Source organism: Giraffa tippelskirchi, chromosome X, assembly GCF_054371585.1.
Source record: "Giraffa tippelskirchi isolate mGirTip1 chromosome X, T2T-mGirTip1v1.2.pri, whole genome shotgun sequence".
NCBI lineage: Eukaryota > Metazoa > Chordata > Mammalia > Artiodactyla > Giraffidae > Giraffa > Giraffa tippelskirchi.
Window position 1 is genome coordinate 98,909,994 of NC_137289.1, and position 61,871 is coordinate 98,971,864.

General features: G+C 43.4%; 4 protein-coding genes across 10 annotated transcripts in view; all 4 read right to left on the minus strand.

Moving 5' to 3' along the window:
- LOC145537183 (uncharacterized) overlaps positions 1 to 3,881 on the minus strand; it is a 15,408-nt gene extending 11,527 nt beyond the window's left edge. The window contains exon 1 of the mRNA XM_081568000.1: positions 1 to 3,881. This exon is cut by the window's left edge and continues 878 nt beyond it. The gene's annotated coding sequence lies outside the window, so the exon portion shown is untranslated.
- A 3,450-nt stretch (positions 3,882 to 7,331) lies between these two features.
- On the minus strand, positions 7,332 to 22,739 carry LOC145537182 (uncharacterized). Its single transcript, XM_081567999.1, has 8 exons — positions 17,981 to 22,739; positions 16,454 to 16,533; positions 15,117 to 15,225; positions 13,063 to 13,281; positions 12,063 to 12,142; positions 11,449 to 11,587; positions 10,917 to 11,075; positions 7,332 to 7,444 (listed from the first exon to the last, which is right to left on the minus strand). The coding sequence occupies exons 3-7, from the start codon at positions 15,172 to 15,174 to the stop codon at positions 10,963 to 10,965; spliced, it is 609 nt and encodes a 202-aa protein (XP_081424125.1). The 5' UTR covers positions 15,175 to 15,225; positions 16,454 to 16,533; positions 17,981 to 22,739; the 3' UTR covers positions 7,332 to 7,444; positions 10,917 to 10,962.
- A 3,452-nt stretch (positions 22,740 to 26,191) lies between these two features.
- Positions 26,192 to 41,778, minus strand: LOC145537180 (uncharacterized). Of its 6 annotated transcripts, none has more exons than XM_081567998.1 (11): positions 41,534 to 41,778; positions 37,510 to 37,758; positions 37,019 to 37,237; positions 35,790 to 35,961; positions 35,492 to 35,571; positions 33,666 to 34,263; positions 32,101 to 32,842; positions 30,923 to 31,002; positions 30,309 to 30,447; positions 29,777 to 29,935; positions 26,192 to 26,304 (listed from the first exon to the last, which is right to left on the minus strand). In XM_081567998.1, the coding sequence occupies exons 7-10, from the start codon at positions 32,240 to 32,242 to the stop codon at positions 29,823 to 29,825; spliced, it is 474 nt and encodes a 157-aa protein (XP_081424124.1). In that variant the 5' UTR covers positions 32,243 to 32,842; positions 33,666 to 34,263; positions 35,492 to 35,571; positions 35,790 to 35,961; positions 37,019 to 37,237; positions 37,510 to 37,758; positions 41,534 to 41,778; the 3' UTR covers positions 26,192 to 26,304; positions 29,777 to 29,822. The 6 variants fall into 6 exon arrangements, with proteins under 6 accessions (XP_081424124.1, XP_081424122.1, XP_081424119.1 ...); XM_081567996.1 differs by having other exon boundaries at positions 33,527 to 34,263; XM_081567993.1 differs by having other exon boundaries at positions 32,101 to 32,319; positions 32,594 to 34,263.
- A 3,450-nt stretch (positions 41,779 to 45,228) lies between these two features.
- Positions 45,229 to 60,635, minus strand: LOC145537188 (uncharacterized). Of its 2 annotated transcripts, XM_081568014.1 has the most exons (11): positions 60,413 to 60,635; positions 56,366 to 56,614; positions 55,875 to 56,093; positions 54,646 to 54,817; positions 54,348 to 54,427; positions 52,378 to 53,114; positions 50,953 to 51,695; positions 49,960 to 50,039; positions 49,346 to 49,484; positions 48,814 to 48,972; positions 45,229 to 45,341 (listed from the first exon to the last, which is right to left on the minus strand). In XM_081568014.1, the coding sequence occupies exons 7-10, from the start codon at positions 51,236 to 51,238 to the stop codon at positions 48,860 to 48,862; spliced, it is 618 nt and encodes a 205-aa protein (XP_081424140.1). In that variant the 5' UTR covers positions 51,239 to 51,695; positions 52,378 to 53,114; positions 54,348 to 54,427; positions 54,646 to 54,817; positions 55,875 to 56,093; positions 56,366 to 56,614; positions 60,413 to 60,635; the 3' UTR covers positions 45,229 to 45,341; positions 48,814 to 48,859. The 2 variants fall into 2 exon arrangements, with proteins under 2 accessions (XP_081424140.1, XP_081424141.1); XM_081568015.1 differs by lacking the exons at positions 50,953 to 51,695; positions 52,378 to 53,114; positions 54,348 to 54,427; ... (1 more) ...; positions 56,366 to 56,614; positions 60,413 to 60,635 and having other exon boundaries at positions 55,875 to 56,135.
- Positions 60,636 to 61,871: the final 1,236 nt, after the last annotated feature.

The window sequence follows — 61,871 nt, forward strand, 5'->3', positions numbered from 1 at the left end:
AGAAACAAAAGTGTATACTCGTGCAGGAGAATACTACACAGTCATTTCAAAAGGAACTCCTAATGCATGTAACAGCAAGGATGCATCTCAGCTGTGCCACTGAGAGATGTCAGACACAGAAGGCTATGTGTTATATGATTCCATGTCAATGGATTCCTGGAAAAGGCACAACTATAGGCACAGAAATATATCTGCGGTGGCCAGGGTATAGGAATGGAGGAAGGAGTCTCAATGCAAATAGCCCAAAGGAGCGTTTTCAAACGAATGGGGCGTTTTCTACATTTTTGCTGTGGTAGCATTTACGCAATGGTATGCATATGTGAAAACTCGATAAACGGTAATGCTTTAAAGCATTGACTTCTATTGTATATAAATTATATCTCAATACCTCTCACTTTTTTTTAAAAGGAAAAGGAACTTTAAGTATGTAAATACTGGTTATTGTATCCATCTAGACCATGAGCTCATAAACATAAAAATCTTATTTGGAATTCTTTCCAGACCTGGCCAACTTCCAGGATTTCCCATGACACCTTTGTACCCTTATGACAGGACACAGAAACTTGGTCTTAACCATGTTTACAATTCCCTCTCCTTCACTTCAAGTCCATATTCTTGCTGAGTTCTGTCACTTTTACTTCGAAAATCTCTAATGCATCTACTTTTTCCAAAGTCCACCGCATCTGCTCTAGTCCAAAGCCTCCCTCCATTTAATTGTCAACGCCCTTGAGTTTGTGTCATACCCCTTGGGTTTGTGCATCAGAGAAAACAGACAACCCTGTCACATGCTCTCAGTGAAGACAGCCTGGCAGTAGGGAAAATAAGACCATGCCTCTGCTCCAGTAGTGCCTAGACACGTTGTCCATGTCAATCAGAACTGAGGAATTCTTGTAAAAAGTGCAGATGCCATGATCTACATTCAGTGGATCTCACTCAGTGCGGCTACAACAGTGCCCTAGAATCTGTGAGATTACACTATACTTGGGAAACTTTCAGGGACTTTATTAAACCCCTTTGGTAGCGAGACTCAGCAAAATAAGGGAAATAGAGATCGGAACAGATATTAGAAAAAATATACAGATAATCGACAAAACCCAAAGCTGGCTCTTTCAAAAGGTCACTACGAATTCATAAATTTCCACCCAGAAGAATAAAACAAAAGCAAGATAACTATAGACAAAACTTACCAATATCAGGAAAGAAATAGGTTACAGATTCCACAGAAATTAAAAGGATTCTATGAATAAGTTTATAGTCATAGAATAACTACATCTGGCAATTTAGGTGAAGCGGGACAAACTATCAAATTTCAGTGAAAAAGGAACAGATAACCTATTTTAAAAGCAAGCTTGTAGTTGAAAAATTCACAGAAAAGAAATCTCCAGCCCCAGGTGGTATCCCAGGCACAAAAGAGAAGGGGAGGGAAAGAAAGGGTAGGGACAGGGACAAAGTAAAAAATATATATCTATATATCTATATATCTATATATCACTCCAATCATTTAATCAAGGTGATTTGGGCCAAATCCAAGCAATGTGATGAGACCATTCATTTTTTTTTCTCATTGTCCTCCAGCTTCCCCTTCCTGCCTCTCTCCTTTGCCCCAGTTCCCTTTCTCCTTCTTAAGTCCTGCCCTCCATCAAGGGCAGGCAACGATATGAGGCATGATTCCCACATTAAAACTGAGGTACGCTGCTCGGCTGACATTCAACGTGGATGCTATCATCCCTGCAGCTGGTACACTCAAGTTCTCTGTCTCTCCTGACGGACCAGAAGGTTTCACTCCTAATTTCAGGTATAGGTAGGAGAGAAGGTGCAGGGCACATGTTGGAGCCTTGAGTCCTTCATCTGTGAAATGCAGATGACCACAAACTGGGGGACAAACAGAAATAGCAGCACCAGGCCCCTTTCAATGAGAGCTACGTGCCAAACCCAGTGCATCACAGGACTCCTTGACATTCAGGAGCACGCCAAGTAGATTTCCATGCGAGGACTGTTGCATTTGTTGTTCCTTCTGCCTGGAATGCTCTTCCCTTAGGTAACCCCACGACCTGCTCCCTCACTTCCTCCAGATCTCTGCTTACTTGGCATCGTTCAGGGAGACTTTCCCTCATTATCTTGAAGAAAATCATAATATCATACCCACATACACCTTTTCCCCTGATCTAGCAATATCTTTCTTCATAGTGCCTGCCACCCTTGATTTACTTACTGACCACCAAGTCTATGCAATGAGAGACTTGGTTAGTTTTGCCCTGTCCCAAACTCCTCCAATAGTGCTCAGGTCTATGGCAGGTGCTCAGAAAACATTTGCTGAAGGACAGTCTGGAGGCAGGCCCTTTAAACACATTGCTAACATGCACAGGTACCCTCCAAGATGGGCACTGGCCCCACTGTATTAATTATGATACATACTGAGATTTCACGAGACAAGTGATACACTCAACAACACACAGTCAGCATGTCAGGTTCCCGGCTTCAGAATCATATCTGCCAGCTACCAAATCCTCACTTCCTGGACAGAGACCTCACAGCCAAGAACGTAAGAGGTTTTATTTCTAACACGAAGACTTCCAACAGCTCATAGACAGCCAGAGACACCAAAAAGAGCTCACTGAATCTCTGCACAGAGAGCACACAACTCGAGTCTCAGACGCTCAAACACAACAGAGACCATAACCATACACGCTGTGACAGAGACCCTGCAAACAGTCCAAAGTCTTCCAGACAGAAACAAATGAGAACTGCACAGATGCTTCACATCATGGAGACTGACTCCCAAACCACGCGGACACTTACCGACCTAATACAAACCCTCCTAAACGGAAAGGCAGAAGTTTTAATAACTCAAGAATATCATATAATCTTAAGACAAAGTTCCCAGACAAAGGAAAAATTTGCAACCTCTGCATAGAGCCCCAGGCAGCTGATCCTTTACACCTTTAGACTAACCCATCCTTAAAGCAGCACAGAGGCATCACAACTTGGAACCCAGAATCAAAAAGCTCAGTGATCTCACATTCTGGGGTGCAGACCCCTAACACAGAGATCTCACACACAGGGACTGAGAGGCAAGAAACCTCCAAAGATGCACATCCCGGTATACAGGCACACATCCTAGAGGCTTTGTATTATGGCTCACAAAATCCACTCACATCAAATGTCCCATCACTCACAATTCCGCCCAAAGGCTCAAGGAGATCAAATGTAGCCAAACACCACCTGTGTTGTCACACGTAGCAACACACAATCCCAAGGTGCCAGATACAGTATACTCTCCAGGGAGAGACACCAAACTCAGAGACCTCTCCCTGGACATGAATTGCGTGCATTTGTGTGAAGACCGTGCGCTGCCACAGGATCCAGACTGAGCGAGAGCTAAACAAGACTGAAACGCAGTCACCATGCACGGCCAGTGACCGCGCCAAACCTCGCCACTAACCAGAGCAGCTATTCGACCCCTTTGGGAAAAGCAATAAAACTCGGAGGAAAATTGCATGCTCTGCATCGTTGCGCACGCTAACGCAGGCGCACGCGTATACACGCGCCTCTCGCCCTCAGTTCCAGTTCTGTGCCCACAGTGCCCGCAATCACGCGGTGACCAGTCACTACCCAGAAAGCTTCTCTGACGCCATACCCAAACCGACAGCAGGTCTCTCGCTCCGTAGTCGTCCCACCAACGAAGGGGTGGAGTTGGAAAAGAGACGAAGAAAGTTTCCGCTGAATACCAGTGTCCACTCGGATTCGAAAGCAGCGGGAAGACGAAGAGGAGCGAATCGGGATAGACCCAGAGGCGCCCTGAGCGCCGCGCCTGGGAACTGTGGTCCATGCCTGACGCGGTGTAAGGGGGCCCTCCCTGCTGTGGAACGCCCTCTCCCAATGGTACCTTCCAGAGTGGGGGGGGTCTTACCGCTTCCCCTCAGTGGTATATCCCAGGACAGAACTGTTTCATCTCGCGCGCCCCTTGCTGGTGGGATTGGGGAACAGCAGATATAGATGCCTGGGGACCATTCCAGGATGATCCGCAAAGGGCGGAAGGGCAAGGTTAGGGTGAAAACCCCACAGATTGCTGCCATCTTGGACTCAAAAAGAAGTCTTCATAAACTGAAGATTACTTGTCTATAGTGACCACTGTCGTAACAAAGAGCATTGAAAGCATTTTATCTATGCTGCGCATCGTAGTTGTTTGAGCTTTCCAGTTTAAGGCAGAAATATCCAGCCACAGTCCCCCAGTGGGCAGGGTAAGTAAAGCTTCCGACTGGAATCTGAGGTCCTGGCGTGGGGAAGGCCTCTGACGTTGACCGCGAGTAATATGTGAAAAAGACAACAGGACCTTCCATTCTGTTAGGAAAGGGGTCAATTTCGAGGAGACCCAAGGACACCACCTCGTAGGTGCGATAAAGATCACAGCTTTGTCATCATCTTATCATCCCTGAATATGTTCTCTAGCAGAATCCTCAGCCTGTCTAGCTATGCTTCTCTCAACAGGTTTAACTTTGTTTATTCATTCCGTTGTTCATGCATTCTCTCCAAAGTATGTGTCAAGCACAAATTTGTGTGTTTGGAAAGAGAAAATCGACCTTTTCCTCATGGAGCTTACCTTCTCTTGGGATCATGTGGTCCCCAAATACAAGTAATTTATCAGGTGTTTGTAACTGCCATGATTAACATTAAATTGGGATAGTGAAATAGAGAGAGGGGATGATATCTAGAAAGAGTGGTCAGGGAAGTTCTAAGATTGTGACATTTGAGCAACAGCCTAGAGGAGATACCTATCTGGGAGAAAAGTATCCTAGATCCTAGTGGAAAAACTGGGGAGTGAAATCCTGATGTCTCCATTTTACTCCTGGGGAGTAAAATCCTCTCTTTCTCTAGAGAATGACTCAGTTGCCCATGGCCTGGGCCTTAATCACGCTCCCTTCACACACATCAGGGGCCTCTGCCCATCAGGAAAAGGACATTCTCCATTCCTGGGGAGGCTCATGCTGCACACAGGGTCCCTCACAACCTATCCTGCCCAGACTGCCCTCTTGCTGATCTCCCTGCCAATGACTGCTCTAATGGGGGAAAGAGAGGCAGGGATCTCTGCATTTGTGGTGGAGCCTCATGCAAACTGGTGAATGTGAGATTTCCCCCCAGCTGCTTGGAGGCTCAACTCTGTACCTTCCATGATCACGTCCCCAGGGAATGTGACGAGTCCATTCCATCCATCAGATAAGAAGCTGGGTGTGTGATGGGGAGACACAGAGACATACCCTGACAGTGAGTCAGCCATAGGGTCCCTGTGGCCCTGTGCCAACGCCCCCCTCCCCCACTCCCTGGCCAGGGTTGTGCTGAGTCTTTCCCGCCTCCTCCAACGAGCCCAAGCTTCCATCCAGTTCCTCCCCTCCTCATGAGCTGAGACCTTCCCTCTGCACTGGGCCTTGGGCGCCCATCTGCTAACGGTGCCCTCCTTGTTGTGGGTTGGGCAGATGGACTGAGAGAGTGTGTGTACACAGTTTTTGTCACAGGGCCCCTATCAAGGGTGGCAGTCATATCAGCAAGTATTTTTCTTATCAGGATTATTACCTGGGCTTCTGTGAACTGTGCATTATTACCCTCTCTGAGGATGGGGCCCCAAGCTTTTCTCTCTGTAGGGAGGCATGGTAGAAATCGTAGCAAATGTGACATCACAGGCCTGCTTCTAAGGCCCGTGAGAGTGGGGTCCATCCAGCCTCTCTCTTCAGACTGTTCTCGTGTGCAGATATATGAACAGCTGAGAGGCCCAACCCTCTGGACACAGACCCCCCCCCAAACAGTTCTGAGATTTCATGCCCTGGGACAGAGATCTGCAAACAGTTTAGAGTGCTCATCCTGGATGCCAACCCAAAACAGCTCTAATAGGTCACACCTGAGGACACAGATGCACTCCAGCTCAGAAATTCCATCTCTGGCTTCAGATGAATTAGGATCCCTAACAGAAACAGCGTTGCTCACAGCCAGTTCTACAGGGGTAAGTTGTAACCTCTGCGATCCCTGAATGACACTGCGTCATGAAGGAATTCTGGGTGAAAAACAGGAAGAGGCACACAGTGCTTTGGACAAACTGGCCCTTATTTAGTCACACGCCATATCCTCAGATATGCAGGTGACACCACCCTTATGGCAGAAAGTGAAGAACTAAAGAGCCTCCTGATGAAAGAGAAAGAGGAGAGTGAAAAAGGTGGCTTAAAACTCAACATTCAGAAAACTAAGATCATGGCATCCGGTCCCATCACTTCATGGCGAATAGATGGGGAAACACTGGAAACAGTGTCAGACTTTATTTTTTTTGGGCTCCAAAATCACTGCTGATGGTGATTGCAGCCATGAACTTAAAAGACGCTTACTCCTTGGAAGGAAGGTTATGGCCAACCTAGATAGCATATTTAAAAGCAGAGACATTACTTTGCCAACAAAAGTCCGTCTAGTCAAGGCTATGGTTTTTCCAGTGGTCATGTATGGATGTGAGAGTTGGACGGTGAAGAAAGCTGAGCACCGAAGAATTGATGCTTTTGGACTGTGGTGTTGGAGAAGACTCTTGAGAGTCCCTTGGACTGCAAGGAGATCCAACCAATCCATCCTAAAAGAGATCAATCCTGGGTGTTCACTGGAAGGTCTGATGTTGAAGCTGAAACTCCAATACTTGGGCCACCTCATGCGAAGGGCTGACTCATTGGAAAAGACCCTAATGCTGGGTAGGATTGGGGGCGGAAGGAGAAGGGGACGACAGAGGCTGAGATGGTTGGATGGCATAACCGACTCGATGGACATGGGTTTGGGTGGACTCCAGGAGTTGGTGATGGACAGAGAGGCCTGGCGTGCTGCAATTCATGGGGTCGCAGAGTCGGACACGACTGAGCGACTGAACGGAACTGAACTGAATCTATATTCAAGACAGCAAGCTAGGAATAGAATGGAACTTACTCTGATAAAGTATATCTACAAAAAAGCAACGTAAACAGGTCGAAATGCAGAAGATTACTCATTTCCTATCGGGAAAAATGCCGATTATCACCTGCTTTAGTCAAGAGTATTCTGGCTGGTTTGTTCAATCCTGCAAAATGAGGAAAGGTTTAAGGTTTAAGCCAGTAGAAACTGTTGATATTCAAATATTATAGTATATTTTGAAAAGCAAAAATAATCTAGATCTAAATTTGTGGAATTAATATGCATATTGAGAGGAACTGTGGAACAGAAAATCTATATACAAACATTCTATCTCTACATACATCCTCAACTAGGCCATAAAAATCACAAACCATGAATTTTCAATACCATTAAATCCTCGGGGATAAATGTAACAAAAAATGTGCAAGGAGAAAATGAAACTTTATTGACAGAACTTTAACAGTCAAATATACAACATAAGAACAGCACAGACGGCTTCAGTCTATCTTCTTTCAAGCAAATCGTCGCCCTTCACCTATAATATATACATTAAAAAAGTTACTTAGCAGAAATTTCGTTGATAGGAGAGGTGTACAAAGTTCATCGCAGTTGTAGTTTTATAAAGTGGACTAAAACAAGAACACTACGGGCGACCCTCTGGCTTACCTTCAGTTAATCCTCTCTAGAGATTTTATCGACTTTTCAAGCCTATTACCAGTATTTTTAAAAACACACTACCCTTCCTAGTTATACAAGAAAATAAGGACACTGAGTTCAGAACAAATGAAATCAATTGAACCTATCAGAAGGTCGTTTTCAGTAGAGGGCAAAACTGTGTACACATTCAGTAAAATATCTAACAACAAAAAACACCCTAAGACAAACAAAATACACAAAAACTAAAACCAAAAAATCCCCCAAAAGTATCATTGAACTGTGTTGGTTTGAAATAATATTCCGAATATAGGACAGCTCAACAGTTGTTATCTCTGTTACTGCTTAAGTGAAGTAAAGAAAAAGGCCAGTAGTACATTTGTTTCTTCTCTACTGTGGAAGAGTGTAGAAATTTTCATTTGTTCTAATTCATCCCTGATGTGGTTGTTTTAAGTCAGTTAAACATTTATCCCCCTTTTTACTTGTGGCCCTCTTGTAATTCTAAATGTTTCTTGTCACCTTGGAAAGCATTCCAGTTGGTATAATAAATTATATGGGGACACTAATTTTCAGTCATTACTATCACTGGCGACATCAACATGTGAAGCAGAAATAGGACTTTCTCACAGCCACACCAAAAGAAGAAAGAGAAAAAGGAGAGAAGAAAAGAAACGGGAGAGCTAGAGGGAGTATGAGTGAGAGAGAAAAGCAAGTAGGAAGAGAGAAGAAAATCTGGAAAAGGAGATTTTTTGGTTTGTTTCTGAATGACAATGGCTTTTGAGAGACAACTCTGACCAATTTCAAAAGTTCATCCACGGTATCTTGTGATGTTTACTTATTTAGTTACTCTGGGCTATGTTAAATAATATTTCTTTTTCTACCCTATTAGACACATCCCATCAATATTCTAAAAATATGTGAGTTCCAGATTATACTCTGTTTTAATTCTGTAATCTACTGTTAGTGTCTTGTTCATATTTCTTATTAGGTATACTTGGGCTTTGTCCATTTTCTTCACAATCATGTAAACTGAGAGGAATGGACTGGCAATTTGGGGTTGGCAGATACAAACTATCACATTCAGAATGGATAAACAACAAGGTCCTACTATACAGCACAGGGAACTATGTCCAACCTCCTGTGATAAATCACAACAGAAAAGAATATTAAAAAATGTGTGTGTATATATATGTGTGTTACAAAATTATGTAAATTACCACATTGTGTTTATCTATTAGTTGAGTTTATTTTCCTCTTCCTGACGATTCATACCTGTCTTTTATTAAGTATCTTTTGCTTTTTCCGTTAGGTTTATTCTGTCGCTCTTTTTCTTACCTGTTTGTTGGGGGTAGGATTTTATATTTATGTACTTTATAATTAATGTATTTTTCTTTTTAAATACCACACATATTTAGGGCTAAGATGTTTCTAAGAGAACATTTTAATCATGTTCTGTAGTTACTTGAAAGTAGTCTGAAAGTTGTCTTTTCATCTACATGTTCTAATGGAATGGAACAAAAAGGTAAAGTGAAAATATTTAGAAGGCTAATACACAGTAAAATCTTCCCTAACCATGAAGTTCTTCCTGTAAAATTAGAACCATGCAATTAATTGTCAGCAATCTGGAGAACACCTATGTGAAAGATACTACGCTGATTACGTGGGAAGAACTAGAGTTACAGACTTTAACCTTCAAAACTTTTTAAACTCACGTATCAAAGAGGAAAAATAACATATTTGATATAGTGAGAGATGATTATATCGTGAGGCTCAGATTTTTACTAGTTCCTTAAGAGTGAGAGTTGGGTGTATGGCAAAAACCATCAGAGTAGTGTAAAGTAATGATCCTCCACTTAAAATAAGCAAAAAAACGCCCCCCAAAACAGACCAAACATGGGGGCAGGTAGTGTGCTTAGCATATGTATCTCACTCACACCTGCCTGGGATATCACTGACTAAATGCACTCTCTCAACTTGATCAGCCACAGAAACAGGAAACTAGACTACCTTTTGCCATTTTATTATTCAGTCACATCATGCTTCAATGGGGAAAGGATTTAAAATGCAACTAATTTTCCTAAGAGCTAGAGAATTCAGAATTTGAGAGAATTTAACAAACATCAAGCGGAATGTTGGCTCATTTTCTTTTTTAAAAAAATTAATTTTTTAATTTTAATTGGAGGCTAATTACTTTACAATAGTGTGGTGTTTTTTGCAATACATTGATATGAATCAGCCACGGGTGTACATGGGTCCCCCATCAGAAAATGAAATCTCAATTCCCCTGTTATAATTTGACTCTAGATGATATTTTATGATAAATCAATCAAGAAAAACAGAGTATTCTTGTATGCATTCCATCGAAGGGAATCAGAGAGTGCAAAAATCAGCATGGAAAAATTGGCATTTTAGTGTATCTGTTCTGAATTCACAACTTAAATGAATAAAGTTCAGTTTAGAAGTTAAGGGATTTACCTGAATCACACACATTATGTTAAAGCTGGTACTAGAACCTACTGAGCATATTTCATGTAAACTGATATTTATTACAAATGCATTCCGTATTTGTTACAAGCAGAAATTAGAAAAGAACCTGAAAATTATTAGCTGTTGCTTAAAGTACTTATACTCAAGGAAAGAAAACGGTTTCCTTTTGAATCAGTTCTATTGAGAAGGATGAAACTGGAGCCCATTATACAGAGTGAAGTAAGCCAGACGGAAAAACACCAATACAGTATACTAATGCATATATATGGAATTTGAAAGACGGTAACCATAACCCTATATGCGAGACAGAATAAGAGACACAGATGCATAGAACAGTCTTATGGACTCTGAGGGAGAAGGTGAGGGTGGGACGTTCTGAGAGAATAGCATTGAAACATGTATATTATCATAAGTGAAACAGAACATCATTCCAGGTTCGATGCATGAGACAAATGCTCAGGGCTGGGGCAGTGGGATGACCCGGAGGGATGGGAGGGGGAGGGAGGTGTGGGGGGGTTCAGGATGGGGAACACATGTAAACCCATGGCTGATTCATGTCAATGTATGGCAAAAACCACTACAATATTGTAAAGTAATTAGCCTCCAACTAAAATAAATAAATTTATTTAAAAATAAAAAAAAAAAGGAAAACGGTTTCCTATTTTCAGTTCGATATGGCTTTGATCCTGTCTCTTTATTGGAAAGTCTGTAAGTCAGGCACTCAGGCATCTGGGATGTGAACTATCTTTCAAAGAATATGTGAATTCTATTATTAAAATAATAGTAATGTTCCCTCTATATTATTAAAGATATAATATTCTGAAAAACAGAAACCACATAAATTACTTTCTGAATGGATGACATACCTGCTTCTGGCATTTCAACAGGCTCTATATTTGACGCAATCTCCTCCTAGACATCAGGACCATCTCCACCTTGACCCCCAGTCTTTGCCACAGCCAATTCCGGGAGATCAATTTCCAGGTAAGGATCATTAAAAAAACGCATCAATTTAGCTGTAAAACCTACAATATAAACAAGGGAATGATGATATTCATTCCCTCAGTGTTATGAATTAAAAGCCTTAGGTTAGTATGGTAAAAATGTGATGAGTAAGAAACTCAGGAGCATTATTCCAGGAATGTGTTGCTGGAGAAAAAGGAAAGCAGAATTTCCCGAAAGTCATTACCATTTTCCTTTTCCAGGGTTGTCCTCAGACAACTTAGATGCTCCCCCGACTTCTCTGTCTTGAAAACAAGGGAAAATTTCACCAACCACACGAACCTGCAAACTATACTCTCCTCAGTTTTTCAGGAACTGTCTGAAGTCCTTTTCTAATGTTTCCTTTCCTCCACTCACTGGGTATGTCTTAAGGCAGGATGCACTGATACACTTTACCTTGACAGGCACGCGGCAGCTTCTCTTCACCACGATCCACTGGATGCTCTTCATGTACTTCCTCCTTTGCAGGTGTGATATCATGAATTTCAGCTGGTGGTTCCCCTTGTTGAGGTTGCTCAACACTGGGCTGCTGGTCCTAGTAGAGTGGGCATGCAAATAAAAACTTTTTGTTGTTAATACATCTAATAGCATAACTATACACAAGACACAGATGTATCTGATCATAAGTAAACCTAACAACATTTTCCCAACACAATTCTATGTACTTACTTTTAATAAAGTTTCTCTTCCCACAGAGAAAAGTTAACTCCCATAAGAGTTACTCAGAAAGACTTTGGAAGCTATTTAACTCTATGTTGGGATGGAAGTATGCAATCTGTTGTTAATAAGCAGGAGGAGGGAGTCACTGGGCACATTTCCAGGGAATTTAACAGTATACTCATCCAGGCAACGCCAGACTGTAATATATCTGGATCAATGTTCCTTCCTAAGACACACTGTCACCCTTTATCAGCATGAAAGACCTTTATCACTGCATCTGTACTACTTAACATCATTTTCTCAAAAATAAACTTCTGCTAATAGAAAACACCAAATGGTAAGGTACTCACAACCACAGGTGCATCCAGCTGGGAGGACTCTTGATCTATAGGTCCCAGTGTTGATGCCACTTGCCCACTCATATTTCTCCCTGAAAGTAGAATGTTGTGATTTAGAAAATGTATTTATGACTAGAGCTATATTTGATCACTTTTATGGCCATATGTTGACTTATTACTTTTTTAAAAAATGTGAAAATACTTTCAAAAGAAAACGATGGTTAAGTATGAGTGTACATGCATTCCAATCACACTAAATACAGTTACTAGAAAAGCCATTTTTGTCTTTGCTAAGCTGGCAGAGAAATTACCTTAAGGTACACAGGAAGGCTCAATTTTTGTGAGGAAGTTTGATTTCACAACAGAATTCTCCATTATGAAGATATTTAGTGAAATACTGCTAAGAGTTAAAAATTCAGGACTATTCCTTTTGTCACACCCCTATTCACCAGACGTATCTCCCCAGCTCCCTTGGAATTCAGTTGGAACAAGAAGGCTCAGTCTTTACAGCCTGACTATGGCGATTTTCTCAGTGTCTGGGGCTGAAGTGAGTCTGCATGCAGAGCAACCGGTCCACGTCTCCCTTGACACCTTATCACAAAACCCGGGAGACAGTCACAACCCACCCACCCCCACCCCCGCGGTCCGGTTTCTAGGCCTTTCCTTAATCGCCCACCCCGCCCCCTGCCCAGGTCCCACTGCCGGCCCCAGATTCTGTGCTCTGTCGTCAGTTCCAGGGCCCCAGTGAACCAGATATTTCAAATAGCACTCCCAAGTCTCCCCCCCGCCCACCATCACCCGACCCCTCCCTCTTCTGCCCACCGAGCTTCCTCTCCAGCCACCAGGGCAAGAACTATGGCGTCACGACACCTCTGAAGAGCAAGATGACGACCTCGAGGGCCTTCCTCCTCAAAGGCCCGAAAACGCGCTGCCCGACCCGCCCGAAACTCGCTGGCTCCCCCTCACACGCTCGCACACATCAACTCCAGACAGGACAGATCTGTGGACCTACCTGGTGACTCGCAAGCAGTGAGAAGGAACCGGGACTGAGTAAACACAACCGCCTCAGGCCCAATGCTCCTCACAGAATGCGCGCTACTTATGCGCACCAAGGCGCATGCGCAGTAGCGGGTGTACCTGCACACACTGCGCATGCTCCCTGAGTTCGGCGTGTGCCGAGCACGTTGAGCTTTTCTCGCTACTGAGGTAGAGTCCTGGAACCGCAGGGTCTCTGGAGGATGAGAAAGGGGGTTGAAGACTATCTTTTTTTCCTTCCAGTGCAGTCTTTCTTACGCATCCACAAACTGTGGTGATAGGTAGTCCCAGGTTACCCTTAGTGGAGAATGTGTCTCAGGAAGACATTTATGACAGGAATAGACATTACTGGTTTGAATACCTATTTTTATACATGCTTTGATGAACCATTTCCTTCTCTGCTTCTGGGTTTTCCATCATGCTTGCAATGGCTTTACTCACTTCCATAGAATAGACACAGAAATATGTACCTCCGTTTCCATCTGTTGCTTGGAGCATTGCACATTTATATCTCTGAACTGGTAACTGATTTCTCAGAATATACCTCTGGTTCCTGTACAATATTGTTCTTTTAGCATCGGACTTGACTTTCACCACCAGACACATCCACAGCTGGGGGCTGTTTCCACTTTAGCTTAGCCTTTTCATTCCTTTTGTAGCTATTTCTTCACTCTTCTCCGGTAGCATATTCTTCTTATTCTCAAGAATTTCGGTACTTCCTAGGAGTTTTAATTTTAGCCAATTTTACCCAAGAGAAAGGAAAACATATTCACACAAGGACCATTACTAAAACATCCTACTCATGTACTCCTAATAGCCAAAACTAGAAACAACCAAACTATTCAACAACTGGTATGTAGATGAAAGAAAAAAGAGTATACTCATGCATAAGAATACTACACAGTCATTTCAAAAGGAACTACTAATGCATGTAACAGCAAGGAGGCATCTCAGCTGTGCCACTGAGAGATGTCAGACACAGAAAGCTATGTGTTATATGATTTCATGTCAATGGGTTTCTGGAAAACGCACAACTATAGGCACAGAAATATATCTGTGGTTGCCAGGGTATAGGAATGGAGGAAGGAATCTGAATGCAAATAGCCGGAGGGAGCATTTGCTTTTTTTTTTTTTTAATAAATTTATTTATTTTAGTTGGGGGCTAATTACTTTACAATATTGTAGTGGCTTTTGCCATACATTGACATGAATCAGCTATGGGTTTACATGTGTTCCCCATCCTGAACCCCCCTCCCACCCACTCCCCATCCCATCCCTCTGGGTCATCCCATTGCCCCAGCCCTGAGCATTTGTCTCATGCATCGAACCTGGAATGGTGTTCTGTTTCACATATGATAATATACATGTTTCAGTGCTATTCTCTCAGAACGTCCCACCCTCACCTTCTCCCTCAGAGTCCATAAGACTGTTCTATGCATCTGTGTCTCTTATTCTGTCTCGCAATAGGGTTATGGTTACCGTCTTTCAAATTCCATATATATGCATTAGTATACTCTATTGGTGTTTTTCTTTCTGGCTTACTTCACTCTGAATAATGGGCTCCGGTTTCATCCATCTCAATAGAAATGATTCAAATGTATTCTTTCTAATGGCTGAGTAATATTCCATTGGGTATATGTACCAATGCTTCCTTATTCATTCGTCTGCTGATGGACATCTAGGTTGCTTCCATGTCCTGCCTATTGTAAACAGTGCTGTGATGAACACTGGGCTACACGTGTCTCTTTCAATTCTGGTTTCCTTGGTGTGTATGCCCAGCAGAGGGATTGCTGTGTCGTATGGCAGTTCTATTCCCAGTTTTTTAAGGAATCTCCACACTGTTCTCCATAGTGGCTGTACTAGTTTGCATTCTCACCCGAGGGAGCATTTTCAAACCAACGGGACGTTTTCTACCTTTTTGTTGTGGTAGCATTTACGCAATGGTATGCATATGTCAAAACTCGACAAACAGGAATGCTTTAAAGCATTGACTTCTCTTGTATATAAATTATGTCTCAAGCTTCTCTTCACCACGATCCACTGGATCCTCTTCATTTATTTCCTCCTTTGCCGGTGTGATATCCTGCATTTCAGCTGGTGGTTCCCCTTGTTGAGGTTGCTCAACACTGGGCTACTGGTCCTAGTAGAGTGGGCATGCAAATAAAAACCTTTTGTTGTTAATACATCTAATAGCATAAATATACATAAGACACAGATATATCTGATCATAAGTTAACCTAACAACATTTTCCCAACACAATTCTATGTACTTACTTTTAATAAAGTTACTCTTCCCACAGAGAAAAGTTAGCTCCCCTAAGAGTTACCCAGGAAGACTTTGGAAGCTATTTAAATCTATGTTGGGATGGAAGTATGCAATCTGTTGTTAATAAGCAGGAGGAGGGAGTCACTGGGCACATTTCCAGGGAATTTAACGGTATACTCATCCAGGCAACACCAGACTGTAATATATCTGGATCAATGTTCCTTCCTAAGACAAACTGTCACCCTTTATCAGCATGAAAGACCTTTATCGCTGCATCTGTACTACTGAGAGGGCAACCGGCAGGAAGGCCAGGAGTCTCCAAACGGAGGAAATAGGCTGCAAGTGTCAGACATTTTCTCTCTCTCTTAAGCGGCAGGATGAAACAAACTAGGGATATTTTTTCCCTTCTCTATACAAATTTAAAAGAGGTTTCTCTTAAAATACTGTGTGGCCATGACACCTGGTTTCACCTGAAGTTAACTATTCTCAAACTTTGAGTTAACCAATGCATTTTTCTTATGGAAATGTTTGTCTTAAGCTATGTTACTGTACTCTGCATTTACCCCAAGCGCTGTCTTCCGCCTAATGGCTCAGAACCTACTTGACAAACCAGTATGTTATACTCAGACACTGTTCCCCTAATCTATGTAGATGAAACTATTTGCATGATCTGCCTTTCTGCAAAATTCAAGTCAATCGTTTTATGACCCGGGATGTCTGGTGCCCAGATTATTCCAAAATACATCTTATGGATGAGGGGCCTGGTGCCCTTCTGAGTTTAAGACATTCCTTTCTTTCATTAACAAACTGCTAGTGACTATATATCATCCAGCTGAAGACTAGCAGGGGGGTACTCTTTCTACCCCCTTCCGATGCCTATGTCAGAAGCTTTCTCTATCTCGTTTACACTTTAATAAAACTTTATCACACCAAAGCTCTGGGCGATCCAGCCTCGTCTCTGGCCCCGGATTGAATTCTTCTCCTCCAGAGGCCAAGAATCCCGGCCGTCTTTCTGCGGCTCAGCAACGACCTCACTACTTAACAATATTTTCTCCAAAATAAACTTGTGCTAATAGAAAACATCAAATGGTAAGGTACTCACAACCACAGGTTCACCCGGCTGGGAGGACTCTTGATCTATAGGTCCCAATGTTGATGCCACTTGCAAACTCATATTTCTCCCTGAAAGTAGAATATTGTGATTTAGAAAATGTATTTAAGAGTACAGCTATATTTGATCACTTTTATGACCATACGTTGACTTATTATTTTTTTAAAAATGTGAAAATACTTTCAAAAGAAAACTCTGGTTAAGTACGAGTGTACATGCATTCCAAGTACACCAAATACAGTTGCTAGAAAAGCCATATTTGTCTTTGCTAAGCTGGCAGAGAAATCACCTTAAGGTACACAGGAAGGCTGAATTTTTGTGAGGAAGTTTGATTTCACAACAGAATTCTCCATCATGAAGATATTTAGTGAAACGCTGCTAGGAATTAAAAATCCAGGACTATTCCTTTTGTCACACTCCTTTTCACCAGGCATATCTCCCCCAACTCCCTTGGAATTCAGCTGGAACAAGAAGAAAGGCTCCGTCTTTACAGCCTGATTTTCTCAGGGTCTGGGGCTGAGGTGAGTGCATGCAGAGCAACTGGTCCACGTCTCCCTTGACACCTTATCACAAAACCCGGGATAATGAAGAAGGAATTCCTGGGGCCTGGACTCCATCTTAGGCCTGTTGGTGCTGATCATGCTCGGCCACCTCTCTAATGGACTCTGAACTCTGTGCCTAGTGCCTGTGAAAACGACAATAGAAGGATAAGACCCCCTCCGGACAGGGGAACCTTGAAGATCCTATCCAGGTTACTCATCGCCTAAGAGAAAACATACACTAATCACCCCTGTCTCTGGACAGGCCGTAAATGTTTCTGTACCTATCGGAGTGTAACCTCCGGCTTATTGATTATTGGCCAACTGTTTAACTGTTTGAACACATAACACCTAAATGATGAGACTACTGTGATTGTATTTACCCTTCCTTTGTTTATGTAAGTCTCCAGGAATTTGGGGTGGTGAGTTCGGACACGTACACATGGGGTATAAAAGATTTTCACAAATGCTGGTCGGGGTCCTTGGCTAAGAGGAGACTCTGCCTTGGGCCCGCCGGTGTAATAAACTGCCCTCCATTACCTGCATTGTCCTTCTGAGTGAGTTTGTTCCCCAAAACGCGTGGCTATAACAATACAGTCACAACCCCCCCGCGGTCCGGTTTCTAGGCCTTTCCTTAATCGCCCACCCCGCCCCCTGCCCAGGTCCCACTGCCGGCCCCAGATTCTGTGCTCTGTCGTCAGTTCCAGGGCCCCAGTGAACCAGATATTTCAAATAGCACTCCCAAGTCTCCCCCCCACCATCACCCGACCCCTGCCCTCTTCTGCCCACCGCCCTTCCTCTCCAGCCACCAGGGCAAGAACTATGGCGTCGCGACACCTCTGAGGAGAAAGATGACCACCTCGAGGGCTTTCCTCCTCAAAGGCCCCAGATCGCACTGCCCGACCCGCCCGAAACTCGCTGGCTCCCCCTCACACACTCGCGCACTTCAACTCCAGACAGGACAGATCTGTGGACCTACCTGGTGACTCGCAAGCAGTGAGAAGGAACCGGGACTGAGTAAACCCAACCGCCTCAGGCCCAACGCTCCTCACAGAACGCTCAGGATGTATGTGCACCAAGGCGCATGCGCAGCAACGGGTGCACGTGCACACACTGCGCATGCTCCCGGAGTTCGGCGTGTGCCGTGCACGTTGAGGTTTTCTCGCCACTGAGGTGGAGTCCTGGAACGGCAGGGTCTCTGGAGGATGAGAAAGGGGCTTGAAGACTATATATTTTTCCTTCCAGGGCAGTCTTTCTTATGCATCCACAAACTGGTGATAGGTAGTCCCAGGTTACCCTTAGTGGAGAATGTGTCTCAGAAAGACATTCGTGACAGAAACAGACATTACGGTTTTTAATACCTATTTTTATACATGCTTTGATGAACCATTTCCTTCTCTGCTTCTGGGTTTTCCATCACGCTTGCGATGGCTTTACTCACTTCCATGGAATAGACACAGAAATACATACCTCTGTTTCCATCTGTTGCTTGCAGCACTGCACCTTTATATCTCTGAACTGGTAACTGATTTCTCAGAATATACCTCTGGTTCCTGTACAATATTGTTCTTTTAGCATCGGACTTGACTTTCACCACCAGACACAACCACAGCCGGGGGTTGTTTCCACTTTGGCTTAGCCTTTTCATTCCTTCTGTAGCTATTTCTTCACTCTTCTCCAGTAGCACATTCTTCTTATTCTCAGGAATTTTCGTACTTACTAGGAGTTTTAATTTTACCAAAGACAAAGGAAAACATATTCACACAAGGACCATTACTAAAATATCCTACTCATGTACTCCTAATAGCCAAAACCAGAAACAGCCCAACTATTCAACAACTGGCATAGAGATGAAAGAGAAACAAAAGTGTATACTCGTGCAGGAGAATACTACACAGTCATTTCAAAAGGAACTCCTAATGCATGTAACAGCAAGGATGCATCTCAGCTGTGCCACTGAGAGATGTCAGACACAGAAGGCTATGTGTTATATGATTCCATGTCAATGGATTCCTGGAAAAGGCACAACTATAGGCACAGAAATATATCTGCGGTGGCCAGGGTATAGGAATGGAGGAAGGAGTCTCAATGCAAATAGCCCAAAGGAGCGTTTTCAAACGAATGGGGCGTTTTCTACATTTTTGCTGTGGTAGCATTTACGCAATGGTATGCATATGTGAAAACTCGATAAACGGTAATGCTTTAAAGCATTGACTTCTATTGTATATAAATTATATCTCAATACCTCTCACTTTTTTTTAAAAGGAAAAGGAACTTTAAGTATGTAAATACTGGTTATTGTATCCATCTAGACCATGAGCTCATAAACATAAAAATCTTATTTGGAATTCTTTCCAGACCTGGCCAACTTCCAGGATTTCCCATGACACCTTTGTACCCTTATGACAGGACACAGAAACTTGGTCTTAACCATGTTTACAATTCCCTCTCCTTCACTTCAAGTCCATATTCTTGCTGAGTTCTGTCACTTTTACTTCGAAAATCTCTAATGCATCTACTTTTTCCAAAGTCCACCGCATCTGCTCTAGTCCAAAGCCTCCCTCCATTTAATTGTCAACGCCCTTGAGTTTGTGTCATACCCCTTGGGTTTGTGCATCAGAGAAAACAGACAACCCTGTCACATGCTCTCAGTGAAGACAGCCTGGCAGTAGGGAAAATAAGACCATGCCTCTGCTCCAGTAGTGCCTAGACACGTTGTCCATGTCAATCAGAACTGAGGAATTCTTGTAAAAAGTGCAGATGCCATGATCTACATTCAGTGGATCTCACTCAGTGCGGCTACAACAGTGCCCTAGAATCTGTGAGATTACACTATACTTGGGAAACTTTCAGGGACTTTATTAAACCCCTTTGGTAGCGAGACTCAGCAAAATAAGGGAAATAGAGATCGGAACAGATATTAGAAAAAATATACAGATAATCGACAAAACCCAAAGCTGGCTCTTTCAAAAGGTCACTACGAATTCATAAATTTCCACCCAGAAGAATAAAACAAAAGCAAGATAACTATAGACAAAACTTACCAATATCAGGAAAGAAATAGGTTACAGATTCCACAGAAATTAAAAGGATTCTATGAATAAGTTTATAGTCATAGAATAACTACATCTGGCAATTTAGGTGAAGCGGGACAAACTATCAAATTTCAGTGAAAAAGGAACAGATAACCTATTTTAAAAGCAAGCTTGTAGTTGAAAAATTCACAGAAAAGAAATCTCCAGCCCCAGGTGGTATCCCAGGCACAAAAGAGAAGGGGAGGGAAAGAAAGGGTAGGGACAGGGACAAAGTAAAAAATATATATCTATATATCTATATATCTATATATCACTCCAATCATTTAATCAAGGTGATTTGGGCCAAATCCAAGCAATGTGATGAGACCATTCATTTTTTTTTCTCATTGTCCTCCAGCTTCCCCTTCCTGCCTCTCTCCTTTGCCCCAGTTCCCTTTCTCCTTCTTAAGTCCTGCCCTCCATCAAGGGCAGGCAACGATATGAGGCATGATTCCCACATTAAAACTGAGGTACGCTGCTCGGCTGACATTCAACGTGGATGCTATCATCCCTGCAGCTGGTACACTCAAGTTCTCTGTCTCTCCTGACGGACCAGAAGGTTTCACTCCTAATTTCAGGTATAGGTAGGAGAGAAGGTGCAGGGCACATGTTGGAGCCTTGAGTCCTTCATCTGTGAAATGCAGATGACCACAAACTGGGGGACAAACAGAAATAGCAGCACCAGGCCCCTTTCAATGAGAGCTACGTGCCAAACCCAGTGCATCACAGGACTCCTTGACATTCAGGAGCACGCCAAGTAGATTTCCATGCGAGGACTGTTGCATTTGTTGTTCCTTCTGCCTGGAATGCTCTTCCCTTAGGTAACCCCACGACCTGCTCCCTCACTTCCTCCAGATCTCTGCTTACTTGGCATCGTTCAGGGAGACTTTCCCTCATTATCTTGAAGAAAATCATAATATCATACCCACATACACCTTTTCCCCTGATCTAGCAATATCTTTCTTCATAGTGCCTGCCACCCTTGATTTACTTACTGACCACCAAGTCTATGCAATGAGAGACTTGGTTAGTTTTGCCCTGTCCCAAACTCCTCCAATAGTGCTCAGGTCTATGGCAGGTGCTCAGAAAACATTTGCTGAAGGACAGTCTGGAGGCAGGCCCTTTAAACACATTGCTAACATGCACAGGTACCCTCCAAGATGGGCACTGGCCCCACTGTATTAATTATGATACATACTGAGATTTCACGAGACAAGTGATACACTCAACAACACACAGTCAGCATGTCAGGTTCCCGGCTTCAGAATCATATCTGCCAGCTACCAAATCCTCACTTCCTGGACAGAGACCTCACAGCCAAGAACGTAAGAGGTTTTATTTCTAACACGAAGACTTCCAACAGCTCATAGACAGCCAGAGACACCAAAAAGAGCTCACTGAATCTCTGCACAGAGAGCACACAACTCGAGTCTCAGACGCTCAAACACAACAGAGACCATAACCATACACGCTGTGACAGAGACCCTGCAAACAGTCCAAAGTCTTCCAGACAGAAACAAATGAGAACTGCACAGATGCTTCACATCATGGAGACTGACTCCCAAACCACGCGGACACTTACCGACCTAATACAAACCCTCCTAAACGGAAAGGCAGAAGTTTTAATAACTCAAGAATATCATATAATCTTAAGACAAAGTTCCCAGACAAAGGAAAAATTTGCAACCTCTGCATAGAGCCCCAGGCAGCTGATCCTTTACACCTTTAGACTAACCCATCCTTAAAGCAGCACAGAGGCATCACAACTTGGAACCCAGAATCAAAAAGCTCAGTGATCTCACATTCTGGGGTGCAGACCCCTAACACAGAGATCTCACACACAGGGACTGAGAGGCAAGAAACCTCCAAAGATGCACATCCCGGTATACAGGCACACATCCTAGAGGCTTTGTATTATGGCTCACAAAATCCACTCACATCAAATGTCCCATCACTCACAATTCCGCCCAAAGGCTCAAGGAGATCAAATGTAGCCAAACACCACCTGTGTTGTCACACGTAGCAACACACAATCCCAAGGTGCCAGATACAGTATACTCTCCAGGGAGAGACACCAAACTCAGAGACCTCTCCCTGGACATGAATTGCGTGCATTTGTGTGAAGACCGTGCGCTGCCACAGGATCCAGACTGAGCGAGAGCTAAACAAGACTGAAACGCAGTCACCATGCACGGCCAGTGACCGCGCCAAACCTCGCCACTAACCAGAGCAGCTATTCGACCCCTTTGGGAAAAGCAATAAAACTCGGAGGAAAATTGCATGCTCTGCATCGTTGCGCACGCTAACGCAGGCGCACGCGTATACACGCGCCTCTCGCCCTCAGTTCCAGTTCTGTGCCCACAGTGCCCGCAATCACGCGGTGACCAGTCACTACCCAGAAAGCTTCTCTGACGCCATACCCAAACCGACAGCAGGTCTCTCGCTCCGTAGTCGTCCCACCAACGAAGGGGTGGAGTTGGAAAAGAGACGAAGAAAGTTTCCGCTGAATACCAGTGTCCACTCGGATTCGAAAGCAGCGGGAAGACGAAGAGGAGCGAATCGGGATAGACCCAGAGGCGCCCTGAGCGCCGCGCCTGGGAACTGTGGTCCATGCCTGACGCGGTGTAAGGGGGCCCTCCCTGCTGTGGAACGCCCTCTCCCAATGGTACCTTCCAGAGTGGGGGGGGTCTTACCGCTTCCCCTCAGTGGTATATCCCAGGACAGAACTGTTTCATCTCGCGCGCCCCTTGCTGGTGGGATTGGGGAACAGCAGATATAGATGCCTGGGGACCATTCCAGGATGATCCGCAAAGGGCGGAAGGGCAAGGTTAGGGTGAAAACCCCACAGATTGCTGCCATCTTGGACTCAAAAAGAAGTCTTCATAAACTGAAGATTACTTGTCTATAGTGACCACTGTCGTAACAAAGAGCATTGAAAGCATTTTATCTATGCTGCGCATCGTAGTTGTTTGAGCTTTCCAGTTTAAGGCAGAAATATCCAGCCACAGTCCCCCAGTGGGCAGGGTAAGTAAAGCTTCCGACTGGAATCTGAGGTCCTGGCGTGGGGAAGGCCTCTGACGTTGACCGCGAGTAATATGTGAAAAAGACAACAGGACCTTCCATTCTGTTAGGAAAGGGGTCAATTTCGAGGAGACCCAAGGACACCACCTCGTAGGTGCGATAAAGATCACAGCTTTGTCATCATCTTATCATCCCTGAATATGTTCTCTAGCAGAATCCTCAGCCTGTCTAGCTATGCTTCTCTCAACAGGTTTAACTTTGTTTATTCATTCCGTTGTTCATGCATTCTCTCCAAAGTATGTGTCAAGCACAAATTTGTGTGTTTGGAAAGAGAAAATCGACCTTTTCCTCATGGAGCTTACCTTCTCTTGGGATCATGTGGTCCCCAAATACAAGTAATTTATCAGGTGTTTGTAACTGCCATGATTAACATTAAATTGGGATAGTGAAATAGAGAGAGGGGATGATATCTAGAAAGAGTGGTCAGGGAAGTTCTAAGATTGTGACATTTGAGCAACAGCCTAGAGGAGATACCTATCTGGGAGAAAAGTATCCTAGATCCTAGTGGAAAAACTGGGGAGTGAAATCCTGATGTCTCCATTTTACTCCTGGGGAGTAAAATCCTCTCTTTCTCTAGAGAATGACTCAGTTGCCCATGGCCTGGGCCTTAATCACGCTCCCTTCACACACATCAGGGGCCTCTGCCCATCAGGAAAAGGACATTCTCCATTCCTGGGGAGGCTCATGCTGCACACAGGGTCCCTCACAACCTATCCTGCCCAGACTGCCCTCTTGCTGATCTCCCTGCCAATGACTGCTCTAATGGGGGAAAGAGAGGCAGGGATCTCTGCATTTGTGGTGGAGCCTCATGCAAACTGGTGAATGTGAGATTTCCCCCCAGCTGCTTGGAGGCTCAACTCTGTACCTTCCATGATCACGTCCCCAGGGAATGTGACGAGTCCATTCCATCCATCAGATAAGAAGCTGGGTGTGTGATGGGGAGACACAGAGACATACCCTGACAGTGAGTCAGCCATAGGGTCCCTGTGGCCCTGTGCCAACGCCCCCCTCCCCCACTCCCTGGCCAGGGTTGTGCTGAGTCTTTCCCGCCTCCTCCAACGAGCCCAAGCTTCCATCCAGTTCCTCCCCTCCTCATGAGCTGAGACCTTCCCTCTGCACTGGGCCTTGGGCGCCCATCTGCTAACGGTGCCCTCCTTGTTGTGGGTTGGGCAGATGGACTGAGAGAGTGTGTGTACACAGTTTTTGTCACAGGGCCCCTATCAAGGGTGGCAGTCATATCAGCAAGTATTTTTCTTATCAGGATTATTACCTGGGCTTCTGTGAACTGTGCATTATTACCCTCTCTGAGGATGGGGCCCCAAGCTTTTCTCTCTGTAGGGAGGCATGGTAGAAATCGTAGCAAATGTGACATCACAGGCCTGCTTCTAAGGCCCGTGAGAGTGGGGTCCATCCAGCCTCTCTCTTCAGACTGTTCTCGTGTGCAGATATATGAACAGCTGAGAGGCCCAACCCTCTGGACACAGACCCCCCCCCAAACAGTTCTGAGATTTCATGCCCTGGGACAGAGATCTGCAAACAGTTTAGAGTGCTCATCCTGGATGCCAACCCAAAACAGCTCTAATAGGTCACACCTGAGGACACAGATGCACTCCAGCTCAGAAATTCCATCTCTGGCTTCAGATGAATTAGGATCCCTAACAGAAACAGCGTTGCTCACAGCCAGTTCTACAGGGGTAAGTTGTAACCTCTGCGATCCCTGAATGACACTGCGTCATGAAGGAATTCTGGGTGAAAAACAGGAAGAGGCACACAGTGCTTTGGACAAACTGGCCCTTATTTAGTCACACGCCATATCCTCAGATATGCAGGTGACACCACCCTTATGGCAGAAAGTGAAGAACTAAAGAGCCTCCTGATGAAAGAGAAAGAGGAGAGTGAAAAAGGTGGCTTAAAACTCAACATTCAGAAAACTAAGATCATGGCATCCGGTCCCATCACTTCATGGCGAATAGATGGGGAAACACTGGAAACAGTGTCAGACTTTATTTTTTTTGGGCTCCAAAATCACTGCTGATGGTGATTGCAGCCATGAACTTAAAAGACGCTTACTCCTTGGAAGGAAGGTTATGGCCAACCTAGATAGCATATTTAAAAGCAGAGACATTACTTTGCCAACAAAAGTCCGTCTAGTCAAGGCTATGGTTTTTCCAGTGGTCATGTATGGATGTGAGAGTTGGACGGTGAAGAAAGCTGAGCACCGAAGAATTGATGCTTTTGGACTGTGGTGTTGGAGAAGACTCTTGAGAGTCCCTTGGACTGCAAGGAGATCCAACCAATCCATCCTAAAAGAGATCAATCCTGGGTGTTCACTGGAAGGTCTGATGTTGAAGCTGAAACTCCAATACTTGGGCCACCTCATGCGAAGGGCTGACTCATTGGAAAAGACCCTAATGCTGGGTAGGATTGGGGGCGGAAGGAGAAGGGGACGACAGAGGCTGAGATGGTTGGATGGCATAACCGACTCGATGGACATGGGTTTGGGTGGACTCCAGGAGTTGGTGATGGACAGAGAGGCCTGGCGTGCTGCAATTCATGGGGTCGCAGAGAGTCGGACACGACTGAGCGACTGAACGGAACTGAACTGAATCTATATTCAAGACAGCAAGCTAGGAATAGAATGGAACTTACTCTGATAAAGTATATCTACAAAAAAGCAACGTAAACAGGTCGAAATGCAGAAGATTACTCATTTCCTATCGGGAAAAATGCCGATTATCACCTGCTTTAGTCAAGAGTATTCTGGCTGGTTTGTTCAATCCTGCAAAATGAGGAAAGGTTTAAGGTTTAAGCCAGTAGAAACTGTTGATATTCAAATATTATAGTATATTTTGAAAAGCAAAAATAATCTAGATCTAAATTTGTGGAATTAATATGCATATTGAGAGGAACTGTGGAACAGAAAATCTATATACAAACATTCTATCTCTACATACATCCTCAACTAGGCCATAAAAATCACAAACCATGAATTTTCAATACCATTAAATCCTCGGGGATAAATGTAACAAAAAATGTGCAAGGAGAAAATGAAACTTTATTGACAGAACTTTAACAGTCAAATATACAACATAAGAACAGCACAGATGGCTTCAGTCTATCTTCTTTCAAGCAAATCGTCGCCCTTCACCTATAATATATACATTAAAAAAGTTACTTAGCAGAAATTTCGTTGATAGGAGAGGTGTACAAAGTTCATCGCAGTTGTAGTTTTATAAAGTGGACTAAAACAAGAACACTACGGGCGACCCTCTGGCTTACCTTCAGTTAATCCTCTCTAGAGATTTTATCGACTTTTCAAGCCTATTACCAGTATTTTTAAAAACACACTACCCTTCCTAGTTATACAAGAAAATAAGGACACTGAGTTCAGAACAAATGAAATCAATTGAACCTATCAGAAGGTCGTTTTCAGTAGAGGGCAAAACTGTGTACACATTCAGTAAAATATCTAACAACAAAAAACACCCTAAGACAAACAAAATACACAAAAACTAAAACCAAAAAATCCCCCAAAAGTATCATTGAACTGTGTTGGTTTGAAATAATATTCCGAATATAGGACAGCTCAACAGTTGTTATCTCTGTTACTGCTTAAGTGAAGTAAAGAAAAAGGCCAGTAGTACATTTGTTTCTTCTCTACTGTGGAAGAGTGTAGAAATTTTCATTTGTTCTAATTCATCCCTGATGTGGTTGTTTTAAGTCAGTTAAACATTTATCCCCCTTTTTACTTGTGGCCCTCTTGTAATTCTAAATGTTTCTTGTCACCTTGGAAAGCATTCCAGTTGGTATAATAAATTATATGGGGACACTAATTTTCAGTCATTACTATCACTGGCGACATCAACATGTGAAGCAGAAATAGGACTTTCTCACAGCCACACCAAAAGAAGAAAGAGAAAAAGGAGAGAAGAAAAGAAACGGGAGAGCTAGAGGGAGTATGAGTGAGAGAGAAAAGCAAGTAGGAAGAGAGAAGAAAATCTGGAAAAGGAGATTTTTTGGTTTGTTTCTGAATGACAATGGCTTTTGAGAGACAACTCTGACCAATTTCAAAAGTTCATCCACGGTATCTTGTGATGTTTACTTATTTAGTTACTCTGGGCTATGTTAAATAATATTTCTTTTTCTACCCTATTAGACACATCCCATCAATATTCTAAAAATATGTGAGTTCCAGATTATACTCTGTTTTAATTCTGTAATCTACTGTTAGTGTCTTGTTCATATTTCTTATTAGGTATACTTGGGCTTTGTCCATTTTCTTCACAATCATGTAAACTGAGAGGAATGGACTGGCAATTTGGGGTTGGCAGATACAAACTATCACATTCAGAATGGATAAACAACAAGGTCCTACTATACAGCACAGGGAACTATGTCCAACCTCCTGTGATAAATCACAACAGAAAAGAATATTAAAAAATGTGTGTGTATATATATGTGTGTTACAAAATTATGTAAATTACCACATTGTGTTTATCTATTAGTTGAGTTTATTTTCCTCTTCCTGACGATTCATACCTGTCTTTTATTAAGTATCTTTTGCTTTTTCCGTTAGGTTTATTCTGTCGCTCTTTTTCTTACCTGTTTGTTGGGGGTAGGATTTTATATTTATGTACTTTATAATTAATGTATTTTTCTTTTTAAATACCACACATATTTAGGGCTAAGATGTTTCTAAGAGAACATTTTAATCATGTTCTGTAGTTACTTGAAAGTAGTCTGAAAGTTGTCTTTTCATCTACATGTTCTAATGGAATGGAACAAAAAGGTAAAGTGAAAATATTTAGAAGGCTAATACACAGTAAAATCTTCCCTAACCATGAAGTTCTTCCTGTAAAATTAGAACCATGCAATTAATTGTCAGCAATCTGGAGAACACCTATGTGAAAGATACTACGCTGATTACGTGGGAAGAACTAGAGTTACAGACTTTAACCTTCAAAACTTTTTAAACTCACGTATCAAAGAGGAAAAATAACATATTTGATATAGTGAGAGACGATTATATCGTGAGGCTCAGATTTTTACTAGTTCCTTAAGAGTGAGAGTTGGGTGTATGGCAAAAACCATCAGAGTAGTGTAAAGTAATGATCCTCCACTTAAAATAAGCAAAAAAACGCCCCCCAAAACAGACCAAACATGGGGGCAGGTAGTGTGCTTAGCATATGTATCTCACTCACACCTGCCTGGGATATCACTGACTAAATGCACTCTCTCAACTTGATCAGCCACAGAAACAGGAAACTAGACTACCTTTTGCCATTTTATTATTCAGTCACATCATGCTTCAATGGGGAAAGGATTTAAAATGCAACTAATTTTCCTAAGAGCTAGAGAATTCAGAATTTGAGAGAATTTAACAAACATCAAGCGGAATGTTGGCTCATTTTCTTTTTTAAAAAAATTAATTTTTTAATTTTAATTGGAGGCTAATTACTTTACAATAGTGTGGTGTTTTTTGCAATACATTGATATGAATCAGCCACGGGTGTACATGGGTCCCCCATCAGAAAATGAAATCTCAATTCCCCTGTTATAATTTGACTCTAGATGATATTTTATGATAAATCAATCAAGAAAAACAGAGTATTCTTGTATGCATTCCATCGAAGGGAATCAGAGAGTGCAAAAATCAGCATGGAAAAATTGGCATTTTAGTGTATCTGTTCTGAATTCACAACTTAAATGAATAAAGTTCAGTTTAGAAGTTAAGGGATTTACCTGAATCACACACATTATGTTAAAGCTGGTACTAGAACCTACTGAGCATATTTCATGTAAACTGATATTTATTACAAATGCATTCCGTATTTGTTACAAGCAGAAATTAGAAAAGAACCTGAAAATTATTAGCTGTTGCTTAAAGTACTTATACTCAAGGAAAGAAAACGGTTTCCTTTTGAATCAGTTCTATTGAGAAGGATGAAACTGGAGCCCATTATACAGAGTGAAGTAAGCCAGACGGAAAAACACCAATACAGTATACTAATGCATATATATGGAATTTGAAAGACGGTAACCATAACCCTATATGCGAGACAGAATAAGAGACACAGATGCATAGAACAGTCTTATGGACTCTGAGGGAGAAGGTGAGGGTGGGACGTTCTGAGAGAATAGCATTGAAACATGTATATTATCATAAGTGAAACAGAACATCATTCCAGGTTCGATGCATGAGACAAATGCTCAGGGCTGGGGCAGTGGGATGACCCGGAGGGATGGGAGGGGGAGGGAGGTGTGGGGGGGTTCAGGATGGGGAACACATGTAAACCCATGGCTGATTCATGTCAATGTATGGCAAAAACCACTACAATATTGTAAAGTAATTAGCCTCCAACTAAAATAAATAAATTTATTTAAAAATAAAAAAAAAAAGGAAAACGGTTTCCTATTTTCAGTTCGATATGGCTTTGATCCTGTCTCTTTATTGGAAAGTCTGTAAGTCAGGCACTCAGGCATCTGGGATGTGAACTATCTTTCAAAGAATATGTGAATTCTATTATTAAAATAATAGTAATGTTCCCTCTATATTATTAAAGATATAATATTCTGAAAAACAGAAACCACATAAATTACTTTCTGAATGGATGACATACCTGCTTCTGGCATTTCAACAGGCTCTATATTTGACGCAATCTCCTCCTAGACATCAGGACCATCTCCACCTTGACCCCCAGTCTTTGCCACAGCCAATTCCGGGAGATCAATTTCCAGGTAAGGATCATTAAAAAAACGCATCAATTTAGCTGTAAAACCTACAATATAAACAAGGGAATGATGATATTCATTCCCTCAGTGTTATGAATTAAAAGCCTTAGGTTAGTATGGTAAAAATGTGATGAGTAAGAAACTCAGGAGCATTATTCCAGGAATGTGTTGCTGGAGAAAAAGGAAAGCAGAATTTCCCGAAAGTCATTACCATTTTCCTTTTCCAGGGTTGTCCTCAGACAACTTAGATGCTCCCCCGACTTCTTTGTCTTGAAAACAAGGGAAAATTTCACCAACCACACGAACCTGCAAACTATACTCTCCTCAGTTTTTCAGGAACTGTCTGAAGTCCTTTTCTAATGTTTCCTTTCCTCCACTCACTGGGTATGTCTTAAGGCAGGATGCACTGATACACTTTACCTTGACAGGCACGCGGCAGCTTCTCTTCACCACGATCCACTGGATGCTCTTCATGTACTTCCTCCTTTGCAGGTGTGATATCATGAATTTCAGCTGGTGGTTCCCCTTGTTGAGGTTGCTCAACACTGGGCTGCTGGTCCTAGTAGAGTGGGCATGCAAATAAAAACTTTTTGTTGTTAATACATCTAATAGCATAACTATACACAAGACACAGATGTATCTGATCATAAGTAAACCTAACAACATTTTCCCAACACAATTCTATGTACTTACTTTTAATAAAGTTTCTCTTCCCACAGAGAAAAGTTAACTCCCATAAGAGTTACTCAGAAAGACTTTGGAAGCTATTTAACTCTATGTTGGGATGGAAGTATGCAATCTGTTGTTAATAAGCAGGAGGAGGGAGTCACTGGGCACATTTCCAGGGAATTTAACAGTATACTCATCCAGGCAACGCCAGACTGTAATATATCTGGATCAATGTTCCTTCCTAAGACACACTGTCACCCTTTATCAGCATGAAAGACCTTTATCACTGCATCTGTACTACTTAACATCATTTTCTCAAAAATAAACTTCTGCTAATAGAAAACACCAAATGGTAAGGTACTCACAACCACAGGTGCATCCAGCTGGGAGGACTCTTGATCTATAGGTCCCAGTGTTGATGCCACTTGCCCACTCATATTTCTCCCTGAAAGTAGAATGTTGTGATTTAGAAAATGTCCGGGGCAGTGGGATGATCCAGAGGGATGGGAGGGGGAGGGAGGTGGGTGGGGGTTCGGGAAGGGGAATACATGTAAACCCATGGCTGATTCTTGTCAATGTATGGCAAAAACTATTACAATATTGTAAAGTAATTAGCCCCCAAGTAAAATAAATAAATTTATTAAAAAAAAAAAATGTATTTATGACTAGAGCTATATTTGATCACTTTTATGGCCATATGTTGACTTATTACTTTTTTAAAAAATGTGAAAATACTTTCAAAAGAAAACGATGGTTAAGTATGAGTGTACATGCATTCCAATCACACTAAATACAGTTACTAGAAAAGCCATTTTTGTCTTTGCTAAGCTGGCAGAGAAATTACCTTAAGGTACACAGGAAGGCTCAATTTTTGTGAGGAAGTTTGATTTCACAACAGAATTCTCCATTATGAAGATATTTAGTGAAATACTGCTAAGAGTTAAAAATTCAGGACTATTCCTTTTGTCACACCCCTATTCACCAGACGTATCTCCCCAACTCCCTTGGAATTCAGTTGGAACAAGAAGGCTCAGTCTTTACAGCCTGACTATGGCGATTTTCTCAGTGTCTGGGGCTGAAGTGAGTCTGCATGCAGAGCAACCGGTCCACGTCTCCCTTGACACCTTATCACAAAACCCGGGAGACAGTCACAACCCACCCCCCCACCCCCGCGGTCCGGTTTCTAGGCCTTTCCTTAATCGCCCACCCCGCCCCCTGCCCAGGTCCCACTGTCGGCCCCAGATTCTGTGCTCTGTCGTCAGTTCCAGGGCCCCAGTGAACCAGATATTTCAAATAGCACTCCCAAGTCTCCCCCCCGCCCACCATCACCCGACCCCTCCCTCTTCTGCCCACCGAGCTTCCTCTCCAGCCACCAGGGCAAGAACTATGGCGTCACGACACCTCTGAAGAGCAAGATGACGACCTCGAGGGCCTTCCTCCTCAAAGGCCCGAAAACGCGCTGCCCGACCCGCCCGAAACTCGCTGGCTCCCCCTCACACGCTCGCACACATCAACTCCAGACAGGACAGATCTGTGGACCTACCTGGTGACTCGCAAGCAGTGAGAAGGAACCGGGACTGAGTAAACACAACCGCCTCAGGCCCAACGCTCCTCACAGAATGCGCGCTACTTATGCGCACCAAGGCGCATGCGCAGTAGCGGGTGTACCTGCACACACTGCGCATGCTCCCTGAGTTCGGCGTGTGCCGAGCACGTTGAGCTTTTCTCGCTACTGAGGTAGAGTCCTGGAACCGCAGGGTCTCTGGAGGATGAGAAAGGGGGTTGAAGACTATCTTTTTTTCCTTCCAGTGCAGTCTTTCTTACGCATCCACAAACTGTGGTGATAGGTAGTCCCAGGTTACCCTTAGTGGAGAATGTGTCTCAGGAAGACATTTATGACAGGAATAGACATTACTGGTTTGAATACCTATTTTTATACATGCTTTGATGAACCATTTCCTTCTCTGCTTCTGGGTTTTCCATCATGCTTGCAATGGCTTTACTCACTTCCATAGAATAGACACAGAAATATGTACCTCCGTTTCCATCTGTTGCTTGGAGCATTGCACATTTATATCTCTGAACTGGTAACTGATTTCTCAGAATATACCTCTGGTTCCTGTACAATATTGTTCTTTTAGCATCGGACTTGACTTTCACCACCAGACACATCCACAGCTGGGGGCTGTTTCCACTTTAGCTTAGCCTTTTCATTCCTTTTGTAGCTATTTCTTCACTCTTCTCCGGTAGCATATTCTTCTTATTCTCAAGAATTTCGGTACTTCCTAGGAGTTTTAATTTTAGCCAATTTTACCCAAGAGAAAGGAAAACATATTCACACAAGGACCATTACTAAAACATCCTACTCATGTACTCCTAATAGCCAAAACTAGAAACAACCAAACTATTCAACAACTGGTATGTAGATGAAAGAAAAAAGAGTATACTCATGCATAAGAATACTACACAGTCATTTCAAAAGGAACTACTAATGCATGTAACAGCAAGGAGGCATCTCAGCTGTGCCACTGAGAGATGTCAGACACAGAAAGCTATGTGTTATATGATTTCATGTCAATGGGTTTCTGGAAAACGCACAACTATAGGCACAGAAATATATCTGTGGTTGCCAGGGTATAGGAATGGAGGAAGGAATCTGAATGCAAATAGCCGGAGGGAGCATTTGCTTTTTTTTTTTTTTAATAAATTTATTTATTTTAGTTGGGGGCTAATTACTTTACAATATTGTAGTGGCTTTTGCCATACATTGACATGAATCAGCTATGGGTTTACATGTGTTCCCCATCCTGAACCCCCCTCCCACCCACTCCCCATCCCATCCCTCTGGGTCATCCCATTGCCCCAGCCCTGAGCATTTGTCTCATGCATCGAACCTGGAATGGTGTTCTGTTTCACATATGATAATATACATGTTTCAGTGCTATTCTCTCAGAACGTCCCACCCTCACCTTCTCCCTCAGAGTCCATAAGACTGTTCTATGCATCTGTGTCTCTTATTCTGTCTCGCAATAGGGTTATGGTTACCGTCTTTCAAATTCCATATATATGCATTAGTATACTCTATTGGTGTTTTTCTTTCTGGCTTACTTCACTCTGAATAATGGGCTCCGGTTTCATCCATCTCAATAGAAATGATTCAAATGTATTCTTTCTAATGGCTGAGTAATATTCCATTGGGTATATGTACCAATGCTTCCTTATTCATTCGTCTGCTGATGGACATCTAGGTTGCTTCCATGTCCTGCCTATTGTAAACAGTGCTGTGATGAACACTGGGCTACACGTGTCTCTTTCAATTCTGGTTTCCTTGGTGTGTATGCCCAGCAGAGGGATTGCTGTGTCGTATGGCAGTTCTATTCCCAGTTTTTTAAGGAATCTCCACACTGTTCTCCATAGTGGCTGTACTAGTTTGCATTCTCACCCGAGGGAGCATTTTCAAACCAACGGGACGTTTTCTACCTTTTTGTTGTGGTAGCATTTACGCAATGGTATGCATATGTCAAAACTCGACAAACAGGAATGCTTTAAAGCATTGACTTCTCTTGTATATAAATTATGTCTCAAGCTTCTCTTCACCACGATCCACTGGATCCTCTTCATTTATTTCCTCCTTTGCCGGTGTGATATCCTGCATTTCAGCTGGTGGTTCCCCTTGTTGAGGTTGCTCAACACTGGGCTACTGGTCCTAGTAGAGTGGGCATGCAAATAAAAACCTTTTGTTGTTAATACATCTAATAGCATAAATATACATAAGACACAGATATATCTGATCATAAGTTAACCTAACAACATTTTCCCAACACAATTCTATGTACTTACTTTTAATAAAGTTACTCTTCCCACAGAGAAAAGTTAGCTCCCCTAAGAGTTACCCAGGAAGACTTTGGAAGCTATTTAAATCTATGTTGGGATGGAAGTATGCAATCTGTTGTTAATAAGCAGGAGGAGGGAGTCACTGGGCACATTTCCAGGGAATTTAACGGTATACTCATCCAGGCAACACCAGACTGTAATATATCTGGATCAATGTTCCTTCCTAAGACAAACTGTCACCCTTTATCAGCATGAAAGACCTTTATCGCTGCATCTGTACTACTGAGAGGGCAACCGGCAGGAAGGCCAGGAGTCTCCAAACGGAGGAAATAGGCTGCAAGTGTCAGACATTTTCTCTCTCTCTTAAGCGGCAGGATGAAACAAACTAGGGATATTTTTTCCCTTCTCTATACAAATTTAAAAGAGGTTTCTCTTAAAATACTGTGTGGCCATGACACCTGGTTTCACCTGAAGTTAACTATTCTCAAACTTTGAGTTAACCAATGCATTTTTCTTATGGAAATGTTTGTCTTAAGCTATGTTACTGTACTCTGCATTTACCCCAAGCGCTGTCTTCCGCCTAATGGCTCAGAACCTACTTGACAAACCAGTATGTTATACTCAGACACTGTTCCCCTAATCTATGTAGATGAAACTATTTGCATGATCTGCCTTTCTGCAAAATTCAAGTCAATCGTTTTATGACCCGGGATGTCTGGTGCCCAGATTATTCCAAAATACATCTTATGGATGAGGGGCCTGGTGCCCTTCTGAGTTTAAGACATTCCTTTCTTTCATTAACAAACTGCTAGTGACTATATATCATCCAGCTGAAGACTAGCAGGGGGGTACTCTTTCTACCCCCTTCCGATGCCTATGTCAGAAGCTTTCTCTATCTCGTTTACACTTTAATAAAACTTTATCACACCAAAGCTCTGGGCGATCCAGCCTCGTCTCTGGCCCCGGATTGAATTCTTCTCCTCCAGAGGCCAAGAATCCCGGCCGTCTTTCTGCGGCTCAGCAACGACCTCACTACTTAACAATATTTTCTCCAAAATAAACTTGTGCTAATAGAAAACATCAAATGGTAAGGTACTCACAACCACAGGTTCACCCGGCTGGGAGGACTCTTGATCTATAGGTCCCAATGTTGATGCCACTTGCAAACTCATATTTCTCCCTGAAAGTAGAATATTGTGATTTAGAAAATGTATTTAAGAGTACAGCTATATTTGATCACTTTTATGACCATACGTTGACTTATTATTTTTTTAAAAATGTGAAAATACTTTCAAAAGAAAACTCTGGTTAAGTACGAGTGTACATGCATTCCAAGTACACCAAATACAGTTGCTAGAAAAGCCATATTTGTCTTTGCTAAGCTGGCAGAGAAATCACCTTAAGGTACACAGGAAGGCTGAATTTTTGTGAGGAAGTTTGATTTCACAACAGAATTCTCCATCATGAAGATATTTAGTGAAACGCTGCTAGGAATTAAAAATCCAGGACTATTCCTTTTGTCACACTCCTTTTCACCAGGCATATCTCCCCCAACTCCCTTGGAATTCAGCTGGAACAAGAAGAAAGGCTCCGTCTTTACAGCCTGATTTTCTCAGGGTCTGGGGCTGAGGTGAGTGCATGCAGAGCAACTGGTCCACGTCTCCCTTGACACCTTATCACAAAACCCGGGATAATGAAGAAGGAATTCCTGGGGCCTGGACTCCATCTTAGGCCTGTTGGTGCTGATCATGCTCGGCCACCTCTCTAATGGACTCTGAACTCTGTGCCTAGTGCCTGTGAAAACGACAATAGAAGGATAAGACCCCCTCCGGACAGGGGAACCTTGAAGATCCTATCCAGGTTACTCATCGCCTAAGAGAAAACATACACTAATCACCCCTGTCTCTGGACAGGCCGTAAATGTTTCTGTACCTATCGGAGTGTAACCTCCGGCTTATTGATTATTGGCCAACTGTTTAACTGTTTGAACACATAACACCTAAATGATGAGACTACTGTGATTGTATTTACCCTTCCTTTGTTTATGTAAGTCTCCAGGAATTTGGGGTGGTGAGTTCGGACACGTACACATGGGGTATAAAAGATTTTCACAAATGCTGGTCGGGGTCCTTGGCTAAGAGGAGACTCTGCCTTGGGCCCGCCGGTGTAATAAACTGCCCTCCATTACCTGCATTGTCCTTCTGAGTGAGTTTGTTCCCCAAAACGCGTGGCTATAACAATACAGTCACAACCCCCCCGCGGTCCGGTTTCTAGGCCTTTCCTTAATCGCCCACCCCGCCCCCTGCCCAGGTCCCACTGCCGGCCCCAGATTCTGTGCTCTGTCGTCAGTTCCAGGGCCCCAGTGAACCAGATATTTCAAATAGCACTCCCAAGTCTCCCCCCCACCATCACCCGACCCCTGCCCTCTTCTGCCCACCGCCCTTCCTCTCCAGCCACCAGGGCAAGAACTATGGCGTCGCGACACCTCTGAGGAGAAAGATGACCACCTCGAGGGCTTTCCTCCTCAAAGGCCCCAGATCGCACTGCCCGACCCGCCCGAAACTCGCTGGCTCCCCCTCACACACTCGCGCACTTCAACTCCAGACAGGACAGATCTGTGGACCTACCTGGTGACTCGCAAGCAGTGAGAAGGAACCGGGACTGAGTAAACCCAACCGCCTCAGGCCCAACGCTCCTCACAGAACGCTCAGGATGTATGTGCACCAAGGCGCATGCGCAGCAACGGGTGCACGTGCACACACTGCGCATGCTCCCGGAGTTCGGCGTGTGCCGTGCACGTTGAGGTTTTCTCGCCACTGAGGTGGAGTCCTGGAACGGCAGGGTCTCTGGAGGATGAGAAAGGGGCTTGAAGACTATATATTTTTCCTTCCAGGGCAGTCTTTCTTATGCATCCACAAACTGGTGATAGGTAGTCCCAGGTTACCCTTAGTGGAGAATGTGTCTCAGAAAGACATTCGTGACAGAAACAGACATTACGGTTTTTAATACCTATTTTTATACATGCTTTGATGAACCATTTCCTTCTCTGCTTCTGGGTTTTCCATCACGCTTGCGATGGCTTTACTCACTTCCATGGAATAGACACAGAAATACATACCTCTGTTTCCATCTGTTGCTTGCAGCACTGCACCTTTATATCTCTGAACTGGTAACTGATTTCTCAGAATATACCTCTGGTTCCTGTACAATATTGTTCTTTTAGCATCGGACTTGACTTTCACCACCAGACACAACCACAGCCGGGGGTTGTTTCCACTTTGGCTTAGCCTTTTCATTCCTTCTGTAGCTATTTCTTCACTCTTCTCCAGTAGCACATTCTTCTTATTCTCAGGAATTTTCGTACTTACTAGGAGTTTTAATTTTACCAAAGACAAAGGAAAACATATTCACACAAGGACCATTACTAAAATATCCTACTCATGTACTCCTAATAGCCAAAACCAGAAACAGCCCAACTATTCAACAACTGGCATAGAGATGAAAGAGAAACAAAAGTGTATACTCGTGCAGGAGAATACTACACAGTCATTTCAAAAGGAACTCCTAATGCATGTAACAGCAAGGATGCATCTCAGCTGTGCCACTGAGAGATGTCAGACACAGAAGGCTATGTGTTATATGATTCCATGTCAATGGATTCCTGGAAAAGGCACAACTATAGGCACAGAAATATATCTGCGGTGGCCAGGGTATAGGAATGGAGGAAGGAGTCTCAATGCAAATAGCCCAAAGGAGCGTTTTCAAACGAATGGGGCGTTTTCTACATTTTTGCTGTGGTAGCATTTACGCAATGGTATGCATATGTGAAAACTCGATAAACGGTAATGCTTTAAAGCATTGACTTCTATTGTATATAAATTATATCTCAATACCTCTCACTTTTTTTTAAAAGGAAAAGGAACTTTAAGTATGTAAATACTGGTTATTGTATCCATCTAGACCATGAGCTCATAAACATAAAAATCTTATTTGGAATTCTTTCCAGACCTGGCCAACTTCCAGGATTTCCCATGACACCTTTGTACCCTTATGACAGGACACAGAAACTTGGTCTTAACCATGTTTACAATTCCCTCTCCTTCACTTCAAGTCCATATTCTTGCTGAGTTCTGTCACTTTTACTTCGAAAATCTCTAATGCATCTACTTTTTCCAAAGTCCACCGCATCTGCTCTAGTCCAAAGCCTCCCTCCATTTAATTGTCAACGCCCTTGAGTTTGTGTCATACCCCTTGGGTTTGTGCATCAGAGAAAACAGACAACCCTGTCACATGCTCTCAGTGAAGACAGCCTGGCAGTAGGGAAAATAAGACCATGCCTCTGCTCCAGTAGTGCCTAGACACGTTGTCCATGTCAATCAGAACTGAGGAATTCTTGTAAAAAGTGCAGATGCCATGATCTACATTCAGTGGATCTCACTCAGTGCGGCTACAACAGTGCCCTAGAATCTGTGAGATTACACTATACTTGGGAAACTTTCAGGGACTTTATTAAACCCCTTTGGTAGCGAGACTCAGCAAAATAAGGGAAATAGAGATCGGAACAGATATTAGAAAAAATATACAGATAATCGACAAAACCCAAAGCTGGCTCTTTCAAAAGGTCACTACGAATTCATAAATTTCCACCCAGAAGAATAAAACAAAAGCAAGATAACTATAGACAAAACTTACCAATATCAGGAAAGAAATAGGTTACAGATTCCACAGAAATTAAAAGGATTCTATGAATAAGTTTATAGTCATAGAATAACTACATCTGGCAATTTAGGTGAAGCGGGACAAACTATCAAATTTCAGTGAAAAAGGAACAGATAACCTATTTTAAAAGCAAGCTTGTAGTTGAAAAATTCACAGAAAAGAAATCTCCAGCCCCAGGTGGTATCCCAGGCACAAAAGAGAAGGGGAGGGAAAGAAAGGGTAGGGACAGGGACAAAGTAAAAAATATATATCTATATATCTATATATCTATATATCACTCCAATCATTTAATCAAGGTGATTTGGGCCAAATCCAAGCAATGTGATGAGACCATTCATTTTTTTTTCTCATTGTCCTCCAGCTTCCCCTTCCTGCCTCTCTCCTTTGCCCCAGTTCCCTTTCTCCTTCTTAAGTCCTGCCCTCCATCAAGGGCAGGCAACGATATGAGGCATGATTCCCACATTAAAACTGAGGTACGCTGCTCGGCTGACATTCAACGTGGATGCTATCATCCCTGCAGCTGGTACACTCAAGTTCTCTGTCTCTCCTGACGGACCAGAAGGTTTCACTCCTAATTTCAGGTATAGGTAGGAGAGAAGGTGCAGGGCACATGTTGGAGCCTTGAGTCCTTCATCTGTGAAATGCAGATGACCACAAACTGGGGGACAAACAGAAATAGCAGCACCAGGCCCCTTTCAATGAGAGCTACGTGCCAAACCCAGTGCATCACAGGACTCCTTGACATTCAGGAGCACGCCAAGTAGATTTCCATGCGAGGACTGTTGCATTTGTTGTTCCTTCTGCCTGGAATGCTCTTCCCTTAGGTAACCCCACGACCTGCTCCCTCACTTCCTCCAGATCTCTGCTTACTTGGCATCGTTCAGGGAGACTTTCCCTCATTATCTTGAAGAAAATCATAATATCATACCCACATACACCTTTTCCCCTGATCTAGCAATATCTTTCTTCATAGTGCCTGCCACCCTTGATTTACTTACTGACCACCAAGTCTATGCAATGAGAGACTTGGTTAGTTTTGCCCTGTCCCAAACTCCTCCAATAGTGCTCAGGTCTATGGCAGGTGCTCAGAAAACATTTGCTGAAGGACAGTCTGGAGGCAGGCCCTTTAAACACATTGCTAACATGCACAGGTACCCTCCAAGATGGGCACTGGCCCCACTGTATTAATTATGATACATACTGAGATTTCACGAGACAAGTGATACACTCAACAACACACAGTCAGCATGTCAGGTTCCCGGCTTCAGAATCATATCTGCCAGCTACCAAATCCTCACTTCCTGGACAGAGACCTCACAGCCAAGAACGTAAGAGGTTTTATTTCTAACACGAAGACTTCCAACAGCTCATAGACAGCCAGAGACACCAAAAAGAGCTCACTGAATCTCTGCACAGAGAGCACACAACTCGAGTCTCAGACGCTCAAACACAACAGAGACCATAACCATACACGCTGTGACAGAGACCCTGCAAACAGTCCAAAGTCTTCCAGACAGAAACAAATGAGAACTGCACAGATGCTTCACATCATGGAGACTGACTCCCAAACCACGCGGACACTTACCGACCTAATACAAACCCTCCTAAACGGAAAGGCAGAAGTTTTAATAACTCAAGAATATCATATAATCTTAAGACAAAGTTCCCAGACAAAGGAAAAATTTGCAACCTCTGCATAGAGCCCCAGGCAGCTGATCCTTTACACCTTTAGACTAACCCATCCTTAAAGCAGCACAGAGGCATCACAACTTGGAACCCAGAATCAAAAAGCTCAGTGATCTCACATTCTGGGGTGCAGACCCCTAACACAGAGATCTCACACACAGGGACTGAGAGGCAAGAAACCTCCAAAGATGCACATCCCGGTATACAGGCACACATCCTAGAGGCTTTGTATTATGGCTCACAAAATCCACTCACATCAAATGTCCCATCACTCACAATTCCGCCCAAAGGCTCAAGGAGATCAAATGTAGCCAAACACCACCTGTGTTGTCACACGTAGCAACACACAATCCCAAGGTGCCAGATACAGTATACTCTCCAGGGAGAGACACCAAACTCAGAGACCTCTCCCTGGACATGAATTGCGTGCATTTGTGTGAAGACCGTGCGCTGCCACAGGATCCAGACTGAGCGAGAGCTAAACAAGACTGAAACGCAGTCACCATGCACGGCCAGTGACCGCGCCAAACCTCGCCACTAACCAGAGCAGCTATTCGACCCCTTTGGGAAAAGCAATAAAACTCGGAGGAAAATTGCATGCTCTGCATCGTTGCGCACGCTAACGCAGGCGCACGCGTATACACGCGCCTCTCGCCCTCAGTTCCAGTTCTGTGCCCACAGTGCCCGCAATCACGCGGTGACCAGTCACTACCCAGAAAGCTTCTCTGACGCCATACCCAAACCGACAGCAGGTCTCTCGCTCCGTAGTCGTCCCACCAACGAAGGGGTGGAGTTGGAAAAGAGACGAAGAAAGTTTCCGCTGAATACCAGTGTCCACTCGGATTCGAAAGCAGCGGGAAGACGAAGAGGAGCGAATCGGGATAGACCCAGAGGCGCCCTGAGCGCCGCGCCTGGGAACTGTGGTCCATGCCTGACGCGGTGTAAGGGGGCCCTCCCTGCTGTGGAACGCCCTCTCCCAATGGTACCTTCCAGAGTGGGGGGGGTCTTACCGCTTCCCCTCAGTGGTATATCCCAGGACAGAACTGTTTCATCTCGCGCGCCCCTTGCTGGTGGGATTGGGGAACAGCAGATATAGATGCCTGGGGACCATTCCAGGATGATCCGCAAAGGGCGGAAGGGCAAGGTTAGGGTGAAAACCCCACAGATTGCTGCCATCTTGGACTCAAAAAGAAGTCTTCATAAACTGAAGATTACTTGTCTATAGTGACCACTGTCGTAACAAAGAGCATTGAAAGCATTTTATCTATGCTGCGCATCGTAGTTGTTTGAGCTTTCCAGTTTAAGGCAGAAATATCCAGCCACAGTCCCCCAGTGGGCAGGGTAAGTAAAGCTTCCGACTGGAATCTGAGGTCCTGGCGTGGGGAAGGCCTCTGACGTTGACCGCGAGTAATATGTGAAAAAGACAACAGGACCTTCCATTCTGTTAGGAAAGGGGTCAATTTCGAGGAGACCCAAGGACACCACCTCGTAGGTGCGATAAAGATCACAGCTTTGTCATCATCTTATCATCCCTGAATATGTTCTCTAGCAGAATCCTCAGCCTGTCTAGCTATGCTTCTCTCAACAGGTTTAACTTTGTTTATTCATTCCGTTGTTCATGCATTCTCTCCAAAGTATGTGTCAAGCACAAATTTGTGTGTTTGGAAAGAGAAAATCGACCTTTTCCTCATGGAGCTTACCTTCTCTTGGGATCATGTGGTCCCCAAATACAAGTAATTTATCAGGTGTTTGTAACTGCCATGATTAACATTAAATTGGGATAGTGAAATAGAGAGAGGGGATGATATCTAGAAAGAGTGGTCAGGGAAGTTCTAAGATTGTGACATTTGAGCAACAGCCTAGAGGAGATACCTATCTGGGAGAAAAGTATCCTAGATCCTAGTGGAAAAACTGGGGAGTGAAATCCTGATGTCTCCATTTTACTCCTGGGGAGTAAAATCCTCTCTTTCTCTAGAGAATGACTCAGTTGCCCATGGCCTGGGCCTTAATCACGCTCCCTTCACACACATCAGGGGCCTCTGCCCATCAGGAAAAGGACATTCTCCATTCCTGGGGAGGCTCATGCTGCACACAGGGTCCCTCACAACCTATCCTGCCCAGACTGCCCTCTTGCTGATCTCCCTGCCAATGACTGCTCTAATGGGGGAAAGAGAGGCAGGGATCTCTGCATTTGTGGTGGAGCCTCATGCAAACTGGTGAATGTGAGATTTCCCCCCAGCTGCTTGGAGGCTCAACTCTGTACCTTCCATGATCACGTCCCCAGGGAATGTGACGAGTCCATTCCATCCATCAGATAAGAAGCTGGGTGTGTGATGGGGAGACACAGAGACATACCCTGACAGTGAGTCAGCCATAGGGTCCCTGTGGCCCTGTGCCAACGCCCCCCTCCCCCACTCCCTGGCCAGGGTTGTGCTGAGTCTTTCCCGCCTCCTCCAACGAGCCCAAGCTTCCATCCAGTTCCTCCCCTCCTCATGAGCTGAGACCTTCCCTCTGCACTGGGCCTTGGGCGCCCATCTGCTAACGGTGCCCTCCTTGTTGTGGGTTGGGCAGATGGACTGAGAGAGTGTGTGTACACAGTTTTTGTCACAGGGCCCCTATCAAGGGTGGCAGTCATATCAGCAAGTATTTTTCTTATCAGGATTATTACCTGGGCTTCTGTGAACTGTGCATTATTACCCTCTCTGAGGATGGGGCCCCAAGCTTTTCTCTCTGTAGGGAGGCATGGTAGAAATCGTAGCAAATGTGACATCACAGGCCTGCTTCTAAGGCCCGTGAGAGTGGGGTCCATCCAGCCTCTCTCTTCAGACTGTTCTCGTGTGCAGATATATGAACAGCTGAGAGGCCCAACCCTCTGGACACAGACCCCCCCCCAAACAGTTCTGAGATTTCATGCCCTGGGACAGAGATCTGCAAACAGTTTAGAGTGCTCATCCTGGATGCCAACCCAAAACAGCTCTAATAGGTCACACCTGAGGACACAGATGCACTCCAGCTCAGAAATTCCATCTCTGGCTTCAGATGAATTAGGATCCCTAACAGAAACAGCGTTGCTCACAGCCAGTTCTACAGGGGTAAGTTGTAACCTCTGCGATCCCTGAATGACACTGCGTCATGAAGGAATTCTGGGTGAAAAACAGGAAGAGGCACACAGTGCTTTGGACAAACTGGCCCTTATTTAGTCACACGCCATATCCTCAGATATGCAGGTGACACCACCCTTATGGCAGAAAGTGAAGAACTAAAGAGCCTCCTGATGAAAGAGAAAGAGGAGAGTGAAAAAGGTGGCTTAAAACTCAACATTCAGAAAACTAAGATCACGGCATCCGGTTCCATCACTTCATGGCGAATAGATGGGGAAACACTGGAAACAGTGTCAGACTTTATTTTTGGGGGCTCCAAAACCACTGCTGATGGTGATTGCAGCCATGAACTTAAAAGACGCTTACTCCTTGGAAGGAAGGTTATGGCCAACCTAGATAGCATATTTAAAAGCAGAGACATTACTTTGCCAACAAAAGTCCGTCTAGTCAAGGCTATGGTTTTTCCAGTGGTCATGTATGGATGTGAGAGTTGGACGGTGAAGAAAGCTGAGCACCGAAGAATTGATGCTTTTGGACTGTGGTGTTGGAGAAGACTCTTGAGAGTCACTTGGACTGCAAGGAGATCCAACCAATCCATCCTAAAAGAGATCAATCCTGGGTGTTCACCGGAAGGTCTGATGTTGAAGCTGAAACTCCAATACTTGGGCCACCTCATGCGAAGGGCTGACTCATTGGAAAAGACCCTAACGCTGGGTAGGATTGGGGGCGGAAGGAGAAGGGGACGACAGAGGCTGAGATGGTTGGATGGCATAACCGACTCGATGGACATGGGTTTGGGTGGACTCCAGGAGTTGGTGATGGACAGAGAGGCCTGGCGTGCTGCAATTCATGGGGTCGCAGAGAGTCGGACACGACTGAGCGACTGAACGGAACTGAACTGAATCTATATTCAAGACAGCAAGCTAGGAATAGAATGGAACTTACTCTGATAAAGTGTATCTACAAAAAAGCAACGTAAACAGGTCGAAATGGAGAAGATTACTCATTTCCTATCGGGAAAAATGCCGATTATCACCTGCTTTAGTCAAGAGTATTCTGGCTGGTTTGTTCAATCCTGCAAAATGAGGAAAGGTTTAAGGTTTAAGCCAGTAGAAACTGTTGATATTCAAATATTATAGTATATTTTGAAAAGCAAAAATAATCTAGATCTAAATTTGTGGAATTAATATGCATATTTAGAGGAACTGTGGAACAGAAAATCTATATACAAACATTCTATCTCTACATACATCCTCAACTAGGCCATAAAAATCACAAACCATGGATTTTCAATACCATTAAATCCTCGGGGATAAATGTAACAAAAAATGTGCAAGGAGAAAATGAAACTTTATTGACAGAACTTTAACAGTCAAATATACAACATAAGAACAGCACAGATGGCTTCAGTCTATCTTCTTTCAAGCAAATCGTCGCCCTTCACCTATAATATATACATTTAAAAAGTTACTTAGCAGAAATTTCGATGACAGGAGAGGTGTACAGAGTTCATCGCAGTTGTAGTTTTATAAAGTGGACTAAAACAAGAACACTACGGGCGACCCTTTGGCTTACCTTCAGTTAATCCTCTCTAGAGATTTTATAGGCTTTTCAAGCGTATTACCAGTATTTTTAAAAACACACTACCCTTCCTAGTTATACAAGAAAATAAGGACACTGAGTTCAGAACAAATGAAATCAATTGAACCTATCAGAAGGTCGTTTTCAGTAGAGGGCAAAACTGTGTACACATTCAGTAAAATATCTAACAACAAAAAACACCCTAAGAAAAACAAAATACACCAAAACTAAAACCAAAAAATCCCCCAAAAGTATCATTGAACTGTGTTGGTTTGAAATAATATTCCGAATATAGGACAGCTCAACAGTTGTTATCTCTGTTACTGCTTAAGTGAAGTAAAGAAAAAGGCCAGTAGTACATTTGTTTCTTCTCTACTGTGGAAGAGTGTAGAAATTTTCATTTGTTCTAATTTATCCCTGATGTGGTTGTTTTAAGTCAGTTAAACATTTATCCCCCTTTTTACTTGTGGCCCTCTTGTAATTCTAAATGTTTCTTGTCACCTTGGAAAGCATTCCAGTTGGTATAATAAATTATACGGGGACACTAATTTTCAGTCATTACTATCACTGGCGACATCAACATGTGAAGCAGAAATAGGACTTTCTCACAGCCACACCAAAAGAAGAAAGAGAAAAAGGAGAGAAGAAAAGAAACGGGAGAGCTAGAGGGAGTATGAGTGAGAGAGAAAAGCAAGTAGGAAGAGAGAAGAAAATCTGGAAAAGGAGATTTTTTGGTTTGTTTCTGAATGACAATGGCTTTTGAGAGACAACTCTGACCAATTTCAAAAGTTCATCCACGGTATCTTGTGATGTTTACTTATTTAGTTACTCTGGGCTATGTTAAATAATATTTCTTTTTCTACCCTATTAGACACATCCCATCAATATTCTAAAAATATGTGAGTTCCAGATTATACTCTGTTTTAATTCTGTAATCTACTGTTAGTGTCTTGTTCATATTTCTTATTAGGTATACTTGGGCTTTGTCCATTTTCTTCACAATCATGTAAACTGAGAGGAATGGACTGGCAATTTGGGGTTGGCAGATACAAACTATCACATTCAGAATGGATAAACAACAAGGTCCTACTATACAGCACAGGGAACTATGTCCAACCTCCTGTGATAAATCACAACAGAAAAGAATATTAAAAAATGTGTGTGTATATATATGTGTGTTACAAAATTATGTAAATTACCACATTGTGTTTATCTATTAGTTGAGTTTATTTTCCTCTTCCTGACGATTCATACCTGTCTTTTATTAAGTATCTTTTTCTTTTTCCGTTAGGTTTATTCTGTCGCTCTTTTTCTTACCTGTTTGTTGGGGGTAGGATTTTATATTTATGTACTTTATAATTAATGTATTTTTCTTTTTAAATACCACACATATTTAGGGCTAAGATGTTTCTAAGAGAACATTTTAATCATGTTCTGTAGTTACTTGCAAGTAGTCTGAAAGTTGTCCTTTCATCTACATGTTCTAATGGAATGGAACAAAAAGGTAAAGTGAAAATATTTAGAAGGCTAATACACAGTAAAATCTTCCCTAACCATGAAGTTCTTCCTGTAAAATTAGAACCATGCAATTAATTGTCAGCAATCTGGAGAACACCTATGTGAAAGATACTACGCTGATTACGTGGGAAGAACTAGAGTTACAGACTTTAACCTTCAAAACTTTTTAAACTCACGTATCAAAGAGGAAAAATAACATATTTGATATAGTGAGAGACGATTATATCGTGAGGCTCAGATTTTTACTAGTTCCTTAAGAGTGAGAGTTGGGTGTATGGCAAAAACCATCAGAGTAGTGTAAAGTAATGATCCTCCACTTAAAATAAGCAAAAAAACGCCCCCCAAAACAGACCAAACATGGGGGCAGGTAGTGTGCTTAGCATATGTATCTCACTCACACCTGCCTGGAATATCACTGACTAAATGCACTCTCTCAACTTGATCAGCCACAGAAACAGGAAACTAGACTACCTTTTGCCATTTTATTATTCAGTCATATCATGCTTCAATGGGGAAAGGATTTAAAATGCAACTAAGTTTCCTAAGAGCTAGAGAATTCAGAATTTGAGAGAATTTAACAAACATCAAGCAGAATGTTGGCTCATTTTCTTTTTTAAAAAATTAATTTTTTAATTTTAATTGGAGGCTAATTACTTTACAATAGTGTGGTGTTTTTTGCAATACATTGATATGAATCAGCCACGGGTGTACATGGGTCCCCCATCAGAAAATGAAATCTCAATTCCCCTGTTATAATTTGACTCTAGATGATATTTTATGATAAATCAATCAAGAAAAACAGAGTATTCTTGTATGCATTCCATCGAAGGGAATCAGAGAGTGCAAAAATCAGCATGGAAAAATTGGCATTTTAGTGTATCTGTTCTGAATTCACAACTTAAATGAATAAAGTTCAGTTTAGAAGTTAAGGGATTTACCTGAATCACACACATTATGTTAAAGCTGGTACTAGAACCTACTGAGCATATTTCATGTAAACTGATATTTATTACAAATGCATTCTGTATTTGTTACAAGCAGAAATTAGAAAAGAACCTGAAAATTATTAGCTGTTGCTTAAAGTACTTATACTCAAGGAAAGAAAACGGTTTCCTTTTGAATCAGTTCTATTGAGAAGGATGAAACTGGAGCCCATTATACAGAGTGAAGTAAGCCAGACAGAAAAACACCAATACAGTATACTAATGCATATATATGGAATTTGAAAGATGGTAACGATAACCCTATATGCGAGACAGAATAAGAGACACAGATGCATAGAACAGTCTTATGGACTCTGAGGGAGAAGGTGAGGGTGGGACGTTCTGAGAGAATAGCATTGAAACATGTATATTATCATATGTGAAACAGAACATCATTCCAGGTTCGATGCATGAGACAAATGCTCAGGGCTGGGGCAGTGGGATGACCCGGAGGGATGGGAGGGGGAGGGAGGTGTGGGGGGGTTCAGGATGGGGAACACATGTAAACCCATGGCTGATTCATGTCAATGTATGGCAAAAACCACTACAATATTGTAAAGTAATTAGCCTCCAACTAAAATAAATAAATTTATTTAAAAATAAAAAAAAAAAAGGAAAACGGTTTCCTATTTTCAGTTCGATATGGCTTTGATCCTGTCTCTTTATTGGAAAGTCTGTAAGTCAGGCACTCAGGCATCTGGGATGTGAACTATCTTTCAAAGAATATGTGAATTCTATTATTAAAATAATAGTAATGTTCCCTCTATATTATTAAAGATATAATATTCTGAAAAACAGAAACCACATAAATTACTTTCTGAATGGATGACATACCTGCTTCTGGCATTTCAACAGGCTGTATATTTGACGCAATCTCCTCCTAGACATCAGGACCATCTCCACCTTGACCCCCAGTCTTTGCCACAGCCAATTCCGGGAGATCAATTTCCAGGTAAGGATCATTAAAAAAACGCATCAATTTAGGTGTAAAACCTACAATATAAACAAGGGAATGATGATATTCATTCCCTCAGTGTTATGAATTAAAAGCCTTAGGTTAGTATGGTAAAAATGTGATGAGTAAGAAAATCAGGAGCATTATTCCAGGAATGTTTTGCTGGAGAAAAAGGAAAGCAGAATTTTCCGAAAGTCATTACCATTTTCCTTTTCCAGGGTTGTCCTCAGACAACTTAGATGCTCCCCCGACTTCTTTGTCTTGAAAACAAGGGAAAATTTCACCAACCACACGAACCTGCAAACTATACTCTCCTCAGTTTTTCAGGAACTGTCTGAAGTCCTTTTCTAATGTTTCCTTTCCTCCACTCACTGGGTATGTCTTAAGGCAGGATGCACTGATACACTTTACCTTGACAGGCACGCGGCAGCTTCTCTTCACCACGATCCACTGGATGCTCTTCATGTACTTCCTCCTTTGCAGGTGTGATATCATGAATTTCAGCTGGTGGTTCCCCTTGTTGAGGTTGCTCAACACTGGGCTGCTGGTCCTAGTAGAGTGGGCATGCAAATAAAAACTTTTTGTTGTTAATACATCTAATAGCATAACTATACACAAGACACAGATGTATCTGATCATAAGTAAACCTAACAACATTTTCCCAACACAATTCTATGTACTTACTTTTAATAAAGTTTCTCTTCCCACAGAGAAAAGTTAACTCCCATAAGAGTTACTCAGAAAGACTTTGGAAGCTATTTAACTCTATGTTGGGATGGAAGTATGCAATCTGTTGTTAATAAGCAGGAGGAGGGAGTCACTGGGCACATTTCCAGGGAATTTAACAGTATACTCATCCAGGCAACGCCAGACTGTAATATATCTGGATCAATGTTCCTTCCTAAGACACACTGTCACCCTTTATCAGCATGAAAGACCTTTATCACTGCATCTGTACTACTTAACATCATTTTCTCAAAAATAAACTTCTGCTAATAGAAAACACCAAATGGTAAGGTACTCACAACCACAGGTGCATCCAGCTGGGAGGACTCTTGATCTATAGGTCCCAGTGTTGATGCCACTTGCCCACTCATATTTCTCCCTGAAAGTAGAATGTTGTGATTTAGAAAATGTATTTATGACTAGAGCTATATTTGATCACTTTTATGGCCATATGTTGACTTATTACTTTTTTTAAAAATGTGAAAATACTTTCAAAAGAAAACGATGGTTAAGTATGAGTGTACATGCATTCCAATCACACTAAATACAGTTACTAGAAAAGCCATTTTTGTCTTTGCTAAGCTGGCAGAGAAATTACCTTAAGGTACACAGGAAGGCTCAATTTTTGTGAGGAAGTTTGATTTCACAACAGAATTCTCCATTATGAAGATATTTAGTGAAATACTGCTAAGAGTTAAAAATTCAGGACTATTCCTTTTGTCACACTCCTATTCACCAGACATATCTCCCCCAACTCCCTTGGAATTCAGCTGGAACAAGAAGGCTCAGTCTTTACAGCCTGACTATGGCGATTTTCTCAGTGTCTGGGGCTGAAGTGAGTCTGCATGCAGAGCAACCGGACCACGTCTCCCTTGACACCTTATCACAAAACCCGGGAGACAGTCACAACCCCCCCCCCACCCGCGGTCCGGTTTCTAGGCCTTTCCTTAATCGCCCACCCCGCCCCCTGCCCAGGTCCCACTGCCGGCCCCAGATTCTGTGCTCTGTCATCAGTTCCAGGGCCCCAGTGAACCAGATATTTCAAATAGCACTCCCAAGTCTCACCCCCACCATCACCCGACCCCTGCCCTCTTCTGCCCACCGAGCTTCCTCTCCAGCCACCAGGGCAAGAACTATGGCATCACGACACCTCTGAAGAGCCAGATGACGACCTCGAGGGCCTTCCTCCTCAAAGGCCCGAAAACGCATTGCCCGACCCGCCCGAAACTCGCTGGCTCCCCCTCACACGCTCGCACACATCAACTCCAGACAGGACAGATCTGTGGACCTACCCGGTGACTCGAAAGCAGCGAGAAGGAACCGGGACTGAGTAAACACAACCGCCTCAGGCCCAACGCTCCTCACAGAATCTGCGCTACTTATGCGCACCAAGGCGCATGCGCAGTAGCGGGTGTACGGGCACACACTGCGCATGCTCCCTGAGTTCGGCGTGTGCCGAGCACGTTGAGCTTTTCTCGCTACTGAGGTAAGAGTCCTGGAACCGCAGGGTCTCTGGAGGATGAGAAAGGGGGTTGAAGACTGTATTTTTTTCCTTCCAGTGCAGTCTTTCTTACGCATCCACAAACTGTGGTGATAGGTAGTCCCAGGTTACCCTTAGTGGAGAATGTGTCTCAGGAAGACATTTATGACAGGAATAGACATTACTGGTTTGAATACCTATTTTTATACATGCTTTGATGAACCATTTCCTTCTCTGCTTCTGGGTTTTCCATCATGCTTGCAATGGCTTTACTCACTTCCATAGAACAGACACAGAAATATGTACCTCCGTTTCCATCTGTTGCTTGGAGCATTGCACATTTATATCTCTGAACTGGTAACTGATTTCTCAGAATATACCTCTGGTTCCTGTACAATATTCTTCTTTTAGCATCGGACTTGACTTTCACCACCAGACACATCCACAGCTGGGGGCTGTTTCCACTTTAGCTTAGCCTTTTCATTCCTTTTGTAGCTATTTCTTCACTCTTCTCCGGTAGCATATTCTTCTTATTCTCAAGAATTTCGGTACTTCCTAGGAGTTTTAATTTTAGCCAATTTTACCCAAGAGAAAGGAAAACATATTCACACAAGGACCATTACTAAAATATCCTACTCATGTACTCTTAATAGCCAAAACTAGAAACAACCAAACTATTCAACAACTGGTATGTAGATGAAAGAAAAAAGAGTATACTCATGCATAAGAATACTACACAGTCATTTCAAAAGGAACTACTAATGCATGTAACAGCAAGGAGGCATCTCAGCTGTGCCACTGAGAGATGTCAGACACAGAAAGCTATGTGTTATATGATTTCATGTCAATGGATTTCTGGAAAACGCACAACTATAGGCACAGAAATGTATCTGTGGTTGCCAGGGTATAGGAATGGAGGAAGGAATCTGAATGCAAATAGCCAGAGGGAGCATTTGCTTTTTTTTTTTTAATAAATTTATTTATTTTAGTTGGGGGCTAATTACTTTACAATATTGTAGTGGCTTTTGCCATACATTGACATGAATCAGCTATGGGTTTACATGTGTTCCCCATCCTGAACCCCCCTCCCACCCACTCTCCATCCCATCCCTCTGGGTCATCCCATTGCCCCAGCCCTGAGCATTTGTCTCATGCATCGAACCTGGAATGGTGTTCTGTTTCACATATGATAATATACATGTTTCAATGCTATTCTCTCAGAACGTCCCACCCTCACCTTCTCCCTCAGAGTCCATACGACTGTTCTATGCATCTCTGTCTCTTATTCTGTCTCGCAATAGGGTTATGGTTACCGTCTTTCAAATTCCATATATATGCATTAGTATACTGTATTGGTGTTTTCCTTTCTGGCTTACTTCACTCTGAATAATGGGCTCCAGTTTCATCCATCTCAATAGAAATGATTCAAATGTATTCTTTCTAATGGCTGAGTAATATTCCATTGGGTATATGTACCAATGCTTCCTTATTCATTCGTCTGCTGATGGACATCTAGGTTGCTTCCATGTCCTGGCTATTGTAAACAGTGCTGTGATGAACACTGGGCTACACGTGTCTCTTTCAGTTCTGGTGTCCTTGGTGTGTATGCCCAGCAGAGGGATTGCTGTGTCGTATGGCAGTTCTATTCCCAGTTTTTTAAGGAATCTCCACACTGTTCTCCATAGTGGCTGTACTAGTTTGCATTCTCACCCGAGGGAGCATTTTCAAACCAACGGGACGTTTTCTACCTTTTTGTTGTGGTAGCATTTACGCAATGGTATGCATATGTCAAAACTCGACACACAGGAATGCTTTAAAGCATTGACTTCTCTTGTATATAAATTATGTCTCAAGCTTCTCTTCACCACGATCCACTGGATCCTCTTCATTTATTTCCTCCTTTGCCGGTGTGATATCCTGCATTTCAGCTGGTGGTTCCCCTTGTTGAGGTTGCTCAACACTGGGCTACTGGTCCTAGTAGAGTGGGCATGCAAATAAAAACCTTTTGTTGTTAATACATCTAATAGCATAAATATACATAAGACACAGATATATCTGATCATAAGTTAACCTAACAACATTTTCCCAACACAATTCTATGTACTTACTTTTAATAAAGTTACTCTTCCCACAGAGAAAAGTTAGCTCCCCTAAGAGTTACCCAGAAAGACTTTGGAAGCTATTTAAATCTATGTTGGGATGGAAGTATGCAATCTGTTGTTAATAAGCAGGAGGAAGGGAGTCACTGGGCACATTTCCAGGGAATTTAACGGTATACTCATCCAGGCAACACCAGACTGTAATATATCTGGATCAATGTTCCTTCCTAAGACAAACTGTCACCCTTTATCAGCATGAAAGACCTTTATCGCTGCATCTGTACTACTTACTGAGAGGGCAACCGGCAGGAAGGCCAGGAGTCTCCAAACGGAGGAAATAGGCTGCAAGTGTCAGACATTTTCTCTCTCTCTTAAGCGGCAGGATGAAACAAACTAGGGATATTGTTTCCCTTCTCTATACAAATTTAAAAGAGGTTTCTCTGAAAATACTGTGTTGCCATGACACCTGGTTTCACCTGAAGTTAACTATTCTCAAACTTTGAGTTAACCAATCCTTTTTTCTTATGGAAATGTTTGTCTTAAGCTATGTTATTGTACTCTGCATTTACCCCAAGCGCTGTCTTCCGCCTAATGGCTCAGAACTTACTTGACAAACCAGTATGTTATACTCAGACATTGTTCCCCTAATCTATGTAAATGAAACTATTTGCATGATCTGCCTTTCTGCAAAATTCAAGTCAATCGTTTTATGACCCGGGATGTCTGGTGCCCAGATTATTCCAAAATACATCTTATGGATGAGGGGCCTGGTGCCATTCTGAGTTTAAGACATTCCTTTCTTTCATTAACAAACTGCTAGTGACTATGTATCATCCAGCTGAAGACTAGCAGGGGAGTACTCTTTCTACCCCCTTCCGATGCCTATGTCAGAAGCTTTCTCTATCTCGTTTACACTTTAATAAAACTTGATCACACCAAAGCTCTGGGCGATCCAGCCTCGTCTCTGGCCCCGGATTGAATTCTTCTCCTCCAGAGGCCAAGAATCCCGGCCGTCTTTCTGCGGCTCAGCAACGACCTCACTACTTAACAATATTTTCTCCAAAATAAACTTGTGCTAATAGAAAACATCAAATGGTAAGGTACTCACAACCACAGGTTCACCCAGCTGGGAGCACTCTTGATCTACAGGTCCCAATGTTGATGCCACTTGCAAACTCATATTTCTCCCTGAAAGTAGAATATTGTGATTTAGAAAATGTATTTAAGAGTACAGCTATATTTGATCACTTTTATGACCATACGTTGACTTATTATTTTTTAAAAAATGTGAAAATACTTTCAAAAGAAAACTCTGGTTAAGTACGAGTGTACATGCATTCCAAGTACACCAAATACAGTTGCTAGAAAAGCCATATTTGTCTTTGCTAAGCTGGCAGAGAAATCACCTTAAGGTACACAGGAAGGCTGAACTTTTGTGAGGAAGTTTGATTTCACAACAGAATTCTCCATCATGAAGATATTTAGTGAAACGCTGCTAGGAATTAAAAATCCAGGACTGTTCCTTTTGTCACACTCCTTTTCACCAGACATATCTCCCCCAACTCCCTTGGAATTCAGCTGGAACAAGAAGAAAGGCTCAGTCTTTACAGCCTGATTTTCTCAGGGTCTGGGGCTGAGGTGAGTGCATGCAGAGCAACTGGTCCACGTCTCCCTTGACACCTTATCACAAAACCCGGGATAATGAAGAAGGAATTCCTGGGGCCTGGACTCCATCTTAGGCCTGTTGGTGCTGATCATGCTCGGCCACCTCTCTAATGGACTCTGAACTCTGTGCCTAGTGCCTGTGAAAACGACAATAGAAGGATAAGACCCCCTCCGGACAGGGGAACCTTGAAGATCCTATCCAGGTTACTCATCGCCTAAGAGAAAACATACACTAATCACCCCTGTCTCTGGACAGGCCGTAAATGTTTCTGTACCTATCGGAGTGTAACCTCCGGCTTATTGATTATTGGCCAACTGTTTAACTGTTTGAACACATAACACCTAAATGATGAGATTACTGTGATTGTATTTACCCTTCCTTTGTTTATGTAAGTCTCGAGGAATTTGGGGTGGTGAGTTCGGACACGTACACATGGGGTATAAAAGATTTTCACAAATGCTGGTCGGGGTCCTTGGCTAAGAGGAGACTCTGCCTTGGGCCCGCCGGTGTAATAAACTGCCCTCCATTACCTGCATTGTCCCTCTGAGTGAGTTTGTTCCCCAAAACGCGTGGCTATAACAATACAGTCACAACCCCCCCGCGGTCCGGTTTCTAGGCCTTTCCTTAATCGCCCACCCCGCCCCCTGCCCAGGTCCCACTGCCGGCCCCAGATTCTGTGCTCTGTCGTCAGTTCCAGGGCCCCAGTGAACCAGATATTTCAAATAGCACTCCCAAGTCTCCCCCCCACCATCACCCGACCCCTGCCCTCTTCTGCCCACCGCCCTTCCCCTCCAGCCACCAGGGCAAGAACTATGGCGTCGCGACACCTCTGAGGAGAAAGATGACGACCTCGAGGGCTTTCCTCCTCAAAGGCCCCAGATCGCACTGCCCGACCCGCCCGAAACTCGCTGGCTCCCCCTCACACACTCGCACACTTCAACTCCAGACAGGACAGATCTGTGGACCTACCTGGTGACTCGCAAGCAGTGAGAAGGAACCGGGACTGAATAAACCCAACCGCCTCAGGCCCAACGCTCCTCACAGAACGCTCAGGATGTATGTGCACCAAGGCGCATGCGCAGCAACGGGTGCACGTGCACACACTGCGCATGCTCCCGGAGTTCGGCGTGTGCCGTGCACGTTGAGGTTTTCTCGCCACTGAGGTGGAGTCCTGGAACGGCAGGGTCTCTGGAGGATGAGAAAGGGGCTTGAAGACTATATATTTTTCCTTCCAGGGCAGTCTTTCTTATGCATCCACAAACTGGTGATAGGTAGTCCCAGGTTACCCTTAGTGGAGAATGTGTCTCAGAAAGACATTCGTGACAGAAACAGACATTACGGTTTTTAATACCTATTTTTATACATGCTTTGATGAACCATTTCCTTCTCTGCTTCTGGGTTTTCCATCACGCTTGCGATGGCTTTACTCACTTCCATGGAAGAGACACAGAAATACATACCTCTGTTTCCATCTGTTGCTTGCAGCACTGCACCTTTATATCTCTGAACTGGTAACTGATTTCTCAGAATATACCTCTGGTTCCTGTACAATATTGTTCTTTTAGCATCGGACTTTACTTTCACCACCAGACACATCCACAGCTGGGGGTTGTTTCCACTTTGGCTTAGCCTTGTCATTCCTTCTGTAGCTATTTCTTCACTCGTCTCCAGTAGCACATTCTTCTTATTCTCAGGAATTTTCGTACTTACTAGGAGTTTTAATTTTACCCAAGACAAAGGAAAACATATTCACACAAGGACCATTACTAAAATATCCTACTCATGTACTCCTAATAGCCAAAAACCAGAAACAGCCCAACTATTCAACAACTGGCATATAGATGAAAGAGAAACAAAAGTGTATACTCGTGCAGGAGAATACTACACAGTCATTTCAAAAGGAACTCCTAATGCATGTAACAGCAAGGATGCATCTCAGCTGTGCCACTGAGAGATGTCAGACACAGAAGGCTATGTGTTATATGATTTCATGTCAATGGATTCCTGGAAAAGGCACAACTATAGGCACAGAAATATATCTGCGGTGGCCAGGGTATAGGAATGGAGGAAGGAGTCTGAATGCAAATAGCCCAAAGGAGCATTTTCAAACGAATGGGGCGTTTTCTACATTTTTGTTGTGGTAGCATTTACGCAATGGTATGCATATGTGAAAACTCGACAAACGGTAATGCTTTAAAGCATTGACTTCTATTGTATATAAATTATATCTCAATACCTCTCACTTTTTTTTAAAAGGAAAAGGAACTTTTAAGTATGTAAATACTGGTTATTGTATCCATCTAGACCATGAGCTCATAAACATAAAAATCTTATTTGGAATTCTTTCCAGACCTGGCCAACTTCCAGGATTTCCCATGACACCTTTGTACCCTTATGACAGGACACAGAAACTTGGTCTTAACCATGTTTACAATTCCCTCTCCTTCACTTCAAGTCCATATTCTTGCTGAGTTCTGTCACTTTTACTTCGAAAATCTCTAATGCATCTACTTTTTCCAAAGTCCACCGCATCTGCTCTAGTCCAAAGCCTCCCTCCATTTAATTGTCAACCCCCTTGAGTTTGTGTCATACCCCTTGGGTTTGTGCATCAGAGAAAACAGACAACCCTGTCACATGCTCTCAGTGAAGACAGCCTGGCAGTAGGGAAAATAAGACCATGCCTCTGCTCCAGTAGTGCCTAGACACGTTGTCCACGTCAATCAGAACTGAGGACTTCTTGTAAAAAGTGCAGATGCCATGATCTACATTCAGTGGATCTCACTCAGTGCGGCTACAACAGTGCCCTAGAATCTGTGAGATTACACTATACTTGGGAAACTTTCAGGGACTTTATTAAACCCCTTTGGTAGCGAGACTCAGCAAAATAAGGGAAATAGAGATCGGGACAGATATTAGAAAAAATATATAGATAATCGACAAAACCCAAAGCTGGCTCTTTCAAAAGGTCACTACGAATTCATAAATTTCCACCCAGAAGAATAAAACAAAAGCAAGATAACTATAGACAAAACTTGCCAATATCAGGAAAGAAATAGGTTACAGATTCCACAGAAATTAAAAGGATTCTATGAATAAGTTTATAGTCATAGAATAACTACATCTGGCAATTTAGGTGAAGCGGAACAAACTATCAAATTTCAGTGAAAAAGAAACAGATAACCTATTTTAAAAGCAAGCTTGTAGTTGAAAAATTTACAGAAAAGAAATCTCCAGCCCCAGGTGGTATCCCAGGCACAAAAGAGAAGGGGAGGGAAAGAAAGGGTAGGGACAGGGACAAAGTAAAACATATATATATATATATATATATATATATATATATATATATATATACATCTATATATCACTCCAATCATTTAATCAAGGTGATTTGGGCCAAATCCAAGCAATGTGATGAGACCATTCATTTTTTTTTCTCATTGTCCTCCAGCTTCCCCTTCCTGCCTCTCTCCTTTGCCCCAGTTCCCTTTCTCCTTCTTAAGTCCTGCCCTCCATCAAGGGCAGGCAACGATATGAGGCATGATTCCCACATTAAAACTGAGGTACGCTGCTCGGCTGACATTCAACGCGGATGCTATCATCCCTGCAGCTGGTACACTCAAGTTCTCTGTCTCTCCTGACGGACCAGAAGGTTTCACTCCTAATTTCAGGTATAGGTAGGAGAGAAGGTGCAGGGCACATGTTGGAGCCTTGAGTCCTTCATCTGTGAAATGCAGATGACCACAAACTGGGGGACAAACAGAAATAGCAGCACCAGGCCCCTTTCAATGAGAGCTACGAGCCAAACCCAGTGCATCACAGGACTCCTTGACATTCAGGAGCACGCCAAGTAGATTTCCATGCCAGGACTGTTGCATTTGTTGTTCCTTCTGCCTGGAATGCTCTTCCCTTAGGTAACCCCACGACCTGCTCCCTCACTTCCTCCAGATCTCTGCTTACTTGGCATCTTTCAGGGAGACTTTCCCTCATTATCTTGAAGAAAATCATAATATCATACCCACATACACCTTTTCCCCTGATCTAGCAATATCTTTCTTCACAGTGCCTGCCACCCTTGATTTACTTACTGACCACCAAGTCTATGCAATGAGAGACTTGGTTAGTTTTGCCCTGTCACAAGCTCCTCCAATAGTGCTCAGGTCTATGGCAGGTGCTCAGAAAACATTTGCTGAAGGACAGTCTGGAGGCAGGCCCTTTAAACACATTGCTAACATGCACAGGTACCCTCCAAGATGGGCACTGGCCCCACTGTATTAATTATGATACATACTGAGATTTCACGAGGCAAGTGATACACTCAACAACACACAGTCAGCATGTCAGGTTCCCGGCTTCAGAATCATATCTGCCAGCTACCAAATCCTCACTTCCTGGACAGAGACCTCACAGCCAAGAACGTAAGAGGTTTTATTTCTAACACGAAGACTTCCAACAGCTCATAGACAGCCAGAGACACCAAAAAGAGCTCACTGAATCTCTGCACAGAGAGCACACAACTCGAGTCTCAGACGCTCAAACACAACAGAGACCATAACCATACACGCTGTGACAGAGACCCTGCAAACAGTCCAAAGTCTTCCAGACAGAAACAAATGAGAACTGCACAGATGCTTCACATCATGGAGACTGACTCCCAAACCACGCGGACACTTACCGACCTAATACAAACCCTCCTAAACGGAAAGGCAGAAGTTTTAATAACTCAAGAACATCATATAATCTTAAGACAAAGTTCCCAGACAAAGGAAAAATTTGCAACCTCTGCATAGAGCCCCAGGCAGCTGATCCTTTACACCTTTAGACTAACCCATCCTTAAAGCAGCACAGAGGCATCACAACTTGGAACCCAGAATCAAAAAGCTCAGTGATCTCACATTCTGGGGTGCAGACCCCTAACACAGAGATCTCACACACAGGGACTGAAAGGCAAGAAACCTCCAAAGATGCACATCCCGGTATACAGGCACACATCCTAGAGGCTTTGTATTATGGCTCACAAAATCCACTCACATCAAATGTCCCATCACTCACAATTCCGCCCAAAGGCTCAAGATCAAATGTAGCCAAACAGCACCCGTGTTGTCACACGTAGCAACACACAATCCCAAGGTGCCAGATACAGTATACTCTCCAGGGAGAGACACCAAACTCAGAGACCTCTCCCTGGACATGAATTGCGTGCATTTGTGTGAAGACCGTGCGCTGCCACAGGATCCAGACTGAGCGAGAGCTAAACAAGACTGAAACGCAGTCACCATGCACGGCCAGTGACCGCGCCAAACCTCGCCACTAACCAGAGCAGCTATTCGACCCCTTTGGGAAAAGCAATAAAACTCGGAGGAAAATTGCATGCTCTGCATCGTTGCGCACGCTAACGCAGGCGCACGCGTATACTCGCGCCTCTCGCCCTCAGTTCCAGTTCTGTGCCCACAGCGCCCGCAATCACGCGGTGACCAGTCACTACCCAGAAAGCTTCTCTGACGCCATACCCAAACCGACAGCAGGTCTCTCGCTCCGTAGTCGTCCCACCAACGAAGGGGTGGAGTTGGAAAAGAGACGAAGAAAGTTTCCGCTGAATACCAGTGTCCACTCGGATTCGAAAGCAGCGGGAAGACGAAGAGGAGCGAATCGGGATAGACCCAGAGGCGCCCTGAGCGCCGCGCCTGGGAACTGTGGTCCATGCCTGACGCGGTGTAAGGGGGCCCTCCCTGCTGTGGAACGCCCTCTCCCAATGGTACCTTCCAGAGTGGGGGGGGGGTCTTACCGCTTCCCCTCAGTGGTATATCCCAGGACAGAACTGTTTCATCTCGCGCGCCCCTTGCTGGTGGGATTGGGGAACAGCAGATATAGATGCCCGGGGACCATTCCAGGATGATCCGCCAAGGGCGGAAGGGCAAGGTTAGGGTGAAAACCCCACAGATTGCTGCCATCTTGGACTCAAAAAGAAGTCTTCATAAACTGAAGATTACTTGTCTATAGTGACCACTGTCGTAACAAAGAGCATTGAAAGCATTTTATCTATGCTGCGCATCGTAGTTGTTTGAGCTTTCCGGTTTAAGGCAGAAATATCCAGCCACAGTCCCCCAGTGGGCAGGATAAGTAAAGCTTCCGACTGGAATCTGAGGTCCTGGCGTGGGGAAGGCCTCTGACGTTGACCGCGAGTAATATGTGAAAAAGACAACAGGACCTTCCATTCTGTTAGGAAAGGGGTCAATTTCGAGGGGACCCAAGGACACCACCTCGTAGGTGAGATAAAGATCACAGCTTTGTCATCATCTTATCATCCCTGAATATGTTCTCTAGCAGAATCCTCAGCCTGTCTAGCTAAGCTTCTCTCAACAGGTTTAACTGTCTGTTCATTCCGTTGTTCATGCATTCTCTCCAAAGTATGTGTCAAGCACAAATTTGTGTGCTTGGAAAGAGAAAATCGACCTTTTCCTCATGGAGCTTACATTCTGTTGGGATCATGTGGTCCCCAAATACAAGTAATTTATCAGGTGTTTGTAACTGCCATGATTAACATTAAATTGGGATAGTGAAATAGAGAGAGGGGATGATATCTAGAAAGAGTGGTCAGGGAAGTTCTAAGATTGTGACATTTGAGCAACAGCCTAGAGGAGATACCTATCTGGGAGAAAAGTATCCTAGATCCTAGTGGAAAAACTGGGGAGTAAAATCCTGATGTCTCCATTTTACTCCTGGGGAGTAAAATCCTCTCTTTCTCTAGAGAATGACTCAGTTGCCCATGGCCTGGGCCTTAATCACGCTCCCTTCACACACATCAGGGGCCTCTGCCCATCAAGAAAAGGACATTCTCCATTCCTGGGGAGGCTCATGCTGCACACAGGGTCCCTCACAACCTATCCTGCCCAGACTGCCCTCTTGCTGATCTCCCTGCCAATGACTGCTCTAATGGGGGAAAGAGAGGCAGGGATCTCTGCATTTGTG

What these genes read in the sequence shown, in the direction of transcription:
- LOC145537182 (XM_081567999.1), bottom strand. Translation starts at nt 15,174, where the DNA reads ATGCAGGATATCACACCGGCAAAGGAGGAAATAAATGAAGAGGATCCA. An exon ending in CACTGCTTGCGAGTCACCAG is followed by an intron (nt 12,143 to 13,062) that starts GTAGGTCCACAG and finishes TTCTACTTTCAG; the next exon opens with GGAGAAATATGAGTGGGCAA. An exon ending in AGCTGGATGCACCTGTGGTT is followed by an intron (nt 11,588 to 12,062) that starts GTGAGTACCTTA and finishes CCACTCTACTAG; the next exon opens with GACCAGCAGCCCAGTGTTGA.
- LOC145537180 (XM_081567993.1), bottom strand. Translation starts at nt 32,729, where the DNA reads ATGTGTCTGGTGGTGAAAGTCAAGTCCGATGCTAAAAGAACAATATTG. An exon ending in AGCTGGATGCACCTGTGGTT is followed by an intron (nt 30,448 to 30,922) that starts GTGAGTACCTTA and finishes CCACTCTACTAG; the next exon opens with GACCAGCAGCCCAGTGTTGA. An exon ending in GCTGCCGCGTGCCTGTCAAG is followed by an intron (nt 29,936 to 30,308) that starts GTAAAGTGTATC and finishes TTTATATTGTAG; the next exon opens with GTTTTACAGCTAAATTGATG.
- LOC145537188 (XM_081568014.1), bottom strand. Translation starts at nt 51,238, where the DNA reads ATGCGTAAGAAAGACTGCACTGGAAGGAAAAAAATACAGTCTTCAACC. An exon ending in CGCTGCTTTCGAGTCACCGG is followed by an intron (nt 50,040 to 50,952) that starts GTAGGTCCACAG and finishes TTCTACTTTCAG; the next exon opens with GGAGAAATATGAGTGGGCAA. An exon ending in GCTGCCGCGTGCCTGTCAAG is followed by an intron (nt 48,973 to 49,345) that starts GTAAAGTGTATC and finishes TTTATATTGTAG; the next exon opens with GTTTTACACCTAAATTGATG.